This window comes from Phaseolus vulgaris, chromosome 1 (genome assembly GCF_000499845.2).
Source record: "Phaseolus vulgaris cultivar G19833 chromosome 1, P. vulgaris v2.0, whole genome shotgun sequence".
NCBI classification, from domain to species: domain Eukaryota; kingdom Viridiplantae; phylum Streptophyta; class Magnoliopsida; order Fabales; family Fabaceae; genus Phaseolus; species Phaseolus vulgaris.
The window spans coordinates 37847209-37917408 of record NC_023759.2 but is presented as its reverse complement, the minus strand read 5'-3'; the positions used below and the strand labels follow the sequence as shown (position 1 = coordinate 37917408).

The 70200-nt window shown below is 35.0% G+C and overlaps 8 protein-coding genes and 1 long non-coding RNA gene across 29 annotated transcripts; 7 read left to right on the top strand and 2 right to left on the bottom strand.

The window, feature by feature from the left end:
• The first annotated feature begins 1335 nt into the window (after positions 1–1335).
• Positions 1336–12560, top strand: LOC137814096 (transcription factor bHLH48-like). 2 transcript variants are annotated; one of them, XM_068616666.1, is made up of 8 exons: positions 1647–2514; positions 2628–2756; positions 3048–3113; positions 9219–9287; positions 9710–9781; positions 10453–10660; positions 10954–11021; positions 12114–12560. In XM_068616666.1, exons 1-8 carry the CDS (start codon positions 1993–1995, stop codon positions 12135–12137), a joined length of 1158 nt encoding a protein of 385 aa, XP_068472767.1. In that variant the 5' UTR covers positions 1647–1992; the 3' UTR covers positions 12138–12560. The 2 variants fall into 2 exon arrangements, with proteins under 2 accessions (XP_068472768.1, XP_068472767.1); XM_068616667.1 differs by lacking the exon at positions 10954–11021 and having other exon boundaries at positions 1336–2514.
• Positions 12561–13805: 1245 nt separating this feature from the next.
• Positions 13806–19811, top strand: LOC137814093 (tRNA-splicing endonuclease subunit Sen2-1-like). Of its 10 annotated transcripts, none has more exons than XR_011081600.1 (5): positions 13806–13864; positions 14587–14686; positions 14816–14910; positions 15900–16686; positions 16937–19811. XR_011081600.1 is itself a non-coding variant. In XM_068616662.1 (4 exons), the coding sequence occupies exon 4, from the start codon at positions 15905–15907 to the stop codon at positions 16631–16633; it is 729 nt and encodes a 242-aa protein (XP_068472763.1). In that variant the 5' UTR covers positions 13806–13864; positions 14587–14686; positions 14816–14910; positions 15900–15904; the 3' UTR covers positions 16634–16909. The 10 variants fall into 10 exon arrangements, 4 of the variants coding, with proteins under 4 accessions (XP_068472763.1, XP_068472765.1, XP_068472764.1 ...); XR_011081601.1 differs by lacking the exon at positions 13806–13864 and having other exon boundaries at positions 14570–14686; positions 16937–18739; positions 18809–19811; XR_011081604.1 differs by lacking the exon at positions 14816–14910.
• Positions 19812–22920: 3109 nt separating this feature from the next.
• LOC137814090 (ribosome biogenesis protein BRX1 homolog 1-like) lies at positions 22921–55456 on the bottom strand. 8 transcript variants are annotated; one of them, XM_068616651.1, is made up of 13 exons: positions 55216–55456; positions 54903–55120; positions 54568–54709; positions 29969–30195; positions 29634–29775; positions 27560–27777; positions 27225–27366; positions 25638–25716; positions 25305–25429; positions 24743–24844; positions 23627–23695; positions 23421–23519; positions 22921–23327 (listed from the first exon to the last, which is right to left on the bottom strand). In XM_068616651.1, exons 2-13 carry the CDS (start codon positions 55112–55114, stop codon positions 23196–23198), a joined length of 1689 nt encoding a protein of 562 aa, XP_068472752.1. In that variant the 5' UTR covers positions 55115–55120; positions 55216–55456; the 3' UTR covers positions 22921–23195. The 8 variants fall into 8 exon arrangements, 7 of the variants coding, with proteins under 7 accessions (XP_068472752.1, XP_068472751.1, XP_068472755.1 ...); XR_011081598.1 differs by having other exon boundaries at positions 23421–23545; positions 54903–55456; XM_068616650.1 differs by having other exon boundaries at positions 54903–55456.
• LOC137814095 (uncharacterized) lies at positions 33106–36796 on the bottom strand. 2 transcript variants are annotated; one of them, XR_011081605.1, is made up of 3 exons: positions 36407–36796; positions 33477–36328; positions 33106–33405 (listed from the first exon to the last, which is right to left on the bottom strand). It is a non-coding gene; the product is annotated as an uncharacterized lncRNA (long non-coding RNA). The 2 variants fall into 2 exon arrangements; XR_011081606.1 differs by having other exon boundaries at positions 34566–36328.
• LOC137814088 (uncharacterized) lies at positions 37097–39254 on the top strand. 2 transcript variants are annotated; one of them, XM_068616649.1, is made up of 2 exons: positions 37097–37265; positions 38153–39254. In XM_068616649.1, the coding sequence occupies exons 1-2, from the start codon at positions 37112–37114 to the stop codon at positions 39052–39054; spliced, it is 1056 nt and encodes a 351-aa protein (XP_068472750.1). In that variant the 5' UTR covers positions 37097–37111; the 3' UTR covers positions 39055–39254. The 2 variants fall into 2 exon arrangements, with proteins under 2 accessions (XP_068472750.1, XP_068472749.1); XM_068616648.1 differs by having other exon boundaries at positions 37123–38083.
• LOC137814092 (ribosome biogenesis protein BRX1 homolog 1-like) lies at positions 40283–44306 on the top strand. The gene is made up of 9 exons (XM_068616660.1): positions 40283–40439; positions 40526–40753; positions 41084–41225; positions 41492–41570; positions 41760–41884; positions 42349–42450; positions 43554–43622; positions 43703–43801; positions 43895–44306. The coding sequence occupies exons 2-9, from the start codon at positions 40542–40544 to the stop codon at positions 44024–44026; spliced, it is 960 nt and encodes a 319-aa protein (XP_068472761.1). The 5' UTR covers positions 40283–40439; positions 40526–40541; the 3' UTR covers positions 44027–44306.
• Positions 45746–47152, top strand: LOC137814087 (uncharacterized). The gene is made up of 2 exons (XM_068616647.1): positions 45746–46079; positions 46149–47152. Exon 2 carries the CDS (start codon positions 46163–46165, stop codon positions 47039–47041), a length of 879 nt encoding a protein of 292 aa, XP_068472748.1. The 5' UTR covers positions 45746–46079; positions 46149–46162; the 3' UTR covers positions 47042–47152.
• Positions 55457–55618: 162 nt separating the features above from the next.
• LOC137814094 (tRNA-splicing endonuclease subunit Sen2-1-like) lies at positions 55619–57715 on the top strand. The gene is made up of 2 exons (XM_068616665.1): positions 55619–57183; positions 57434–57715. Exon 1 carries the CDS (start codon positions 56402–56404, stop codon positions 57128–57130), a length of 729 nt encoding a protein of 242 aa, XP_068472766.1. The 5' UTR covers positions 55619–56401; the 3' UTR covers positions 57131–57183; positions 57434–57715.
• Positions 57716–58675: 960 nt separating this feature from the next.
• LOC137814091 (uncharacterized) lies at positions 58676–67565 on the top strand. Of its 2 annotated transcripts, none has more exons than XM_068616659.1 (3): positions 58676–59382; positions 60352–60683; positions 63076–67565. In XM_068616659.1, exons 1-3 carry the CDS (start codon positions 58820–58822, stop codon positions 63144–63146), a joined length of 966 nt encoding a protein of 321 aa, XP_068472760.1. In that variant the 5' UTR covers positions 58676–58819; the 3' UTR covers positions 63147–67565. The 2 variants fall into 2 exon arrangements, with proteins under 2 accessions (XP_068472760.1, XP_068472759.1); XM_068616658.1 differs by lacking the exon at positions 63076–67565 and adding an exon at positions 61194–61773 and having other exon boundaries at positions 58682–59382.
• Positions 67566–70200: the final 2635 nt, after the last annotated feature.

Here is a 70200-nt window from a genome sequence, read left to right as displayed (position 1 = left end):
CCTATCAGTAAACGTGTTAAGAATTGTTTTCTCTATTTAGTTTTGTTTCTTAGACTACTCATAAATGTTGTGGTTTTAAATATACCAAGAATAGTCACACACTTAACAATATAATAATTAGTTGAGTAGTAGAAGAAGTCATATTCATACTCTTAATCGTAAACATTCAAAACGTAGCTAATAATAAGCTTATTTTTTGTATGATTATCATTTATCATAATTAGATACCTATATTTTCTTTCTAATATACATACATTTAGGTTGGTTCTTGACATTCTTTGAAACTATATACATACATTTACCGAAAGGGGCTCTCTTTTTCAAGCTTCTAATGTGGTTCCTTTCGTTCCTAATTAAGGTGCTCTCATAATAATAATACGTGATCAAAGAATCAACAGTGTTTAGTTTTTCCAACTTTGGCATGCAAATATTGGAAAGCTGAAATGTTTTAAGAAAAAAAATATAAGGAATCTCTTCTTTGCATGCACACAAGAAAATTAAGAAAGATGAGCATCGAAGAATTAAACCTACTTATATATATACTTTGGAGAAAACTTAAAAGTTGGGATTTACTAAAGTCTGACGGAAATGTGACTCTGCCTTGATTTGTGTTGCGTTTACTATTAGGACAAATGTTCTTTAGATGCTTCGTAATCGATGAAATACTTGTCTTAATTACGATAGAAAAATCAGGTTTAGGATTACTCATATTTTTCGTGAAGGGAATGCGTGTGTTGATATTTAGAATTTATTCATAGAAAAATCATTTCATTAATATAATAGACTTCTATCTAGTCTGTTCTTAAATTTTTTTATTAATAGATATAGTCTACATATGTATCGTTAGTTTTTATTAACATGAGTTTTGATCTATGCTTCCCATATTTTTGTATTTTTTTTTAATAATATTTTTTTCATATGATGACAAATGATTGTTGTTACTTAAAATGTCAAATAGTTATGCTTAACATGAAAGTTTTTAATTAAAAAATAAATTAAACCTACTTATCACGTTATAATTAAACAAACTAAAAACATTATATTGGTGATGTGCGTTGCTTATCAAATAATTAAAAATAAAGATTGAATGTCTATGAAACACGCCCTATTCCATTTCATTAAAATAAAAACAATTTTATGATTAAATCCCTGAATTAAAAAAAGAAAACGAAAGTTAAGATCACAGGAGTTTTAGCGCTGACTCTGCGGTCATGTGAAGCACGTTACGGAGGAAGTAATGAATAATTGAATGAAGAGATTAGGCAAGATGAGAAATTCCGGAAAGAGATAATGAGTTGGAATCGCTTTATAATGGCACTCACATTTCAAATCGATAACTTATTATGAGATAACAAAGGGTTATAAGAAGGTTAGTGCAAGAAATAGATTATGATACGGAGTGCGTCAACGAACGGGGTTCTTGTCATCCGCAGGCACATCGAATCTCCGTAATCGTAAAAAGGAGGAAACAAACTATGCGTAAAAAAAAGAATGAAACTGAATGGACGGTGGAGATAGAAGGAAGGCTCTTGAACTGAAATCAGTATTTCTGAAATAAATAAATAATATTCGCAGAGCATGGGGCCCTCAAAAGGGTGGTGGTCCCCAACGTTCCCTTTAACCTTACCTCAACGAAACTGTATGGCTAGAACCGTACGCGTACTCAACAGTAGTAGAGTAACCGTAGCGTAGCAACGTTGCTTTCGCAGACTTCAAATGGCTGAGAAGCAATCTCAGAGACAGAATCACAGAACCAGAGAGAAAGAGATAGAGAGAGAAATTCATTGACCGCCATTGAAGAAGGACTGCTTCTTCTACTACTATCTCACTCGCAACAAAATTCCTCACGCACATTCTTCATTCCTCATTCCTCATTTTCTCCAATTTCCACTATCCGCTTCATTACTGTTACGGTTCAGAGCTCGCATAATTAACACAATTCGAGGTGAATCCGGTTCAATTGGATCTTCTACTCTGCGTTTCGTTCGCTCAATGGAGCAAGCTCCGGTAGGATTACGCGGATCCGTGCACGACGGCGCCACACTCGAGTCAATTCAATTCAACGAAGAAATTCAGGGAATCATGGCGCCAGCACCGGCGCCGGAAAACGCCAACTCGTTCACCGCGCTGCTCGAGCTTCCGCCGACGCAGGCGGTGGAACTCCTTCACTCGCCGGACTCTGATGGAACTCGGAATCCGCTTAATTGCCACGTCAGCGCTAATCACAAACCCTATTTGCTCAACTCTTTCGGTGGCAATTTGACCTTTCCTTCCAACGCCGCCTTAATTGAACGCGCCGCCAAGCTCTCCGTCTTCGCCGGCCAAAACTCGTCGTCGCCGGGGGAGGCGCGTCTGCTTCCGGCTGGGTCTGGTTCGAATTTGGATAGGGTGAAGAACGAACCGCAAGAGACCGATTCGAACCCGTGCTCCACGCAAGGATGCGTTTCGGATCCCGCTGTTGAGAACAAGAACGAGAGAACCGCGAAGAGAAAGGAACGAGAGAAGAAAGTAACGGTAACGTTGATGTTAACCTCCCTAACTACAAGAAATTGGATAATCAGGGTTTCTGTTTACGGTATACTTGAATGCTCAAAACTTGAAATGGTATATGATTTTGCGGAATTCAGGTTAAAGGATCGTCGAAGAAGATTAAGAGCGTCGCCGATGAGACCTCCGGCGATGGTGAGAAGCTTCCCTACGTTCACGTTCGAGTTCGTCGAGGTCAAGCCACAGATAGCCATAGCTTGGCGGAAAGGGTAAAAGACTTGATTAATTACTAATTAATTTGTTTAATTTTGATCACTTTTTATCAAGTTTTAATATTTTTTAACTAGAAAAATAATATCTCTCTTAAAATTAAAATCAAGTACTTTACAATTCATTATAATAATATAATAATGAATATTAAAATTTTAAGTTATAACATAAAATAAGTATAATTAAAATATTACTATTTTAAATTGTCAAATCAGATGTATTTTATTTGGTAGATGTAAAAATATCATCCTCGTTCGGATGTAACGTAACTGAGTTTCTTTCTGCTGTAGGCTAGGAGAGAGAAGATCAATGCTCGCATGAAACTTTTACAAGAGCTGGTCCCAGGCTGCGACAAGGTTGGTCTCTCTTCCTTTCTTGTTTTAATCTTAAAACCTTAAACCCTTTAGTTCTTTGGATTAATTAATTAGTTGTGCTTTTCCGTCTAATTTTTCTACCAAAAGTGCAATTATATAGGTAGATTACGAGCTTTAACACGGTTTTTGTCATTGTCATCTTTTCAACCCCTTCAAAAAGTGATTGATTTTATATCAAGAGAAGTGCTTGCTGGCACCGAGTGTCAAGAGTGACATTTATGTAATTTCATCCTTTCTTTTGCTTTTGCCTTTTATGGGTTTCTTTCTGGGCAGTGCTAACAATTTTTTCTCAAAGCTTAGTTTAGTAATTACATACTGTGAACTTTTTGGCTCTTACAGTGGAGATATATGACATTATAAGTATCATATCTCGACACTGATATGATAAGATAGTATTATCTTATCACTATATTTTCTATCTCGGAAAGAGGGATTAGATTCAATATAATAATTTTTCTCTATTCTTCTTTCTAATATTTATACCTAAATTTAAATATTAATCATAATTAATACATAAAACTTTTTATCATTCAATTTTTTTTAAAGAAAATATTAATTCATATAATTTATTTATAACTATTTAAAATGTAACTATATAGATAAAATAAAAGTTTGTATAACTTTGTTGATATCAATTTATATCATATTGTATATCATGGTTTTTATTTAACATATTACCATATATGTATTTATATTTATATTTATAATTATTGTGACATTTAAATTTAAATAATATTATTTATTAGAATATTAAAATTAAATATAAATTGCTTAAATATTTTTTTAAATATCATATAATTCTTTATAATATAAGAAATAGTTATATAAATTTGTATAATTTATTTCAAAATACATTTTTATTATTTGTTAAAAAATTAAATTAAAAATCAATTTTAAGATAATTATATATAATCTTAATAGAGAATTAATGTTTAAACATAATTGTATTATATTTTATAATTATTTAACTTGTTATCTTGTCTACACCAAACAATAATATATTAGTATAACTCATTCTATTTTTATTATATTATAGATTTATTGTATCATTTTATATTCTTTTATTTCTATTATATTAGGTAGCTCAAACGAGTTGTTAATATCCTTATGATATGAGCTGAATACGCCAGGTAAGTAAAGGAAACTTTTTAAATTGGTTACTTCCAGAAATAACAGATTAGAATTTTTTTTTTATAACTTTGGGCTTTATTTTAAGAATTGGAAGGAACCTCCTTGTAAGACAGCTTGCGTATTCTAGCCCATGTTTTGATCTTGACAGAAAAAAAATAAAAAAAAGTAGAAGTTGATAAGATAAGCTCTATGATACACTATGGAGTACCATCCAACCAAGTAAAGCTTAGCCTTGCGTACCTTACTTGAACCCAGACAAAAAGAATGGATAATTCACAGATAAAGAAGTCTTAGACGTTGTTAAGTAAAAGTCTCTCCCCGTTTTAACCTAATTTTATGCTGATAAATTGAATAATTTACTAAAAAAGTAAATTTTAATTAGTATTAAAATGCTCTTACAGAAATTATTTATTTATTTTTAGTTACTCTTCCAATTATTTAAATAAGTAAAATAATTCACTATTTTTTTTAATTTCTAACAATTCAAGTAATACACTTTTTTAATTTGTTTTTTAAGTTAGGTTTCTTTTTGTTCATTTGTCTTTCTTTTTCTTGTACAATTTTTTTTTTCTTTTATATATTTTCTCCGTTTCACTGAACAGCCTAAGTGGACAACTCTTAATGCACAACTTCATGTGTAATCATGTATAAGCCACGTGAAGTTGGGCCGTCTTTACAAGACCACGCTTGATTGGATAATGGGACACGTGTTGTCACTCAGTTAAAGGCATAGCTTTTTTTTCATATAATTAATGCACTACCTTTTAACTTTTGATGAGATAAAAAATATGATATGCATGGCAAAAAAACAAAAAACATAGGGCTTTAACCATTTAGCAAGCAGTACATAAGAAAAGATTTGACTCAGGATGATGGCTTCTTACAAAACGGCACTTGTGTTTTTCACAAAGTGCTGTCACGTGTAGAAGGCCCCAACACTGGCAATTATTTGTGTGCGTTTATATATACTTAAAAATAATAATTTAAAAAATTATTTCTTATCTTTATTTGGAATTTATGAAAAAATAGTCTAATAAAATACGTTAGGAAGTAAACTAAACCTATAGGAGCCTTCAGGGAGTGGTGAGTGAGTATCCAACAATTGGACATGGAGCTCAGTCCATCTCAAAGTGAGCCATAAAGGAAAAAGGAAACAAAAAAAAATGAATACATTGATTTACTTCAGCATGGGGCACTACGGGTTGAATGAAGGAAAAAGAAAGAATAAAGGAAGGAATAAAAAAGGTAGAATTATTGTCAGGGGAGATAATTAGTCGAGTTTAAATAGGGGAAATAGAGCATGGTTTTCATACCCAGGTCCAAGGAAACAAAACTGTAGCTAATTTCTTCGTAGAGCCTTTTCCATGTAGATCTCTTAAAAATGTTTTAAAATTGAAGATGTAGGTTTTAGGAGTTATAAAAATATTTTATTAGTATATGCTGACAGTCTTAAAATTAAGAACTTCCATATAGAAGACATATAATCTTAAAAATAAGAAAACATTTTTTTTAATATAAAAAACCATATCTTTATAACACTAATTTCACGGGGAAAATAACTTTCCTAACATTTAAGTGTAACATTGTGAGCTCTTATTAAACATCAACATTAGAGAAAGGTATAAAAGTGAGCTTTATAAAACTTTTATATTAAAGTAAAACTTGTAAAAATTAAATCTTTAAAATAGTATAGGAGGAACCACTTAGAATAAAATAAGAGCTCACAATAAAATCTTTGGAGATAGCCGAGGAAAGTTTGACATATAAACTATCCCTTCTGTAAAAATCTACTATGTTGTGAGTGTTTTTTTTTTTTTTTAAAATACTTACAATCTAGAAACAATCCTTAAACGCCAAGAAAGAGGGGTAAAAGAGAGTGATGTATAAGGGTGATGATGTACATGTTAGGTACGTGGCAAGTTGGAAGCACATGATAAAGAGCGCGGGATTGGGTGAATTTTTACTTTTCTCTTAATTTTTTTTATTGTATGTTAGTTGACATTTAACCATATTATCAAGTAGTTTTATGAAAAATAAAAAATAAGTTGTGCCTTCTAAACTCTTAACAATTAGGACAGGCATTCTTGGGATGCACTGTGGGTTGGACTAGCTAGGCTAAATAATCCAACCCAACTTCTCTAACTTGATCTAATTGAACAAGGTTAAATTTTGTCAGTTCAGCAAGTTACATTGGATTGAATTATGTTAAATCTAATCTAATTACCTAAGTTATCAGGTTAATAATGGTTGAATTTTATCCTTTTTTTTAAGTGAACTACACCTAACTCAACACAAACTTTTAATCTTTTTACTTTTTAAATTTATTTCAATTTTTTAAAATTTAATTTCAAAAAACTTATGATCCACCCAATCTCAATTGATCGAATCAATTAATTCCCCCCACCACCCCCAAATCGGACCCATTGCAACGTATGTCTAGCCTGCTTTTTGGCTTGTAGATTGCAATGAGTTTTATCCACAAATAATAGTTTGTCAAATAATAGATTTTTTTTTATCGGCAATTTTTGGTTAGATTCAATTATGGTTTTCCAATCCAATAGAAACACACCACTAGTCGTTTAATCAATAACACTCTTGCACGTGTTAAATTTCTATTTTTGAGTGAAGTTGTGTTTGAAGTGAGATATTTCGGGTTGGAAATTATATCCGTTGCTTGCATTGGCAAAATAAGATCCTACTAGACTCTCGAAAATAGTTTCAGAACTACGTCTGTAACTACTGAAACATTCTGAAGTTATGCCAAATAATTCACTATAGGCTGAGAATATTCCGGTGTACTTTGGAGGTTGTGTTTCCTTCGAGTCAATGCCAAGATGTGCATGATGCTCTACCACAACGTATGAAATATTGAAACTAGGCAATCACTAATTGCTGCTGAGGATCAATAAGGGCTGACTAAATATCTTCATAATGACTTATTATTTATTGCACCCAACGGAATCACAGATGTTGAACAACGTTAGCCCAATTAAGAATACATTTTACCAAACTATAACTGTGATCTTAAGAATCCTGCCTGCCATCGAAGCTGCACCTAGCATAAATGGGCAGGCAGAAGAGCTTGGCGACACTTTTATTAAATAGTCGAGTTAAGTTTGACCTAAGTCTTTTAGAAAAAGAACTTAACAAACGCAGAAAAGAAAATCTGTTCTCCTAAACAATTGACATGTACAATATTACATATAATACAACGGTAGTTTTTTAATGGTAAGGTCGCTGTTGTTTATAGAATAGGACGATATATGCATACACAAACAAGTAATGGGTTATACACGACAATTGTGGTAGTCCCCTATGCTCCTTTCTTGAGCCATCTGTCTTATTTACGAGACAGAATGGTGGCCCTGTGGGGGCGGAAGAAACAGGAAAGAGGGGGGCAGGGGTAGTTCTACTTGAACTTCTAACTAGTATGCATAGCCCTCCTGGGTCCCTTTGACAAGTAAAGTATTTAATATGTAGTCCATTTTTTGACGGTGATGGTATGGTTATCTTTACGAGTTTGGAATCCATCGTTTGTAGAATGAAGAAAATGGGCGAGAAAAGAATGCGTACTTTTGGAGTCCAGCTGCCAACCAGCAGACCATTCACCTAACTGCATGGGGTCCTTTGTACAATCAAATTAATGTCACTACACTTAAGCACATTTTTTATATCAACATCACACACTTCATAATATACAATTATTGAAATCATATTTAAATATTTATGTGTAAATTGCTGTCTACGTGATATTGACGGGTGAAAAGTGTGCAACAAAAAAAAAAAAAAATATTTATTAAACTAAAATATGTAATATATTTCAAAATTCAAACAAACTATTTTATTTTTTCATGGCATTAGAAGAATTACTGCAAATAAAGAAAAGGAGGTATTAGAAGTTCTAATGAAAATAATATTTTTTCTCCGTTTTTATGTTGTACAAATAAACGTGGTAATATTTCATTCATGATGAAATATTCTAAGGGTTATTCCCGTCTATTCCTAAAAAGCCCAGCCTGGTGGTATAAAATCCCATGCGTAGTTTTGAAATGGAATCAGAACCGTCGTACGAGGCTACAGCAGACAGCATACGCGGATTCCACGACCTGAGGGGAGATAGTTGGGCCCGTTGATCATGGTTATTGAAGCTTTAATCGACAATTTTCTTTCTTTATTTTTTTGTTTGCTTGGTGAATAAGCTTCATTTAGTTTTAGTTTTAAATATTTTGGATCGCTGGCCTGGTTCTCTTCGCTAATCGATTAAAAATGGCACTTGCATTTTAGCACCATTTTTGTTGTATTTTCCAAATCTAAAATTTGGGGGTTGGTTTTAAATTTGAAATTTTAACAAAATGAGGCAAAAAAGTTATCATGTATCTAGATAGTATTTTGAAGTACTATATGAGTCATTCTAGTCTGTAATATTTCGGAATGTGGGGGAAGAATAATATGGTACAAATTATAACCGAAAATGCATTCTCTCATTCTGGCCCAATTACTATGTACCATTTTTCATCACACTTGCATACATTCTTACGGCTTGTTTGATCCATAAATGAGCCCTTGTTTTTTGTTTATATGGAAGCCTTAATCCCAAAATCTGATATACAGGTCACACAATGCCAATTATCTTTAACAGAGAACTTTTCCAAGCTTCCTTTTGTCTTTTCAGATCATGAGTAATGTGATAAAGCAATATGAATCGAGAAGGATTGTCTTAAGTTTGGGAATTAATTTTCACGGAGGGACTTTTGTTTTATGCACTGCTGTTGTTCTATACAGGATGTGATTTTTTTGTACTTTCGGGTGGTGAGAAATAAGGCATTTCTTTTGCTTACTTTGATCTACTTAATTGCAGAGTCACTATAATTTTGTAGTGCATTTGGATTGTCTTTATATTCTCAAAATAGCCAATGTGGGTGAAATATATCTGAGATTAATTGATTTTCTGTGCAGATATCAGGAACGGCAATGGTTCTAGATGAAATCATCAATCATGTGCAATCTCTACAGCGTCAAGTGGAGGTCAGACTCTCAAATTGAAGATATGTTGCGAAATATTTTTACAATGAACAGGCTTAGGCTGTGCTTGTTAATTATTATCTGTTTGGTTCCCAATCAATTACGGACTGTGTTTAGAAATTTTTTAAACAAAGTAAAGCATTGATTTCCTGTAACTGCATGCAAGAATTAAGCATTAACAGTGATGGTCCTATTGTTTTGGACTATATGACTTGTAATCTACTTAAAAATTTCTTAATGGGTCGTCTACCTACTATTCTTCCGTCATATTGTGGACTTGAGGCATGACACTACTAGACTTTTTCATCTGTTTGTTCATTGAACATGCTCAAAAGTTACTATATTCTTGTACTTCGAATAATATTTGTGTACTTTAACTTTCATGAATATGATTTTGTTCTCACTAATTTATGCTCTGGCTGCAGATTTTATCAATGAAACTGGCAGCAGTTAACCCAAGAATTGATTTCAGCCTTGACAGCTTATTGGCTACTGATGTGAGTTATAAATTCATCCAAATTACACAATTTTATCTTCTGTCGAAAAAAAATCTTTTTAATTTTGACGGGGGAGTAATCTGAAGACCTAAATTATTTATTTCAAGTAAAATGCTATATTTGATGGATAATGCATGACCTCTCCTTCTGAAACACTTAATTTTGCCTTCATGGTAACCATTGACGCCATAAACTTAATGCATCGTGTAGGTGAAATGTGCTTGACAAAAATTCCAAATGTTGTTATCATCCTATTTAATTGTCTTTGCTTAATTAATAGTTGTCTGAAAACTGACGTGATACTCGTGGGACTCTGAAAGAGATGCTTGTAGACAGTTAGTCATTTATGCCAATCTGTTGGATGTCATGGCAGAGCATCTAAATAGTATGAACATTGCACATAGCAGCAATGAGCATGTCAGGCAAATGATTACACTTGATTGCCTCGATCCATCGTAGTCATCAATTACAAATCCTTTGGCATATTTTTTTTTAAAGCCTTTGCATCTTAATCCTCAAATCAGGGTCAGGGGTTGCTAGCTTGGTTCATAGAAATGAAAATGACTGTTTGAATGTCTTCAGCTAAAGATGGAGTTGGGCATGTGTGATTTGGTGAAGGTACAATGCTGAGAACTGCTGATAAAAAATAAAATATCCTTTGTGACTTACAGGGGGCATCTCTAATGGATAGTAACATACCTAGTATGATGACACCTCTCATGTGGCCAGAAATCCCAGTCAATGGCAACCGGCAGCATTACCAACAACAGTGGCAATTCGATGCATTCCACCAACCGCTATGGGAGCGGGAAGAAGTCAACCACAATTTTATGACTCCGGAAAACTCACTTTTGAGTTATGACTCGTCAGCGAACTCAGGTAGATCAGAATTTTAGCCTCTATTGTTTAGTCTCAAAAACCATGCTTAAAAAAATATTATGATACTGTGTCATGGTTCATGCTGCCATTGTCCAACGGACTTCATAAGTAGGTATAGATTGGAATTGTTTTCTGTCTCATGAAAGAAGCAACTGGAATAACCAATTATTTATTTATGAGCAATGAGGATATTTTGAAAGATCCCCAACGATTTTCATCACCAATACAAGATTCTCTTACTCTGGTTTTATTTTTCGTTATTGAACGTGCATATAATAATTTAATGGATGCAGGGTTGGGAAAATGCTTTGGTATGCTGCTTTGGTTATACCGGAAAATTATTTTTACGACGGACATACCGGTTCAGTTTCTTTTTCTTTTTATATTATGCATATGATATGCTTATTGGCCAAGTTTGAAAAGGTTTTATGGTTGATTGTGTTTTCTTCTTTAAAAGGCATGATAATAATATGTTGTGATAGATAACTTGAAGCTATTATGTGCAATTGACGTTTGAAAAGATTTATCCCTGCACGTATTTTTTGTGAGTGTGAATACATTACCTGCAAGGTAACTTTGGTCATGCTATTTTATGGTTTTATTTGAAAAGCAATTTCTATTATTGTTTTTATGGAAAATAAATTGTTTTGCACCAAAATGATCAAATTTATGAAGTTAATTTCCAAATTATATGGTTGAGATAATGATGCTATGAAATTAGTATGTTTCTATTAATTGAAATTGTTAATTATAATGTATGTACGGTTTACCTTATAATTCATGATATTAAGCAGTTGTTGGCATGCTTGTTGAGTATGTATATCCAAAGATAAAGTGCACGTGAAGGTGGTGTGATGTGATCTATTGCTCATTAAAGTATATTTGTTTTCCATTTTTGTTGATATGAAAATGTATTTATTTATTACCCAAAAGTGAAGTTGGGTGCATAATTAAAGTCTATATAATTTGAATTCATTAGGTTTACTCAAAGCATTGACACGTAAGTTTGTTTTGGGTAATTGTATGACAAAGTTCGATGGGCTGAACTATGCTGATTGGTATGAAATGATCAACTTTCAACAGAGTGTAATGGACTTAGACTAAGTATTGGTAATGAATGAGAAGACCCTCCAATTATTTCATATATTAGTACAGATTAGTATAGATGCTGAGAAGTCTCTTTCTGAGACTTGGAAACAGGCTGTTATTGAATTTGATGAATATGATTCCAAATTTAAGTCATTCTCGCCCAAAACAATAATGCTAAGAAGTTCGTGAAATCAGTTAAGAATTCTTAATTCAAATTCTTAATTCTTGTATGGTATACACGGTTTATGGAGTTAATTCAAATTAGCAATACAAAAAGTAAATAGTTCTTTTTGAAGTTTATTTTATTTTATTTTACGATCATAAAAATTTATATGTATTTAAGCTCAAATTGAAACTGTTACAGCATCTCTGCACTCAAATCAATTGAAGATGGAGCTCTGAAAGCGTACAGAAGTCGTACCAGTGGCTATTAGCTTATTAGTGTATATATCAAATATAGTATTCGCAATTAGCAGTGATTTGACCGGTCTCAACATTTAGCAGGGTTTCCGTGTCTTCTATTTGTCAGAGGGGGTTGGAAACTGGATTTTCTTTACCCAGAAATGAAGATGAATTGGAATGCTATTCTTCTATTATATTATTATTACTATGTATACTAACTATAGGGGTTATTCAATCCATGAGGTGATTGATTCATGATTGTAAAATCATAGAACGGACTGTTATTGAAGTATCAGTGGAGTGAGTTGCTTTATTCATTAAATGCTACTTAGATGATTGGCTCTTTATGAGGATTTTCCTGAACAAGCTACTTTAATTCTGAATTACATGCAATATTTTCTTTCTTTTACTTTTCCCATGCTAATCAGAAAGTTATAAGTCCCTTGTTTACTGTTGATTCCAGCAGCGGTGCAGCCAATTTATCTTGTTGTCTTACATTCGGACTCCCTCAATTCTGTTGTGAGACATTGTTTTAGAACAGACATTAAAATATGTAATTGCAAAATAGGAGGGTTTATGAAGTATTGAAGGTTGAATTTCATGTAGAAGCAAAAATGCCTCAAACACTTGTTACAACCAACTCAATAGTCTGACATAACTCCAGGGTTGTGAATACAAAAAATTACTAAAAATTCATAACTATCAAAAGTGAATTACGTTACCAATTCAATGATTTTAGCAAGTTCTTTTGCTTAAAAAACAGACCGTCATAGAAAGAAATAATTTCAGAAAGAGTTACTTCTTCTGAAATAATTTTATCCTTTTCAATGTTACAGTAATCAAATGTTAAGAAAAGGTTAAGCTTAGATAATTAAAACTAAATCCAATAGAAAAATTATCTTTCATGTTAATTTTCACTTTTCTTCTTTTTTTCACAAATTTTTTTACTCACTTCTCTTATCTTTTTACTTTTTAAATATTCAAACAATTTCACTTTTTACTTTAATTTTTATTTTCATTTTTAACTCACTTTCTTTCAAAAAATTTAAACAAGAATTTATTTTCTAGAATAAACCAAAAACAAAAACAAATTAGTCACAAAAAATGCATCTGATTTGAATTGCTGTAAATTCAGTTTAAACCCTGTTTTCCCTTTTTATAAGATCAGGATTTTAGAAAAAGTTTTAAATTGTGAAATAAAAAATAATAATTTTAAACTGAATTTCTTTAATACAATAAAAAATTAATAATTTATTATAAAATAGAATAATTTAATTGGAAATTGTTTTTTATTATTAGTAATTAAATTATTAATATATTATTATTAATGAGTTAATATAATAACTAATTTTAATTTTATTAATAATGAAAATATTATTATATAAAATATTTACACAAAATATTGTGGATGACAGTTCGTAATTTATATGACTCCAATTACAATAATTAAGAAAACCAAAAAAATTGACCCGTTTTTTCAATATTTCAATTTTGATAGATTATTTCAATTTTCAAGTATTGTTTGTCGTTTTATTGTTATTTTCTCTTTCAATATTATTTTTAATTGTTGTTGATATGTTAGTGAATGATATTTGTGTTTGATGTTATGCATGTTCTTTTTATATCCATTTAAATTATTAATTTCATCAACTTATGTTCCTGCTAGGGAGATGGGACCTAGAGAACTGTTGAAGTCTTCTTCTCCTTCCTTCGGTCGGGCAGATGATTGGGTGGTGAACTGGGATTCTTCCCGTCCTCCTGCTTATCCTTCGGCACTCGGCACTCGGCTGAACACCGGATGGTGGGGGTACCTGCGAAGGCACTCCGACGCTCAAGTCAGTAAAGCGGGTGATCAGCTCTCAGAGTGATAAATGACATACCTTACTCCCTGGGATGTGCGCTATTTATAGTATTCTAGTGGGCCTTCCTTGTTGGGCCTGTTTATCGAGGTGGGTACCGCTTAGGGTTGCATTACCTAATTCTTAATGATGGATTAGCTTCACTGATCTCGGTTTGAGCGTTAATTGAAATGGGGTTCGGCCGTCGGCCAAGTCTACAAAGGTCTCGACATCTCTGTCGTTCGGCCAAGTCTCCAAAGGTCTCGACATCTCTGTCGTTCGGCCAAGTCTACAAACCGCTCTGTCGTTCGGTTAAGTCTCCAAGGGTCTCGGCCTCTTGGCCAAGTCTTCAAAGCTCTCGGCCTCTCGGTCGTCCCGTCCCATACCGGTACAACTTAAATTTAATATCTTACCATAAATAATTTTACACAAACATTTTTATCAGTATTTTACTTGTTAACAAAAAATTTATAATTCAATAAATCTAATACAATAAAATGTATTCACGATTACTAAATTTAATACCGAATATAAAAATAAATTTACCAAATTAAATATATCTAAATTATTAACAAAAAAAAATTAGTATATTAATAGTTTCAATACCTAAGAAGCGCAAGGAGAAGACCTACACCAATCCTAAGAAGATCAAGCACAAAGCTCGCCATCTTGCAGTTCTATAAGGTTGACGACTCTGGTAAGTTACTTATATGACAATTTTTTTATAAAAATAATTTTTTTTTTTCGTTTTCATGCATTTTTATAAACTTCTACAAAAAAATACCACATCCAATCCCCAAATCCCTAAACATTGTCGCGTGCCAAGGCTCCAATCCTTAACGTGCTCCCTCCGAGACTCCAATCATGCTCCCGAAATTGTAGCATTCTCGATGTCGCTGGTGTGATTGGAAACCCTACCTGGTAAGGAAATTCCCAATTTCTCCGTGTTTCAATTGGTGAAGTGTTAAAAAACTGTTATATATGAACCTTACAAAATATTGAAGCAAAATATTTCTGTTATGAGTTTTTTGCATAATCATTTTGTTCCAAGTTATATATTTGGCGGCCATTAAGAAATTCCACTTGTTTAGGAGTTAAGTGTTTGCTTATTTTATTTTTGCGTACTTATCCTAAACTGTAAAATTAAGCTTCGCTCAACGTTGGGGTTCAACTTTGTACAGATATATTAATTTATTATTATGTCAATGTCGAATTGCATGATTTCTTATATACAGTTAACTTCCACTTACTAGTAATAAGACTACTTGAGCTCCTATAAGCATTGATTTGTAGCAAGATGGCAGTTTGAGTAACATTTACTTAAGTGTAAATTTTCATTTCCTTTTGATTTTCATCTCAATTTAAATGTTGAAATGGATTAATGCACATTATAATTGGTTTATAAGATGTCTATTTCACCTCATTATGTACTGATTAAGCATAGAATTGAGATGGCAGTTCGTTTTTTCTAAGCTGAGTCTGAGACCATTTCTATTTTATGAGAATTTGATTTGGTAAGAAAATATTTAAGGTGGATCCCTCTCACCCTGTCACCCCTCTAAATTTGACATTTAAATTTGTTTTTACTAAATCCTTTTCAACTAAACTTATATAGTTTAAGCTCTGTAATTCTTATTAGGACTTTGAGTCATGTGGGTTACATTTACTTCATGGTTCTGTTAGTAAGTGTACACAGTTTCTCGTGTTTATAAATTTTGAGTTGTCCAAGCAAATGGGGTGGACTGGTAGAGCTATTTTGAGCATTCTTGTGATTTTTTGAGGGAACTTGAATATTTTTCACCCTTTTCTTGCGAGCAATATCCTATCATCTGCAATTACCTTTTTTTGTTGAACTTTGTTAAAGCAGCATTGACCTGGATTTTGACACATTTGTTTACTCATTTTGTAAGTCCAAATGGCACCAAGATGGAAAGGAAAAGATGCACAAGCTAAAAAGGACGCAGAAGCTGAGGCGCTCAAGGAACCCATGTCAAAGATTGTATCTCAACTTAAGTCTTCTCTAGTTCAATCAGATACTTGTGGACTTCTCTCTGATAATAGTGTACAGTTAGCAGTGGGAGTAGAACAACTTGATCTGCTTGATAAAGCATGCTTTGGTCGACCTGTGAGAACAATTGAAAAGGACAAACACTGGTTTCAATTAAGCTTCGAGGAGGCATTCTACCTATGCTACTCCTTGAAATGCCTTAAGATTAATGGCAGTGGTACTGGTCCCCAAAACGATGAAGAGCTGTGGCATTACATGAAGTCCAAGAAAGAAACATTCCCTTGTTTCTACAAGGCTTATTCCCACCTTCGAATGAAAAACTGGGTAGTGAGGTCAGGATCTCAGTATGGTGTAGACTTTGTTATCTATCGACATCATCCATCTCGGGTCCATTCTGAGTATGGTGTGCTTGTTTTATCAGATGGGGAAGATAAAGATCTGAATGGAAGACTGAGAGTATGGTCTGATATTCATTGCACAACTCGACTTGTTGGAAGTGTTGCAAAAATCTTACTGGTTCTACATGTCAATAAAATTGGTAACAACAACGAATCTCCATTATGTCTTGCAAACTATACCGTTGAAGAGTGCACAATAACCAGATGGAGTCCAGAGCAGAACCGTGAAAAGATGTAGATCATGCTAGCACTGATAACAGAAACGAGTAATACTGGACACATGTTGTCAACGTAGGTCTTGCTAACTTTTTACGTCATATTTAGAGCTAAACACAGAAGCTACACTCAGTAGCTTATGCTGAAGTGGATTTCAATGTTGGCAAATGTTTTTTTCTCAGCATGTAAAAAATATTGTCAAATGTTTTAAAGTAAGAATATTTTTTATTGTCTTTGTTCAAAGATAATATTGCTATTCAAGTATAACAGTATATAAAGATTATCATTAGTTTTTTAATGACATTGCTGTCTCATTTTTCTGAAGGTTCTCTACTCTACATTCGGGTCAGCAGAACCTACAGAACTAGTATTCCTCCGATCCTCGTCTTTTGGCTTGAATCTAATGTTGACTTAGACTCTGGTGAAACCACTTCCTTTTATACTTCGATTTAATTTTACTTTTGATCCTTTTGTTATGTGTGGTTTCGTTTCTTTTGATTTTAATGGCTCAATGGAAGTATAATATATTACGATTTGTATAAATTAGAAGAAAATATGTAAACTATTAAACTATAATGAAACCTTAGTTGTCCTGTCCTTCGAGTTTTCTTCTTCCTCGCGTGCCTCGGTCGGCCGGTGGGGGTACCTGCGATTGTGCTCCGACGCTCAAGTCAATAATCTCCCTCAGTGAAAATCCTTGATAATCTGAAAAACATACCTCTCTCTCTTTCTTTCTCTTCTTTTATACGTTCCCCTTGGGCTTGGGCCCTCTGGGTCGCTAGTGGTTTGCGACGTGTTTTGTGGTTTTTTGGGTCGTGTGAGATGGTTTCCTGGGATCTAGGGGATGTTCCCGAAAATCCAGGGAGTGCTCACGTGTGTTTGTTGTTCAGTGGGGATTGTAACCGTTTGTCCTGTGCGCAGCCACGTTGATTAATTAGATAATTTTTAATTTTTAATGTCCGGTGCCGACCGGTACATTTGCCCCCCAGGCGCGATAGCTGGCATCATTAATGTGTGGCAGAGATGTGACGCATGGCAGAGTTGCCGTTTGGGGATGCTGTCACATCTAGATCGATTGAATGGTTGGGATTTTGTGCCGTTTCGTATGCCGAGCGTATATGATCGTTGGATTAGATTTGATCTAATGGTGCTAGACGAACGCAGGGATTTTGCTTCTCATCTCTTTGCCTATAAATAGTATTTCATTTGTAGAGTTGAGGGTTTTTCGTTTCTCTTGCTCTGAGTTCTGGGTCGCTTGCTCTGTTTTGCTAGGTGCCGATTTTGCTGCCAGTGTCTTCTTCTTCGTTTCAAGGTTAGTCATGCCTTCTTCTGAGGAGTCTTCGAGTGTCGCGGGTTCGTCTTTGACTCGCGGCGCGAGTCAGGCATCGGGCGGCCCAAGTTATGATTGGGTTGATCCTGCCGTTCTTCGAATCCCCAGTAAAATAAAGTCTTCGGATAAATTGGATCAGTTTCTAGCAACCCATAAAAATTTTCTACCCTCAGATTGCCTGGCCGATGCATTATATGTCGATATATGCACTATGACCGACCGTGTTTGTCATGGCCGGGAGAATGCTCCGCACGACTTTTTCTTTGTGTATAGTACCTTGTTTTCCCATTTGCACGTAAGTTTACCTTTTGATGACTTTACCATGAGTATCCTTCGGATTCTCAATGTCGCACCGACACAATTGCACCCTAACTCGTGGGCAATTTTACAAGCCTTTCGAGTTATTTGTCAGATATTTGGGCTCATGCCGACCGCCGAATCATTTTTATATTATTATAACACGTACCCGAGTATCCCAGTAGGTTGGTTGTCGTTATCCAGTCGTCCGGGGAACGTACGCTTTGCTGCTTTCACTACCTCTTATAAGAATTTTAAGGATTACTTTTTTAGTGTTTGTCGAGCCGGACGGCCGGGATCTATTCTATAATGCCGATGGAAGCACAAAATTTCCATTCCATTGGACGGAGAATCCCACCTCCCTTGACCATCGGCTTTGGGAATCTTTGTCTCCCATCGACCAAGAAATTTTGATGGTCGTGAATCAACTACCGTGTAGGCTCCCTACGCGGGAACTGATAGCCCTTTACGGGTCGTCCAAGCAGTAAGCGGACCTAAATGGTGAGCACCTTCTTCCTGCGGTCGTTCGGCTGATATCATTTGTTTCTTACCTTCGTGTTTATGTTGCAGAAATTGTTGTGAGCATGGATCCGAGTTTGAAGAAATATATGAATAGTCTGAAGAGGCAGGCTAATAAGAGTAAGATAGCCACCATCGCCGGGATTGTCCCGCGGACGACTGAGCGGGAGGTCGTTCCGGTGGAGGTTGTCCCTGTTCCTGCTCAAGGAAAGAAGAGGGGACGGTCTGCTAAGGTGCCTCGTACGGACGCTCCGTCCTCGTCGGGCAGTCCCATTAGCTTATTGGTGTCATCCGTCAGGGTGGCACCTAGAATGCAATTTGTCTTGCGTCCGGAGGACGAGGAAATTTTTGCTACCATTCCCACTTTAGATATGGTCGAGGAGACGGTTGAGCTGCAGTGTCGTGCGGCCGTGGCGACCAGGGCTCTTGGGGATGAGCTAAGGAGAGTGAAGACAGTCTCGATTCCAAAACTGAAATCTCAGCTCAACGAATCGGCTGTCTCGTTGAAGGATGCCCTGAAGGCAGTGGACGAAGCCCGGGCTGACGCTCAGACGGTCAGGAAGGAGCATGAGGCTTTAAAGATTACTTTCGAAGAAGTAGCAGTTGGACGGGCAGATGCCATCAAGGAGCGGGAAAAACTGGCCGCGGAGAAAGAATTGTTGAGTGCTCAAGTTGAACAGCTTCAAGGGTTCATGTTGAGCATCAACGAGGAGTCGTTCAGGCAGGGAGTACGGCAGGTCGCCTTTTTCCATGGGTTCCGGACGACGTTGAGCGATACGACTCGAACATGGATGTGGTGGACGGCCGTCTGATGCCTCTGGGGGACGAGGAGGCCGAAGAGAATGATCAAACCATCTGTCCTACAACTGAGATGCCACGTGCAGATGATACCGTACCGCCGGAGGAGTCGATGCAACCGGATGACACCCATGATATTGTTTAATATTTTCATTACCTGGGCCCGGGGTGTGGGCTAAAGACAATTTTACTGCTTTGTGACGTGTTTTGAACTATTTTACTTTTTGCTATCGAATTTATTTTCATGTTGCTATTACCACGCAGTTTAATACCGGACGACGGTGCTTTGATGTCGCGCGTAACTTGGACATTTATATATAATTTAATTGAATTTCTGACTAAGGTAATTTAATTGAATTTCTGACCAAGGCTGGTGAATAACGTTTTAAAGTTATAATTCGGCTAACTTTAGTTATATCTTCCGACCGAGTGAACGGTTAATTAATTTAATTGAATTTCTGACCAAGATTGGTGAATAACGTTTAAGTTATAATTCTGATAACTTGTTATATCTTCCGACCGAATGGACGGTTAATTAATTTAATTGAATTTCTGACCAAGATTGGTGAATAACGTTTAAGTTATAATTCGGATAACTGTAGTTATATCTTCCGACCGAATTAGCGGTTAATTAATTTAATTGAATTTCTGACCAAGATTGGTGAATAACGTTTAAGTTATAATTCGGATAACTTTAGTTATATCTTCCGACCGAAGGAACGGTTAATTATTTTAATTGAATTTCTGACCAAGGTTTGGTGAATAACGTTTAAGTTATAATTCAGATAAATTTAGTTATATATTCCGACCGAATGAACGGTTAATTAATTGAATTTCTGACCAAGATTGGTGAATAACGTTTGTTATAATTCGGATAACTTTAGTTATATATTCCGACCGAATGAGCGGTTAATTAATTTAATTGAATTTCTGACCAAGGTTGGTGAATAACGTTTAAGTTATAATTCGGATAACTTTAGTTATATATTCCGACCGAATGAACGGTTAATTAAATGAATTTCTGACCAAGATTGGTGAATAACGTTTAAGTTATAATTCGGATAACTTTAGTTATATCTTCCGAAAAGAAGAAATGGTGATTGGATTTTTGGTTTCAGAGTTAAAACTGGAATATGTTCTGTTCCTTTTGGAGTTACATGAGGCCAACATTTATTTTGTGGCCCTGACTTTAAGTGCTAACCAAAGACTACTCTTCTAGAAAACTGATTCCCATCAAAAAATTAGAGATCAAATCACATAATTATAACTCATGATTGAGGTGTATCTTATCTAGCTAAAGGAACTAATGGTTAAAATTGAGAATCACAAATCATGTGGCCATAATAGACTCTAAATCCATATTAAATAAATTGAATCTTGTATCGATAGGGTCCGTAAGACAATTGAAAGTCCAACATTCAATTAGGGTTGACTGAAACAACTGAATTCATTATGTCTAAACAGATAATTAACAAGACTAATCAGTTAATAAACATTAGGTAATACATTCTTAATTATGGTCAAAAGTTTTAATTCAATCCAATAATAAAGAACTCATCATAATCGTATAATTATGCACAGATTTTAAGAATAAGGTATGTGATCTTCAGTATTAATAGCACCGAGTATTAAATACTGGAGATCTCACCTGAACATCAAAATGTTTTTACAGGTACTATCCAAGTTTAGAATTCACAAAGTTAAAAAAGATATCGAGAAGAAGACAATAGTTATTTTGATTTCAATCTGTTTGAGAACAAATCCTAACCCTTACAGTTACAACTCAAGAGTTTCAACATAGTGATGATTACTATGATATGAGTTAAACGAGTGTGTTGACCAAATTTTCTATTGAGGGAGAAAAATACTAAAAATCTACTACTGTACTTGGAAGTATCTGTGCCAATGTTCTACACCGACATGGGACATTATTTTATGTTTGAGATGTGTCATTTATTTCATAATGGGGAAACAGAGAATTGTGTTGTCGTATCTTACCATCGTTAGATAGGATAATAAAAGTCGTCGGTGGTTTATTCTTATTAATAATTATACATTTTCAAAAGAAGAAAATTGCTTTTCTTTATATTTTTGTTCATGCGTAATATTGTTCAAACGAAGTATAATGCGATCAATTAAAACGTTTCAAGCGTCTTATAATTCTTAGTGCATTTTATATCGATCTGAAACTACATCTTATTATGACTTTGCACAGTTGCAGAGTTTCAAATCGATACTTTTCGGTTTAATTTTTCAAAAACTTTGTGTGGCTTACAAAATAACTTTGTGTGGCTTACGTCAACTTTGTGTGGCTGCCAAAATAAGCAATGGTTTTGCCCAGTGCATCATTCCCATTGTTGTACTAGAGGAAAAAGAAAAGACAAGACAAAATTGGTATACTATAATATGGCCTTCATTTCAGTTTTTTTTCTACTTCAAAGTACTGTACTAAAACAATACCTCCAGAAAAAAAAATATGACCAAAAGAAGAGTTTTTATGCCAACATTCTAGAATAAATTCTAACCTCAACCAAAAAATTCATTCCAAAATTTGTGGGTCAACCATGTTCAAAAATTTGTTGAACGGAAATTTGATCATTTTGTATTTGTGGGGGGGGGGGGGGGGTGCAGGGAGATATTCTTACAGTGTAGAAAGAAAGGTACACTTGGGAGCCCATGGCTCTATTTGGGCCTTGAGCCCCTTCTCTTTTGTTAAGAAACCCAGAAACAAAAGCACCAGAAATTAGGGTGTTTCTCCCTGCACCCCATCATTTTCCAAAAAGACCATTTTACCCCTTTTAAAAATGACTTCCAGGTTACTATTTCATCCACTTTCCAAAACATATTTTATGAATTTCAGATTTATCATTCTAAAAATTTAAAAATGTTTTTTCCAGAATAGACTTTTACCTTCCAGATTTCTTATTCGAAAAACACACTTTACTTTCAAAGCCCCTATATCCCAGAAACACCCTTTCTTACAAAACTACTATTCCAGAATCACCCAAAATCATCAAGTATTTCAAAGAATGTAGGGGTGCAAAAAGAAAAATATAGAGATGCAGGAAGAAATACCTGAAATTAACTACCAAGAAAAGAGCCACCCTAAACGAAATATATTGAAAACACTAACATGGTAAAAATGTGAATATATGTTTGAAGCATAGTAGGCCAAAATCTGATTTACCCAATAGGAATCTTCTATCAGTATTAGACAATTATTTTATATTTTAAATTAGGCCAGCATAGGTTATAATGAGACCGTTGATAGTGATTTATTACTGGTGAGATATAAAAAAAAATGGTAGTTCTCTTCTCTACAGGGGAATGAGAGCTCATAATAAACATATCATTCAAACCCAATCTCAAAACTGGAACCTTCTCTGCCAAAATTTAATTTCCATCCACCAAATCAATGTCTGATAAGAGAACAACCAGCCCCCACAAAAATTACAGAAAAAAACATTGAAGAATAAAAAAAGTCTCCCTTTCATGTTACAGCTATATCTTCAATTGAACATATAAAGAATTTCACATCAAAAGCTGTTGCTACCAACCAAATGTTCCATCACATGATGAATGGATATAAGGTGAAATATGATTTTTTTTTCTTACTCTTTAGCTGCGGTTGTATTCAAAATCAATCTTTCCACATATCTGCAAACTCATCAGGCTCCAGAGGATTAGACATCTCATGCATTTTCCTCCTTGTCTTTGCTTTGACCTTCTTCGCAAACTTTCCAGCCTTCTTCTTTTTCTCCAAAGCTCGAACCTATCAGAACCAGCAACCAATGATAGATAAGCTTATTAGTAGTAGAAAGCTTGAGAAATTCTAAGCATACACGAAAAATATATTGGTTGGTACCTGATTTGGAGATACATAGAATGGGTTCTCATATAATGTTGGGCCTCCAAAACTGCCACCAAATATTTTAATTGGGTTCAAGCAGAATCGTGGACCGACCTATTCAAGCAGAATCGTGGACCGACCTACACAAGTAGTTTGCACACAGGTTAAATGAATGTTATAAATGGAAAGATCAAAAATACACCAAGAACCAGTTTTCAGACCTCAATCAATGTCATTTTATCAAGGCCTCCCCTTGGTAATTTATCTGCTTCATTATGATGAGTAGAAATCTGCAAGGGAATAAAGATGTAGCATTCCTTAGTAGGCCACAGGCAGAAAATAATACAATACTTTGTCATGAAAAAATCAATATTATATAGTTGGAGAAAATAAGACCATATAATGGTCGAATTAAATGAGTCTTGTGAACAACTAATAGTAACAATTGTCCTCTAAAAGACTATGCCATGAGTACAACACAAATGACTCAATCTAATGGGTTATTGTCCTACAAAAAATGAGTAGAATTTCTATTGCAGGCTCGCACAGGAATCAAACCAAAATCAACACTTGATTCAGTCATCACTGATTTGGTGAGACTGACCATCTGTGATGCACTGATACTTCAATTTGTATCAAATATCCGTATCCAATATTCTGGGATACTTTACCAACGATGAAGTATCTAATCTATTAAACACTAATACTTATTTTGACAATGTCTAATAAATGTGATTTCAATTTTGCATTCACACATGTAATTTTTGTACATTTTTCAAAATTTAAATGTATAGCCGTATCAGGTATGCATCATAACTGATATCGTGCCCATGCATCATAGCAGACCATAATTAAATGAATGAAGTTGATCAATAAATGAAACATTACATGCACCATAGTTTAATCTTTGAGCTTATAAAACAATACCATACTGGAACGTCCAAAATGTTTTACACTGGTAGTAGATAAAAATTTAAACTCATTATAACAATCCAATATCCTCCATCTTAAAAATTATTGTGGTTAAGCATTCTTTACATCATATTGAAGTCTATTTATTAAGGAACCCAAAAACTAATCCTTCAAATTGAAATGTATAGATAGAAACTTAAGTTTATTCCTCGGTAATGTTTATAAGAAACTAAAGGTTAAAAATGCTCCACCCAAACTTCAGTTCAATCATTAACCTGTGGCTAAAAAAACAATCAACATATTTATAATCACAATGTATACACATAATTTCTTTAGAAGTAGCTAGAAAGGAGACCCCAAACAACAATGTTCAAATTAAGGAACCCATAAATTCTTTAAAGGACAATGCTAATACAAACACAAACCTGGTAATTACGGAACCATATATGGTCATCAGCTATTGAGAAAACAAAAACATGATCATGGAAGGGCTTAGCTTTTCTATGGTCCTTTGGTATTTCGAATATCTGAACAAAAAAGAAAGAAATAGTATATCAAATTATCAATTACAGTAGACATACAACAGTATCAGAAATAGAGAGAACTGTACACAGAAATATATGCACTAAACAGAACTCACAGCTTACTCAATCTAAACTATGTAAAAATAGATGGACCTACAATAACATTAATTGAATTTTCTCCAATCAGAAACAACAAATTGAGAAAATACTCTTAGGAAGATACATGACAACCACAATGCAAGATCCCAATTATATCAGGAAAGAGCACATGAAGCAGTTCATAATTAGACTGGAAATTCATAGAGGCAACATCATGAATCAACAAACTAAGATGAAACCATCAAGCTAACCTTTACCTTGTATATGAAATGGCATATATGAGAGTAATCAACTAAGTTTTCCTCGGATGAAACTAGGTGGAAAAAGATGAAAAAACTTGCAAGGAAAGAAACCGACCACATACCTGTAACAACATCTCCTTTAACAGTTTCCAGTGTGCATCTTTTTCAAAATTTGCAGAAAACGTCAAAAGAGGACGGGAACCTTTTAGGTGATTTCCTGTTAGCTTCAACTCCTCCATTGTATGCACTGAAAAGCAGTGGTGGAAAAAGGAAAGTTAGTAAAAGTATATACAAGAAATGGGAGGGAGAGAGAGAGAGAGAAACACAAAATCATAATTCACTGGGAAGAATGACCAGTGATGCCTAGAGTATACAGACATCAGAACTCTACATGATCAGCGCAAGCAAATTAGAATTAAATAAACATTACGACAATGATCAGATCAGAATATTACCCGCACTAACTAAAATTTTTACAGATGGGCCATTGGGGCATTTGGCCATCCAGAGATAAAGATCTTTTTGCTTCCTGCACTGAAATTGATACATAGAAAATGAGAGGAGAAGACACTAATCAGAATATTACAAGTTGACCAGACACAAACTCATGACTACCACCATATCATAGTTAAATAGCATCAACATTTGTAACCAACAAACGAATCCCTCTACCTACAAGCAGTGTTATCAATATCGGATAACGGATCATATCGGAGACCCCAAATTTCCTTTATAGAGTTATAACGGAACCCATATCGGGTTATGGCGGAAGCATGACGGTCAAAAGAAATATAATATATATATATATATATATATATATATATAAATAACTTCAAAAAATGCAAAAATAATGAAAGAGACAATCATAACTAAAGATTAAATTATGTCTAAGAATGAGAATGTGTAGTGGCTGTGGTTTAGGTTTAGGGTAAGGCAATTGCTTCCTGCACCATATCACTGCACCCGATTCCAGCGAAAAAGACGAAACTATCCTTAAAAAAAATTTCCGAAATATGTGTTCCGGATTTTTTTTTCTGGAACGAAATTTTATATTACAGATTTTTTATCCGGAATGAGTTTTTTATTTTTGTTTCTGGATTTTTATTTCCGAAACACAATAATCTCTTTTCCGGATTTTTTTTTCCAGAATGTATTATTTATCAATTCCGAATTTTTTTGTCCGGAATAGAATTTTAAATTCTGTTTCCGGATTTTTATTTCCGAAACTCAATAACCACTTCCGGATATATTTTTCCGGAATATATTATTTTCAAATCCGGATTTTTATTTCCAGAATAAAGGGCATTTTTGGAATTTTCAAAATTGTGTTGGGTGCAGGGAGCATTTGCCTTAGGGTAATATGTCTCTTAATTGGGCCAAAATAGGCCCAAAAGCCACACATCAGTTTTTAAAATTTTAAGATTGAAAAACCCACTAATAAGGTGTTTAAATTAGGGTTGCAGCCCCACCACACACCACACGTCAGTTTTAAATATTTAGTATTTTTAATTTAAATTTTAAATTTTTTATTATTTTAAATCTGAAATGGGCCAAAGGCCCAAATCTTTTAATTTTAGAAATTAGGGTTAGGGTTTTGCACCCTTCTTCTTCATCAGCCGCCGCCTTCTTCATCAACTCCGAGCCTTCTTCTTCATCAGCCGCCGCAGCAGCCCTTCTTCTTCATCAGCCGCCGCAGCAGCCCTTCTTCTTCATCTACTCCTTCAAGCTCCGCTGCCTACCGATATTTTGGATATCTCCGATATCCGTTACCGCTCCGCCATGCCAATAGCGGCCGCCATGGTCCGCCATGCGAAATCCGATTCGCCACCGCCTTGTTGTGGCGGTGGTCTGGAATTCCGCTACCGAAATCCGCCATGGCGACGCCATGGCCGATATGTGATAACACTGCCTACAAGCATGCTTTAGATTTTCCAAATAGCGCAAACATAATGCAAATACTAGTCTAGAGAACAGCACAACGCATCAATCCTAAATCGAAGTAACACGACACTGAAAAACCTTGTGGCATATAAATAAAATACCTCAAAAAATAAACACGAGGAGCAACTTTTGAGCTCAACAAGCTCGTTCAGGGTGGTGCCTTTAGTTTCCTTTGATTCAACCTTGTTATCCTTCTTGCAATGCGGCAAAAGTGACACCAAGTTCAACATCAAATGCCGGTACCTACAAATTAATGGAAAATAAATACTCCGCCCAAAAAAAATACCATTATAATATACAAAAACTGACTCACTGCACAAGGTTTCTCTGTTCTTAAACTTTGCACATCAAGACACAAAAATAGAGTAATACAAACTATAAACGAAAAAACACAAAATCTATAACTACAAGTCATGGGGTTTGTATTAGATTGTACCTGTAACTGATGCGCCTAGAGCAAGTGACCAAAACCTTCTCTTTGTTCCTGAATATTGGTGAACCAACGTTGCTGTCGTCGACTTCATCAGTGACTAGACTCTTATCCTTCCAACCCAAAAGGGTCCTCGTTGGTCTCTCTGGAGCAGTATCTTCCTTTTTGGGCTGTGCAACAAGTTCACTACTCTCACCGTGCTTTCTCTTCTTCCCCATTTTTTGCTTCAAAATTTGACACACCCAATAACCATAATCACAAAAATATAAAAAATTGACAACGACCCTTTAGAAAGGAGTGCGCCAAAGAATAAACGCACCTGCGGAGGAAAGTGATGGTAGAAAAACTGGTTTGGGCTTTCGCCGGCGGTGGCGACGAATGATTGAATGAATGAGCTGTGGCAATGGCGGCAAAGGGTTTTTCTAGGTTTATGCTTAAGTTGGGCCTTCATAAACCGGTTTCGCCCTTTTCGGAGGCAAATTCTTCCTGCACCATATCAATTTTAACCTCCACCATATCAACTTTTTAAATTTCCAAAACTACCCTCCTGCACCATATCAATTTTAACCTCCACCATATTAATTTTTTAAATTTCCAAAACTACCCTCCTGCACCATATCAATTTTAACCTCCAACATATCAATTTTCTAAATTTTCAAAACTACCCTCCTGCACCATATCAATTTTTTAAATTTCCAAAACTACCCTTATTTCAAATTAAAAAATCCAAAACAATAATTATAATTGAGAAATAAAAAAATACATGCTGGAAAAAAAAATCTGATCACAAAACTAAAATACATTTTGGATAAAAAATTTCCGAAAATTGAAATCCAAAATATTTCAGATAAAAGTTTCAAAAATAATTTTTCCATTTTTGTGTAAGATTATTTAAGTCATTTAAGAGGGGTATTTTTGTCATTTTCTAGAGCTGATTGGGTGCATGTTGAAATTGATATGATGGAGGGAGAAATTGCCCTTTTCGGATATGCTTATGAAAAGCTCATTCATTCAATCATTCGTCACCACCGCCGGCGAAAGCCCAAACCAGTTTTTCTACCATCTCTTTCCTCAAAATATATTTCAGAAAAATAAATCTGGAAATGATTATTGAGTTCCGGAAATAAAAATCTGGAAACAAAAATTAAAATTCTATTTTGAATAAAAAAATCCGGAATTGAAAAATAACACAGAAAAAAAAATCCAGAAAAGTAATTATTGTGTTTCGGAAATGAAAATCCGGAAACAAAAATGAAAAACTCATTCCAGATAAAAAAATCCTTAATATAAAATTTTGTTCCGGAAAAAAAAATCAGAACACATATTTCGGAAAATTTTTTTAAGGACAGTTTCGTCTTTTCGCTGAGATGGGTGCAGTGATATGGTGCAGGAAGCAATTGCCTTAGGGTAATATGTCTCTTAATTGGGCCAAAATAGGCCCAAAAGCCACACATCAGTTTTGAAAATTTTAAGATTGAAAAACCCACTAATAAGGTGTTTAAATTAGGGTTGCAGCCCCACCACACACCACACGTCAGTTTTAAATATTTAGTATTTTTAATTTAAATTTTAAGTTTTTTATTATTTTAAATCTGAAATGGGCCATAGGCCCAAATCTTTTTATTTTAGAAATTAGGGTTAGGGTTTTGCACCCTTCTTCTTCATCAGCCGCCTTCTTCATCAACTCCGAGCCGCCTTCTTCATCAGCCGCCGCAGCAGCCCTTCTTCTTCATCAGCCGCCGCAACAGCCCTTCTTCTTCATCTACTCCTTCAAGCTCCGCTGCCTACCGATATTTTGGATATCTCCGATATCCGTTACCGCTCCGCCATGCCAATAGCGGCCGCCATGGGCCACCATGCGAAATCCGATTCGCCACCGCCTTGTTGTGGCGGTGGTCTGGAATTCCGCTACCGAAATCCGCCATGGCTGATATGTGATAACACTGCCTACAAGCATGCTTTAGATTTTCCAAATAGCGCAAACATAATGCAAATACTAGTCTAGAGAACAGCACAACGCATCAATCCTAAATCGAAGTAACACGGCACTGAAAAACCTTGTGGCATATAAATAAAATACCTCAAAAAATAAACACGAGGAGCAACTTTTGAGCTCAACAAGCTCGTTCAGGGTGGCGCCTTTAGTTTCCTTTGATTCAACCTTGTTATCCTTCTTGCAATGCGGCAAAAGTGACACCAAGTTCAACATCAAATGCCGGTACCTACAAATTAATGGAAAATAAATACTCCGCCCAAAAAAAATACCATTATAATATACAAAAACTGACTCACTGCACAAGGTTTCTCTGTTCTTAAACTTTGCACATCAAGACACAAAAATAGAGTAATACAAACTATAAACGAAAAAACACAAAATCTATAACTACAAGTCATGGGGTTTGTATTAGATTGTACCTGTAACTGATGCGCCTAGAGCAAGTGACCAAAACCTTCTCTTTGTTCCTGAATATTGGTGAACCAATGTTGCTGTCGTCGACTTCATCAGTGACTAGACTCTTATCCTTCCAACCCAAAAGGGTCCTCGTTGGTCTCTCTGGAGCAGTATCTTCCTTTTTGGGCTGTGCAACAAGTTCACTACTCTCACTGTGCTTTCTCTTCTTCCCCATTTTTTGCTTCAAAATCTGACACACCCAATAACCATAATCACAAAAATATAAAAAAATTGAGAACGACCCTTTAGAAAGTAGTGCGCCAGAGAATAAACGCACCTTAAGTTGGGCCTTTATAAACCGGTTTCGGCCCTTTTCGGATATGCTTATGAAAAGAGAATTTCTTCATGCACCTCCGTATATTTTTGTGTCACCCACATTGAAAATACTTTTTTATCTTTTTTACCACTCCCATAGATTTATACCATCCGGAATCAATTTAAAAAATTATATATATTTTGGACTATATAATCCAAAACCTAATCTCGAATTTAGAAATAGCTTGTGAATTATGTAAGGCAAATTTTTTCTGCACCATATCAATTTTAACCTCCACCATATCAATTTTTTAAATTTCCAAAACTACTCTTATTCCAAATTAAAAAATCCAAAATAATAATTATAATTGAGAAATAACAAAATACATGCTGGAAAAAAAAATTATGAACACAAAACTAAAAATACGGATAAAAAATTTCAGAATTCAAAAATATGTTCCGAAAATTGAAATCCAAAATATTTCAGATAAAAGTTTCAAAAATAATTTTTCCCATTTTTTTGTAAAGTTATTTTCGTCATTTATGAGGAGTATTTTTGTCATTTTCTAAAGCTGATTCGGTGCATGCTGAAATTGATAAGGTGGAGGGAGAAATTGCCACTATGTAATCCAAAATATATTTCAAATTACATATTCCAGAAACTACTTTCAAATCCATAAAAAAAATTTCAAAACATATAATCCAAAAGTAATCACTCATCTAAAAACAACTTTCAGAATCCAAAAACTAATATTATATTAAAAAAATCTGGATTATGAAAAAAGGCTTTCCAATTATATAATAAGCTAATTTCATATTAGAAAAAATACTTTCAAATTAGGTAATCTAGAATATTATAGAATGACATTTTTGGAATACAAAAATTTATGGAAGTGAGAGAAGAAACGTAAGGAGGTGTAGGAAGAAGCAATCTTACTACCCGCTTGCAGAAATGTTAAGTTCTAGGCCGTCCCGTTTCAATTTCTTGGGCTTCATTAGGTATGTTGACTCATGTTGGATCCTATTATTTACATTTCCCTTTTTGTGAAATGCACCCCCTTTTGTTGCTTTTCATTTAAAATGACATATTTTTACCGTATTTTTCCCTTTCAAAACTATTATCTTCTTTGCATTCTCTTTCATATCACACATTAACTTTTATGCTTTCAGTACCAAGCTCGCAACAATGCAATGCTTCTTCTTGAATAAATATAAATTGAGATTAAGTTTGTTTTTCTCCGATTAAATTAAACTATTTTCCACTCTTTTAATGTTATCCTTTTTTTTTGGCAAAACTTTGGCTGAAAATGTCACCTTAAAAAATAATTTCATAAAAATTTTTTTATTCTTACATTCTGTAAAGTATTTTACAAAACACTAATGATTTTCATGTTATCAAAAGCACCATCTAACTTTTAAGAAAACCAAAACTTATTTGGAAAAGTACATTTCGAAATCTATAAATTAGAAGATTGCAGTGAGTAATCCAAATATTTATTTACCTTATTTCTAAAACATTTTTATCCATTTGTTATTTCAAAATGTACTTTACAGACGATATTTTATTTACATAACATTATTAAAAATACTCTCCAAAATTGGAATTAAGAAAGAGAAAATAAGTGCCAATAGATCATTTTAAATAAAATAATTGAAAGTTTAGTACAATTAGCAAAAAAAAATGTAAATTATTGAAGCCTCCAAGTTTTATAATTTCCATCAATTTATGACATTAATTAAGATGAAAATACAAACAAGCATAGGGTGCATTGGATTATAGGAATTGAACACATGTAAAGGAAGTTTACACTAACTCAATTAAAATAAAATCACTAAATAAAAACTACAATATCAAAATAATTAGTTATTGTTTAACTAAAATAGAAAACATTTTATAAACTAATTTTTTTTATGTAAAGTAATTTTTATTATTAATAAAAATTTATAAAATAGTTGATAAACCGTATCTAACTATTAACTACCAATTTTTTTAACTATTTACTACATATTTTAAATTAGTCTCTATTAGTCTTTTATAGAGTAATTTATAAACTAAAATATTAATAACTAAAACTTTGATAACTAATCTAGATACCAATTTATAAATTTTTATTAATGATATAAAATATTTTAGATAGCAAAAAATTTGTAGTCTTTAAAATAGTATCTAATTTAGATCTTACTCGATCAACCAAACCAAATTATATACTTAATTATAATTATTAGGGTTTTCTTAAGATTATATTCAATTAAATTTTCAATAGTTTATAAAAAGGAGTTCTATGATACAAATCCATTAAAATATAAATCACAAATGAAAGTGTTATAATATAATTTTGGAAAACATGAAACAAAATCAGTTTGAAAAGGTGAGATCTTCACTCACTTTATTTTTTTTGTAAAGTAAAAAGAAAACAACAACACCCTTTGTGGGCTTGTTTTTCTTTGTTCATGTCTTTCCTCCATAATTTGGTGGAAACGCTTACTAGATTTCATCAATAATTGGAACACTTTTGTCATTGTTTGTGTTACTTTTGCTGTTGGACAAATTAGCAAGCTGGAATTGGTTCTCTTAGAGTTTGTGGATCTTAAAGCAAAGGCAACATATTTGGCCATGATTCACTGTTTTTAATTTGGGGCCACCCACATGTTTGCTTTCCAAGGTTGAAGTAACTCTTTCATATAAAGAACCCTTTTCCCTTTAATGCTGCACGCTATGATTATATGTAAAGACTATTTTTAGTAACACAGATGATATGTTAATGATTTTTAACATGAAATGCATGCCCATGATGGAAGGTAATAAACAATCTAGTTATACCATTATCGGCAAATACAATAATGATATTCAAAGATAGGAGTTTATTATGATTCTGCAGCAATAGAAGAATTCCTTCTTAAAATATTATATCTGTTCTTGTAGGGACGGAACTTCCCTTAGAGACTAAGTGTCTTGAAGTCTTCTACCTATTTGACACTAATTAGCAATAAGAGAACAAGGAGTATAGTTGCCATTACATTTTGTTCTTACATGGTCAGGTTAGTCCTAGAGTGATTCCTTCTGTCTTCGTCTCCCCGTCTTCACAGTCTTCCGGCACGGTGGTCTCTAATTTGTTCTTCCTTTCTTTGAGATGAGTGGAGAAACCTGCAAAGACACTCCGACGATTAGTTAGTCCGAGTATAATATACAGGTGAGTTGAGAAAGGGAAAAATTACCTCTGACGCTAAGTCTTCTCTAGTATTTATACCTTTTAGATGGACTTCAGCTATTATGGGTCTGCTTCTGAGTCTAAAAGAGGACTCAATCATATTTTACCACCAAACTGACTTAATTACTTACTGTTAACCATGGATTTATGGTTTGTGTTTGGATTAAGACAATCATTAACCTTCTCAACCATTCGGTCATGTCGGTCTTTTCGACTATCTAGTAGTACACATTTGATCTAAGGGACTTGTCTATTTATATTTATAGTCGCATGTTTGGACCTGAAAGTATACGGTCGTATACGGATGTGATCCAATGAAACTCAATTGTCTCTGGATGGTAGTTTTTGCATAACTGTCTCTTCAAAGCAAGGAAATATTTTACTGAAAAGAAAAAGAAAGAGCGGAAAGGGAATAGGTGTTCTTTTCGTCTTTAGAATCAATTTGGTGAGTGCGTGTACCTGTCTGAGTTTTGCAGTTTGTGAGACATGCAGATCAAACAAAAGGGTATCGTTCCTTGTACATATGTAACAACAACCTCCACAAGTTCACTATTCTACTTCTGTCTCATACCATTTCATAAAATAAAAAAAGTGTAGCCAATTTTTGAGGACCACTATTTCAGTAAACTGATTGAACTAAGAAACTTACTAAGACAAATTACTAAGAAACTTATTATAACACAGGCTTCTTCTCTCTTTAATCTGATACTTTTATACCTTAAGAGGGTAGAAAAACAAATAGTGGCAGAAATAAAATGTGAAGATATATTTATAAATAGATGTGGAAGATCTACAAGGAACAATAAATTGTATCACCACTGCTTTCAATGAATGATGTCATTTTTTTTATTGGTGAGGATTACTCTTACCTTAAGGTGAATGATTTCCAAAACTTTTGATGTAAAAAAGCATTACCTTTTACTGAACCTCGTATTCCGCAACAGAAACTAACTTAACAGAGAGTACAAGGTTAAAATCAGAGGTATTTTACTTTTTCAGAGAAAGAGAAAAGAAAAAGTTTTATTGCAATTTTGGTGCTGATTTGTCTCAACTCACCAGAAGAGGAGTATACTTTACATTCAAATAGAAACCATACCACTTACTATAGCCACCTAAGCAACTTCTGACATGGTAGAGAAACAATATTGGAATATGAAATGTGGGAAGGAATGAATATTGTCTGCTATCACTAGTTATGTGCAGCAAATAGAATAGCAGATACTGAATATTTATAGCGTTGGCATGGTATTTCTTCAACCTGTTCTGTTCATTAACCGAACCCGTAGCCACACTTTCACTGTAAAAAACTTCATTGTTTCTTTCTTCAATCTCTTCTCTCGTTCCCAGTTATCTGTAGACTAAAATAATCAAGAGGGCATTTTGTATGCGATAAATTCATCAATCATTTTGTGCAGATTTTTTCCAAATGTACTTTGCCATGTATGGTCAGGGAGAGTCATGATAAAAAGATCTTTTCTTAAGAATATGCTGTGTTGCTACAAAAGCATATTCGGCTTCTCAAAATTAAAGGACATACATGTTAAAGAATAAAATTCACTTCCATGTATAAAAAATCTAAACTTGTTACAACCTTAATCATTAAGTTTCTAATCAATGATTTTAAATGCATTTTTTCCTCCAAAATAGAATTCTCTCACTTCAGCCAAATATGCCAAAAGATCTCTTTCTCTTGATGATATAGGAGCATTCTATGCAGAGGAATGATGAACAGTGGAAATCACAAAGAGAAAGAGAGGAGAAAAGAATATATAATTAACAAGTTTTGGCTTTTGACCTTCTTCCAAGGCAAACAAATGAAAAAGGAATTATGTGCATTATATTAAACTCGACAACTTTCTATCCTCTTTTTCACTGTAGCCAGATCAGGATCGTGAGTATATAAACCAAAACTCAAGCCACAGTAAGTTCAATGCACCTGAATGATGTTTGATGAAGATAATTAGTTTTGGTCCCTAAATATCTGTTCAGAGTACTTAGTTTGATTGAAGTGATTGCAACTAAATGAAATGACAGATACACCATGATAGAACTAGAGAAAATGAAAATTTATCAAAGATATGTTGACTATAATTTAATAATTTAATACAAGGACTGTATTTACAAATACAAGTTCCATTCAAAATACAGTAAACAAAATAATAAAGCATCCGATTAGTGCAACTGAGAGTAATTAGATTACATAAAAAATACAGTATCAACAAAATAACTTAGTACATAAGTGGTTGCCATTGCCATTTCTATTGATCACGATCTTCTAGCTTCTTCTCTGTCTTGTGGCCATTTTTGTTCAGCACAGCATATTCAGAAAGAGGGAACAATGCCATATCCAACTTCTGTAATTAGTGTTGTGGAGAACATCTGATCCACTTCAGCTTCTACATCTGTTCTCTTGGCGAATCGACCCTTTATACGGGGTCTAGTTTCTGCATAGGCCTTCCTTGAGGCATACCTTATTGTCTTCTCAAATTTTCTTGTCTTCTTTTTCTCCCTGTACCTTAGGACTCTGGCCTCCCTGTCCATTGGAGAAAAGTGGGAAGGCATCATCTGAATGGGAGGTCCAGAAAATAGGTCAATCGTCCCTTTGGGGGGTCTTGTATGGGAAATTGAGACATCCCTCATGGGTGATTCAGGTACAACACCAATATCCAATGTTGAAACTGAAATCTGAGTTCAATGAAAAAAAGAAGCAAACTAAGGATCATACTTTAATAATTCAACTGGTTTTAAGAAAAAGAAGGATTGTCTTTTCTCAGTCGGTATCTTTTTCACATAACGTCTTTGTACTCTTCTTTAACTCCTTTACTTTTCGACTTCTTGAGCTCCAAACTCGGATAATATCTGTAAAAACATTCTGACGTTCAAGTCAGATTTCCAATATTTGATACTCGGTGCTATTAGTCCTGAAAGATGACATACCTTATGTACCTGTATGGATATTGGGGACTGAGTAATGTTGGTCCACGTCGATACAAGGTGTCTGCTTCAGTCTTAGTTGTCCTGTCATTCGAGTTTCCTTCTTCCTCGCGTGCCTCGGTCGGCCGGTGGGGGTACCTGCGATTGTGCTCCGACGCTCAAGTGAGTAATCTCTCTCAGTGAGAATCCTTGATAATCTGAAAAACATACCTTTCTCTCTTTCTTTCTCTTCTTTTGTATGTCCCCTTGGGCTTGGGCCCTCCGGGTCGTTAGTGGTTCGCGACCTGTTTTGTGGTCCTTGGGTCGTGGGTCGTGTTAGATGGTTTCCTGGGATCTAGGGGTGTTCCCGAAAATCCAGGGAGTGCTCACGTGTGTTTGTTGCTCAGTGGGAATTGTAAGCGTTTGTCCCACGTGTAACCACGTTCTTTGCTTAATTAGATAATTTACTTCGAACAACGAGGTCGTCCGGTGCCGACCGGTACACTTGCCCCCCAGGGTCGAAGTCATGGAAGGACGAAGAGTCGTATGAGACGCAGAGGGTTTTTGAGACAATGCTTGATAGCTGGCATCATTAATGTGTGGCAGAGATGTGACGCATGGCAGAGTTGCCGTTTGGGGATGCTGTCACATCTAGAACGATTGAATGGTAGGGATTACGTGCCGTTTCATATGCCGAGCGTGTTTGATCGTTAGATTAGATTTGATCTAATGGTGCTAGACGAACGTAGGGATTTTGCTTCTCCTATAAATAGTGCTTCATTTGTGGAGTTGAGGGTTTTCCGTTTCTCTTGCTCTGAGTTTCACGTCGCTTGCTTCGTTTGCCAGGTGCTGAGTTTGTTGCCGGTGTCTTCTTCGATTCAAGGTTAGTCATGCCTTCTTCAGAGGGGTCTTCTAGTGTTGTGGGTTCGTCTTTGACTCGCGGTGCGAGTCAGGCATCGGATGGCCCAACGTATGACTGGGTCGATCCTGCCGTCCTTAGGATTCCTAGTAAAATAAAGTCCTCTGATAAATTAGATGAATTTCTTGCTGTCCATAAAAACTTTTTAACACCAGATTGTCCGGCAGAGGCGTTCTATGTCGATATATGCGGTATCACCGACCGTGTGTGTCACGGCCGGGAAAATTCTCCGCATGACTTTTTCTTCGTGTATAGCACTTTATTTTCTCATTTGTACGTATCTTTCCCCTTTGATGATTTTACCATGAATATCCTTCGGATACTTAATGTTGCACCAACCCAACTACATCCGAACTCGTGGGCCATTTTACAAGCCTTCCGGGTTATCTGTCAAATTTTTGGCCTTACGCCGACTCCTGAGTCCTTCTTGTACTACTATAATACTCATCCCAGCCATCCTGTGGGTTGGTTATCCCTATCCAGTCGTCCGGGTAATGTGCGTTTTGCTGCGTTTACCTCCTCTTACAAAAATTTCAAAGACTATTATTTTAAAGTTTTTGTGGAGCCGAACGGCCGAGATCTTTTCTATAATGCTGATGGGACTACCAAATTTCCCTTTCATTGGACCGAGAAACCTGCCACGCTTGAAAATCGATTTTGGGAATCTTTATCCCCTATTGATCAGGAGATTTTGATGATTATAAACCAATTGCCGTGTAGACTTCCCACTCGGGAACTGATAGGTCTTTATGGATCGTCCAAGCAATGGGCAGATCTGAACGGTGAGCATCTTTGCCCTTCGCTAGTTCGATTTGATATTTGACACTTATTTAACTGTGTGTGTTTTGCAGATATTCTCGTAACAATGGATCCAAGTTTGAGTAAGTTCATGAACAGCTTGAAAAGACAAGCGAAGAAGAGCAAGGTTGCTGCTATTGCTGGTGTGAAACCGAAATCCCCAATTGCTGTCATCGGGGAGGAGCCGACCGAGACTGCTATTGTTGCTCCAGTTGCGAATAAGAAGAGGGGCCGTCCGACCAAGGTGCCGAGAATCGAGGCGGGCTCTTCTTCTGGAGGCAAACCCATCAGCATGTTGGGAGTTGGGATACGAGTTGCCCCCACCATGCAATTTGATCTGCGACCAGAGGACGAGGGGATCTTGGCTGCCGTCCCGACTTTGGACCTTATTACAGAAATGGTAGAACTTCAGTGTCGGGCAGCGGTTGTAAGCCATGCTATTGGTGAGGAGTTGAAGAGGGCTGAGTCGGTCGTGATTCCAAAGTTAAAGCGGAAGCTTGACGACTCGGCCACTTCTTTGAAGAGAGCCTTGAAGTCTGTTGAAGAATGCCAAAGGGAGAGGGAGAAAGATATCCGGCTTGCGAAGGAAGAGCAAGAAGCATTGAAAACCGCTTTGGCTGAAATGACGACCGAACGAAATCTTTTAAAGAGAGAAAAAGATGGTCTGATGGTTGAAAAGGAGTCTTTGACCGCCGAAATCGAACAATGCCAAAGTTTTATGCTGCGTGTAAGTGAAGAGAGTTTTAATCAGGGCGTTCGTCAGGTAGCTTTCTTCCATGGTGTGCCGACTGATGATGACCGCTACGACCCGGGTATGGATGTGGTGGATGGCCGCCTAGTACCTCTTGGGGGCGAAGAGGGTGAGGAGGCAGAAGGGGCGGAGGACGAACGTCAGAATCGTGAAGAAATTGTGTCGGAGGCTCCGCAGCAGGATGAAGCCATCGAGATAGTATAATTTGTGAAAATATCTGGACCCGGGTTGTGGGCGTTTGAACAATTTAACTGCTTTTAGTTCTTGCTTTTTTCCGCGCACTTCTATTGTTTTTGAACGTATCATGTCAGTATTAGAAGTTATGCGCTCGGACGACACTTAAGTTACTAATTGTATGTTCTGACCAAGTTTGGTAGATAACGTTTAAGTTACAATTCATGTAACCCAAGTCACATGCTCTGACTGGACGAATGGTTGATTATTAATTTTTAATTTCTGACCAAGGTTGGCGGACGAGCGGCTAACCACTTAGGTTATGAGTCGCATGTTTTGATCAAGGTTGGTGAATAACGTTTAAGTTATAATTCGGATAACTTTAGTTACAAATTCTGACCGAAGGATTGGTTAATTAATAAATTAATTAAATTTCTGACCAAGGTTGGTGAATAACGTTCAAGTTATAATTCGGATAATATATTCTGACCGAACGAACTGTTTATTAATAAATTAATTAAATTTCTGACCAAGGTTGGTGATAACGTTTAAGTTATAATTCGGATAACTTGTTATATATTCTGACCGAACTCACGCTTTATTAATAAATTAATTAAATTTCTGACCAAGGTTGGTGAATAACGTTTAAGTTATAATTCGGATAACTTGTTATATATTCTGACCGAACGATCTGTTTATTAATAAATTAATTAAATTTCTGACCAAGGTTGGTGAATAACGCTTCGTTATAATTCGGATAACTTTAGTTATATATTATGTCCGAACGTACGGTTTATTAATAATTGAATTCCTGACCAATGTTGGTGAATAACGTTTAAGTTATAATTCGGATAACTTTAGTTATATATTCTGGCCGAACGAACGGTTAATGAATTAATTGATTTCTGACCATTGTTGGTAATTTAAAGTGCCTCGTTAAAACCTTCTCGGTAGAAAACCCTCCTTAGGGATAATATTTTGAATTACAGATTGACGGATCCGGAATGGTTTTTCAATTATGAATGTTTTGCATTTTTTATTTTGGATTAACACTACTATTCATGTACTACCGAAAGCATTAATCCGTGAGATTACCTAAAATTTACCGGATTTCATAATCTGGAATACAAAAAAATGTACAATTTATATAGGGACACTTTTGTCTTTGCCCAACCTTATGGGGGTGTAGGAAGAAGAATGTAGGGGTGCAGAAAGAAACTGCCAAGAAATAGTCTTTTCATAAGCATATCCCAAAAGGGCCGAAACCGGTTTATAAAGGGCCCAACTTAAGCATAAACCATTTGCTAAGTAGAAAAACCCTTTGCCGCCATTGCCGCAGCTCATTCATTCAATCATTCGTCGCCACCGCCGGTGAAAGCCCAAACCAGTTTCTCTATCATCTCTTTCCTCCGCAGGTGCGTTTATTCTCTGGCGCACTCCTTTCTAAAGGGTGGTTGTCAATTTTTTATGTTTTTGTGATTATGGTTATTGGGTGTGTCAGATTTTGAAGCAAAAAAATGGGGAAGAAGAGAAAGCACAGTGAGAGTAGTGAACTTGTTGCACAGCCCAAAAAGGAAGATGCTGCTCCAGAGAGACCAACGAGGACCCTTTTGGGTTGGAAGGATAAGAGTCTAGTCAATGATGAAGTCGACGACAGCAACGTTGGTTCACCAATATTCAGGAACAAAGAGAAGGTTTTGGTCACTTGCTCTAGGCGCATCAGTTACAGGTACAATCTAATACAAACCCCATGACTTGTAGTTATAGATTTTGTGTTTTTCGTTTATAGTTTGTATTACTCTATTTTTTCGTCACTTGCCCGCTTGCTCGATTAACATCGCAAGTGCCGGCCGACCTCCCACCAAACTTGCTCGAAGACATTGCTAGCATTGGCCGAACGCCCGCTTGCTCGATTAAACATCGCAAGTGCCGGCCGCTCGTCTGCCCGCTTGCTCGCGGGCAAAGTTTAAGAACAGAGAAACCTTGTGCAGTGAGTCAGTTTTTGTATATTATAATGGTATTTTTTTGGGCGGAGTATTTATTTTCCATTAATTTGTAGGTACCGGCATTTGATGTTGAACTTGGTGTCACTTTTGCCGCATTGCAAGAAGGATAACAAGGTTGAATCAAAGGAAACTAAAGGCGCCACCCTGAACGAGCTTGTTGAGCTCAAAAGTTGCTCCTCGTGTTTATTTTTTGAGGTATTTTATTTATATGCCACAAGGTTTTTCAGTGCCGTGTTACTTCGATTTAGGATTGATGTGTTGTGCTGTTCTCTAGACTAGTATTTGCATTATGTTTGCTATTTGGAAAATCTAAAGCATGCTTGTAGGTAGAGGGATTCGTTTCTTGGTTACAAATGTTGATGCTATTTAACTATGATATGGTAGTCATGAGTTTGTGTCTGGTCAACTTGTTATATTCTGATTAGTGTCTTCTCCTCTCATTTTCTATGCATCAATTTCAGTGCAGGAAGCAAAAAGATCTTTATCTCTGGATGGCCAAATGCCCCAGTGGCCCATCTGTAAAATTTCTAGTTAGTGCGGGTAATATTCTGATCTGATCATTGTCGTAATGTTTATATAATACTAATTTGCTTGCTCTGATCATGTAGAGTTCTGATGTCTGTATACTCTAGGCATCACTGGTCATTCTTCCCAGTGAATTATGATTTTGTGTTTCTCTCTCTCTCCCACCCAATTTTTTTATATACTTTTTCCACCACTGCTTTTCAGTGCATACTATGGAGGAGTTGAAGCTAACGGGAAATCACCTAAAAGGTTCCCGTCCTCTTTTGACGTTTTCTGCAAATTTTGAAAAAGATGCACATTGGAAACTGTTAAAGGAGATGTTGTTACAGGTATGTGGTCTGTTTCTTTCCTTGCAAGTTTTTTCATCTTTGTCCACCTAGTTTCATCCGAGTAAAACTTAAGTTGATTACTCTCATATGTGCCATTTCATATACAAGGTAAAGGTTAGCTTGATGGTTTCATCTTAGTTTGTTGATTCATGATGTTGCCTCCATGAATTTCCAGTCTAATTATGATCTGCTTCATGTGCTCTTTCCTGATGTTATTGGGATCTTACATTGTGGTTGTCATGTTTCTTCCTAGGAGTATTTTCTCAATTTGTTGTTTCTGATTGGAGAAAATTCAATTAATGTTATTATATCTCCATCTATTATTACATAGTTTAGATTGAGTAAGCTGTGAGTTCTGTTTAATGCATATATTTCTGTGTACAGTTCTCTCTATTTCTAATACTGTTGTATGTCTGCTGTAATTGATAATTTCTGATATACTATTTCTTTCTTTTTTTGTTCAGATATTCGAAATACCAAAGGACCATAGAAAAGCTAAGCCCTTCCATGATCATGTTTTTGTTTTCTCAATAGCTGATGACCATATATGGTTCCGTAATTACCAGGTTTGTGTTTGTATTAGCATTGTCCTTTAAAGAATTTATGGGTTCCTTAATTTGAAGATTGTTGTTTGGGGTCTCCTTTCTACCTACCTCTAAAGAAATTATGTGTATACATTGTGATTATAAATATGTTGATTGCTTTTTTAGCCACAGGTTAATGATTGAAGTGAAGTTTGGGTCGAGCATTTTTAACCTTTAGTTTCTTATAAACATTACCGAGGAATGAACTTAAGTTTCTATCTATACATTTCAATTTGAAGGATTAGTTTTTGGGTTCCTTAATAAATAGACTTCAATATGATGTAAAGAATGCTTAACCACAACAATTTTTAAGATTGAGGATATTGGACTATTATAATGAGTTTAAATTTTTATCTACTACCAGTGTAAAACATTTTGGATGTTCCAGTATGGTATTGTTTCATAAGCTCAAAGGTTAAACTATGGTGCATGTAATGTTTCGTTTACTGATCAACTTCATTCATTTAATTATGGTCTGCTATGATGCATGGGCACGATATTGGATATGATGCATACCTGATATGGCAATACACTTGTTTTTGAATATTTAAGGTACTATGCGTGACATATAAGTATTGAAAAATGTATAAAAACATAATAAATATATAATTACAATTGTGTGAATCCAAATTGAAATCACATTTATTAGACATTGTCAAAATAAGTATTAGTGTTTAATAGATTAGATACTTCATCGTTGGTAAAGTATCCCATAGTATTGGATACGGATATGTGATACAAATTGAAGTATGTATCAGTGCATCACAGATGGTCAGTCTCACCAAATCAGTGATGACTGAATCAAGTGTTGATTTTGGTTTGATTCCTGTGCGAGCCTCCAATAGAAGTTCTACTCATTTTTTGTAGGACAAAAACCCATTAGATTGAGTCATTTGTGTTATACTCATGGCATCAGTCTTTTAGAGGACAATTGTTACTATTAGTTGTTCACAAGATTCATTTAATTCGACCATTTATGGTCTCATTTTCTCCAACTATATAATATTGATTTTTTCATGACAAAGTATTGTTTTATTTTCTGCCTGTGGCCTACTAAGGAATGCTACATCTTTATTCCCTTGCAGATTTCTACTCATCATAATGAAGCAGATAAATTACCAAAGGGAGGCCTTGATAAAATGACATTGATTGAGGTCTGAAAACTGGTTCTTGATGTATTTTTTATCTTTCAATTTCTAACATTCATTTACATGTGTGCAAACTACTTGTGTAGGTCGGTCCACGATTCTGCTTGAACCCAATTAAAATATTTGGTGGCAGTTTTGGAGGCCCAACATTATATGAGAATCCATTCTATGTATCTCCAAATCAGGTACCAACCAATATAATTTTCGTGTATGCTTAGAATTTCTCAAGCTTTCTACTACTAAGAAGCATATGTATCATTGGTTGCTGGTTCTGATAGGTTCGAGCTTTGGAGAAAAAGAAGAAGGCTGGAAAGTTTGCGAAGAAGGTCAAAGCAAAGACAAGGAGGAAAATGCATGAGATGTCTAATCCTCTGGAGCCTGATGAGTTTGCAGATATGTGGAAAGATTGATTTTGAATACAACTGCAGCTAAAGAGTAAGTAAGAAAGAAAAAATCATATTTCACCTTATATCCATTCATCATGTGATGGAATATTTGGTTGGTAGCAACAGCTTTTGATGTGAAATTCTTTATATGTTCAATTGAAGATATAGCTGTAACATGAAAGGGAGACTTTTTTTATTCTTCAATGTTTTTTTCTGTAATTTTTGTGGGGGCTGGTTGTTCTCTTATCAGACATTGATTTGGTGGATGGAAATTAAATTTTGGCAGAGAAGGTTCCAGTTTTGAGATTGGGTTTGAATGATATGTTTATTATGAGCTCATTTCCCCTGTAGAGAAGAGAACTACCCTTTTTTTATATCTCACCAGTAATAAATCACTATTAATGGTCTCATTATAACCTATACTGGCCTAATTTAAAATATAAAATAATTGTCTAATACTGATAGAAGATTCCTATTGGGTAAATCAGATTTTGGCCTACTATGCTTAAAAAATATATTGACATTTTTACCATGTTGGTGTTTTCAATATATTTCGTTTAGGGTGGCTCTTTTCTTGGTAGTTAATTTCAGGGGTATTTCTTCCTGGATCCCTACATTTTTCTTTTTGCACCCCTACAATCTTTGAAATGGGTGATTCTGGAATGAGTTTTGTAAGCAAAGGATGTTTCTAGAATATAGGGGTTTTGTAAGGAAAGTGTGTTTTTGGAATAAGAAATCTGGAAGGTAAAAAACTATTCTGGAAAAAACATTTTTTTAATTTTTAAAAGGGGTAAAATGGTCTTTTTGAAAAATGATGGGGGTGCAGGAAGAAACACCCTAATATCAGGTGCTGTTGTTTCTGGGTTTCTTAACAAAAGAGAAGGGGCTCAAGGCCCAAATAGAGCCATGGGCTCCCAAGTGTAGCTTTCTTTCTACACTGTAGGAATATCTCCCTGCACCCCCAACAAATGTTGGCATAAACTCTTCTTTTGGTCATATTTTTTTTTCTGGAGTTATTGTGTTAGTACAGTACTTTGAAGTAGAAAAAAAACTGAAATAAAGGCCATATTATAGTATACCAATTTTGTCTGGTCTTTTCTTTTTCCTCTTGTACAACAGTGGGAATGATGCACTGAGCAAAACCATTGGTTATTTTGGCAGCAACAAGTTATTATTTTCAACACTTAATTTGAAATAAAATTTCTCGACAATTTTGTAAGCCACACAAAGTTGACGTATCCAAATTTCAATCTGTTTGGAAAGTTTCTGAAAAATTAAACCGAAAAGTATCGATTTGAAACTCTTCAACTATGCAAAGTCATAATAAGATGTAGTTTCAGTTCGATATAAAATGCACTAAGAATTATAAGACGCTTGAAACGTTTTAATTGATCACATTATACATCGTTTGAACAATATTACGCATGAACAAAAATATAAAGAAAAACAATTTTCTTCTTTTGAAAATGTATAATTATTAATAATAATAAACCACCGACGACTTTTATTATCCTATCTAACGATGGTAAGATACGACGAGACAATTCTGTGTTTCTCCATTATGAAATAGGCATGGAAGCATGACACATCTTCCAACATAAAATAATGTCCCATGTCGGTGTAGAACATTGGCACAGATACTTCCAAGTACAGTAGTAGATTTTTAATATTTTTCTCCCTCAATAGAAAATTTGGTCAACACACTCGTTTAACTCATATCATAGTAATCATCACTATGTTGAAACTCTTGAGTTGAAACTCTTGAGTTGTCGTTATCCAGTCGTCCGGGGAACGTACGCTTTGCTGCTTTCACTACCTCTTATAAGAATTTTAAGGATTACTTTTTTAGTGTTTGTCGAGCCGGACGGCCGGGATCTATTCTATAATGCCGATGGAAGCACAAAATTTCCATTCCATTGGACGGAGAATCCCACCTCCCTTGACCATCGGCTTTGGGAATCTTTGTCTCCCATCGACCAAGAAATTTTGATGGTCGTGAATCAACTACCGTGTAGGCTCCCTACGCGGGAACTGATAGCCCTTTACGGGTCGTCCAAGCAGTAAGCGGACCTAAATGGTGAGCACCTTCTTCCTGCGGTCGTTCGGCTGATATCATTTGTTTCTTACCTTCGTGTTTATGTTGCAGAAATTGTTGTGAGCATGGATCCGAGTTTGAAGAAATATATGAATAGTCTGAAGAGGCAGGCTAATAAGAGTAAGATAGCCACCATCGCCGGGATTGTCCCGCGGACGACTGAGCGGGAGGTCGTTCCGGTGGAGGTTGTCCCTGTTCCTGCTCAAGGAAAGAAGAGGGGACGGTCTGCTAAGGTGCCTCGTACGGACGCTCCGTCCTCGTCGGGCAGTCCCATTAGCTTATTGGTGTCATCCGTCAGGGTGGCACCTAGAATGCAATTTGTCTTGCGTCCGGAGGACGAGGAAATTTTTGCTACCATTCCCACTTTAGATATGGTCGAGGAGACGGTTGAGCTGCAGTGTCGTGCGGCCGTGGCGACCAGGGCTCTTGGGGATGAGCTAAGGAGAGTGAAGACAGTCTCGATTCCAAAACTGAAATCTCAGCTCAACGAATCGGCTGTCTCGTTGAAGGATGCCCTGAAGGCAGTGGACGAAGCCCGGGCTGACGCTCAGACGGTCAGGAAGGAGCATGAGGCTTTAAAGATTACTTTCGAAGAAGTAGCAGTTGGACGGGCAGATGCCATCAAGGAGCGGGAAAAACTGGCCGCGGAGAAAGAATTGTTGAGTGCTCAAGTTGAACAGCTTCAAGGGTTCATGTTGAGCATCAACGAGGAGTCGTTCAGGCAGGGAGTACGGCAGGTCGCCTTTTTCCATGGGGTTCCGGACGACGTTGAGCGATACGACTCGAACATGGATGTGGTGGACGGCCGTCTGATGCCTCTGGGGGACGAGGAGGCCGAAGAGAATGATCAAACCATCTGTCCTACAACTGAGATGCCACGTGCAGATGATACCGTACCGCCGGAGGAGTCGATGCAACCGGATGACACCCATGATATTGTTTAATATTTTCATTACCTGGGCCCGGGGTGTGGGCTAAAGACAATTTTACTGCTTTGTGACGTGTTTTGAACTATTTTACTTTTTGCTATCGAATTTATTTTCATGTTGCTATTACCACGCAGTTTAATACCGGACGACGGTGCTTTGATGTCGCGCGTAACTTGGACATTTATATATAATTTAATTGAATTTCTGACTAAGGTAATTTAATTGAATTTCTGACCAAGGCTGGTGAATAACGTTTTAAAGTTATAATTCGGCTAACTTTAGTTATATCTTCCGACCGAGTGAACGGTTAATTAATTTAATTGAATTTCTGACCAAGATTGGTGAATAACGTTTAAGTTATAATTCTGATAACTTGTTATATCTTCCGACCGAATGGACGGTTAATTAATTTAATTGAATTTCTGACCAAGATTGGTGAATAACGTTTAAGTTATAATTCGGATAACTGTAGTTATATCTTCCGACCGAATTAGCGGTTAATTAATTTAATTGAATTTCTGACCAAGATTGGTGAATAACGTTTAAGTTATAATTCGGATAACTTTAGTTATATCTTCCGACCGAAGGAACGGTTAATTATTTTAATTGAATTTCTGACCAAGGTTTGGTGAATAACGTTTAAGTTATAATTCAGATAAATTTAGTTATATATTCCGACCGAATGAACGGTTAATTAATTGAATTTCTGACCAAGATTGGTGAATAACGTTTGTTATAATTCGGATAACTTTAGTTATATATTCCGACCGAATGAGCGGTTAATTAATTTAATTGAATTTCTGACCAAGGTTGGTGAATAACGTTTAAGTTATAATTCGGATAACTTTAGTTATATATTCCGACCGAATGAACGGTTAATTAAATGAATTTCTGACCAAGATTGGTGAATAACGTTTAAGTTATAATTCGGATAACTTTAGTTATATCTTCCGAAAAGAAGAAATGGTGATTGGATTTTTGGTTTCAGAGTTAAAACTGGAATATGTTCTGTTCCTTTTGGAGTTACATGAGGCCAACATTTATTTTGTGGCCCTGACTTTAAGTGCTAACCAAAGACTACTCTTCTAGAAAACTGATTCCCATCAAAAAATTAGAGATCAAATCACATAATTATAACTCATGATTGAGGTGTATCTTATCTAGCTAAAGGAACTAATGGTTAAAATTGAGAATCACAAATCATGTGGCCATAATAGACTCTAAATCCATATTAAATAAATTGAATCTTGTATCGATAGGGTCCGTAAGACAATTGAAAGTCCAACATTCAATTAGGGTTGACTGAAACAACTGAATTCATTATGTCTAAACAGATAATTAACAAGACTAATCAGTTAATAAACATTAGGTAATACATTCTTAATTATGGTCAAAAGTTTTAATTCAATCCAATAATAAAGAACTCATCATAATCGTATAATTATGCACAGATTTTAAGAATAAGGTATGTGATCTTCAGTATTAATAGCACCGAGTATTAAATACTGGAGATCTCACCTGAACATCAAAATGTTTTTACAGGTACTATCCAAGTTTAGAATTCACAAAGTTAAAAAAGATATCGAGAAGAAGACAATAGTTATTTTGATTTCAATCTGTTTGAGAACAAATCCTAACCCTTACAGTTACAACTCAAGAGTTTCAACATAGTGATGATTACTATGATATGAGTTAAACGAGTGTGTTGACCAAATTTTCTATTGAGGGAGAAAAATACTAAAAATCTACTACTGTACTTGGAAGTATCTGTGCCAATGTTCTACACCGACATGGGACATTATTTTATGTTTGAGATGTGTCATTTATTTCATAATGGGGAAACAGAGAATTGTGTTGTCGTATCTTACCATCGTTAGATAGGATAATAAAAGTCGTCGGTGGTTTATTCTTATTAATAATTATACATTTTCAAAAGAAGAAAATTGCTTTTCTTTATATTTTTGTTCATGCGTAATATTGTTCAAACGAAGTATAATGCGATCAATTAAAACGTTTCAAGCGTCTTATAATTCTTAGTGCATTTTATATCGATCTGAAACTACATCTTATTATGACTTTGCACAGTTGCAGAGTTTCAAATCGATACTTTTCGGTTTAATTTTTCAAAAACTTTGTGTGGCTTACAAAATAACTTTGTGTGGCTTACGTCAACTTTGTGTGGCTGCCAAAATAAGCAATGGTTTTGCCCAGTGCATCATTCCCATTGTTGTACTAGAGGAAAAAGAAAAGACAAGACAAAATTGGTATACTATAATATGGCCTTCATTTCAGTTTTTTTTCTACTTCAAAGTACTGTACTAAAACAATACCTCCAGAAAAAAAAATATGACCAAAAGAAGAGTTTTTATGCCAACATTCTAGAATAAATTCTAACCTCAACCAAAAAATTCATTCCAAAATTTGTGGGTCAACCATGTTCAAAAATTTGTTGAACGGAAATTTGATCATTTTGTATTTGTGGGGGGGGGGGGGGGGGGTGCAGGGAGATATTCTTACAGTGTAGAAAGAAAGGTACACTTGGGAGCCCATGGCTCTATTTGGGCCTTGAGCCCCTTCTCTTTTGTTAAGAAACCCAGAAACAAAAGCACCAGAAATTAGGGTGTTTCTCCCTGCACCCCATCATTTTCCAAAAAGACCATTTTACCCCTTTTAAAAATGACTTCCAGGTTACTATTTCATCCACTTTCCAAAACATATTTTATGAATTTCAGATTTATCATTCTAAAAATTTAAAAATGTTTTTTCCAGAATAGACTTTTACCTTCCAGATTTCTTATTCGAAAAACACACTTTACTTTCAAAGCCCCTATATCCCAGAAACACCCTTTCTTACAAAACTACTATTCCAGAATCACCCAAAATCATCAAGTATTTCAAAGAATGTAGGGGTGCAAAAAGAAAAATATAGAGATGCAGGAAGAAATACCTGAAATTAACTACCAAGAAAAGAGCCACCCTAAACGAAATATATTGAAAACACTAACATGGTAAAAATGTGAATATATGTTTGAAGCATAGTAGGCCAAAATCTGATTTACCCAATAGGAATCTTCTATCAGTATTAGACAATTATTTTATATTTTAAATTAGGCCAGCATAGGTTATAATGAGACCGTTGATAGTGATTTATTACTGGTGAGATATAAAAAAAAATGGTAGTTCTCTTCTCTACAGGGGAATGAGAGCTCATAATAAACATATCATTCAAACCCAATCTCAAAACTGGAACCTTCTCTGCCAAAATTTAATTTCCATCCACCAAATCAATGTCTGATAAGAGAACAACCAGCCCCCACAAAAATTACAGAAAAAAACATTGAAGAATAAAAAAAGTCTCCCTTTCATGTTACAGCTATATCTTCAATTGAACATATAAAGAATTTCACATCAAAAGCTGTTGCTACCAACCAAATGTTCCATCACATGATGAATGGATATAAGGTGAAATATGATTTTTTTTTCTTACTCTTTAGCTGCGGTTGTATTCAAAATCAATCTTTCCACATATCTGCAAACTCATCAGGCTCCAGAGGATTAGACATCTCATGCATTTTCCTCCTTGTCTTTGCTTTGACCTTCTTCGCAAACTTTCCAGCCTTCTTCTTTTTCTCCAAAGCTCGAACCTATCAGAACCAGCAACCAATGATAGATAAGCTTATTAGTAGTAGAAAGCTTGAGAAATTCTAAGCATACACGAAAAATATATTGGTTGGTACCTGATTTGGAGATACATAGAATGGGTTCTCATATAATGTTGGGCCTCCAAAACTGCCACCAAATATTTTAATTGGGTTCAAGCAGAATCGTGGACCGACCTATTCAAGCAGAATCGTGGACCGACCTACACAAGTAGTTTGCACACAGGTTAAATGAATGTTATAAATGGAAAGATCAAAAATACACCAAGAACCAGTTTTCAGACCTCAATCAATGTCATTTTATCAAGGCCTCCCCTTGGTAATTTATCTGCTTCATTATGATGAGTAGAAATCTGCAAGGGAATAAAGATGTAGCATTCCTTAGTAGGCCACAGGCAGAAAATAATACAATACTTTGTCATGAAAAAATCAATATTATATAGTTGGAGAAAATAAGACCATATAATGGTCGAATTAAATGAGTCTTGTGAACAACTAATAGTAACAATTGTCCTCTAAAAGACTATGCCATGAGTACAACACAAATGACTCAATCTAATGGGTTATTGTCCTACAAAAAATGAGTAGAATTTCTATTGCAGGCTCGCACAGGAATCAAACCAAAATCAACACTTGATTCAGTCATCACTGATTTGGTGAGACTGACCATCTGTGATGCACTGATACTTCAATTTGTATCAAATATCCGTATCCAATATTCTGGGATACTTTACCAACGATGAAGTATCTAATCTATTAAACACTAATACTTATTTTGACAATGTCTAATAAATGTGATTTCAATTTTGCATTCACACATGTAATTTTTGTACATTTTTCAAAATTTAAATGTATAGCCGTATCAGGTATGCATCATAACTGATATCGTGCCCATGCATCATAGCAGACCATAATTAAATGAATGAAGTTGATCAATAAATGAAACATTACATGCACCATAGTTTAATCTTTGAGCTTATAAAACAATACCATACTGGAACGTCCAAAATGTTTTACACTGGTAGTAGATAAAAATTTAAACTCATTATAACAATCCAATATCCTCCATCTTAAAAATTATTGTGGTTAAGCATTCTTTACATCATATTGAAGTCTATTTATTAAGGAACCCAAAAACTAATCCTTCAAATTGAAATGTATAGATAGAAACTTAAGTTTATTCCTCGGTAATGTTTATAAGAAACTAAAGGTTAAAAATGCTCCACCCAAACTTCAGTTCAATCATTAACCTGTGGCTAAAAAAACAATCAACATATTTATAATCACAATGTATACACATAATTTCTTTAGAAGTAGCTAGAAAGGAGACCCCAAACAACAATGTTCAAATTAAGGAACCCATAAATTCTTTAAAGGACAATGCTAATACAAACACAAACCTGGTAATTACGGAACCATATATGGTCATCAGCTATTGAGAAAACAAAAACATGATCATGGAAGGGCTTAGCTTTTCTATGGTCCTTTGGTATTTCGAATATCTGAACAAAAAAGAAAGAAATAGTATATCAAATTATCAATTACAGTAGACATACAACAGTATCAGAAATAGAGAGAACTGTACACAGAAATATATGCACTAAACAGAACTCACAGCTTACTCAATCTAAACTATGTAAAAATAGATGGACCTACAATAACATTAATTGAATTTTCTCCAATCAGAAACAACAAATTGAGAAAATACTCTTAGGAAGATACATGACAACCACAATGCAAGATCCCAATTATATCAGGAAAGAGCACATGAAGCAGTTCATAATTAGACTGGAAATTCATAGAGGCAACATCATGAATCAACAAACTAAGATGAAACCATCAAGCTAACCTTTACCTTGTATATGAAATGGCATATATGAGAGTAATCAACTAAGTTTTCCTCGGATGAAACTAGGTGGAAAAAGATGAAAAAACTTGCAAGGAAAGAAACCGACCACATACCTGTAACAACATCTCCTTTAACAGTTTCCAGTGTGCATCTTTTTCAAAATTTGCAGAAAACGTCAAAAGAGGACGGGAACCTTTTAGGTGATTTCCTGTTAGCTTCAACTCCTCCATTGTATGCACTGAAAAGCAGTGGTGGAAAAAGGAAAGTTAGTAAAAGTATATACAAGAAATGGGAGGGAGAGAGAGAGAGAGAAACACAAAATCATAATTCACTGGGAAGAATGACCAGTGATGCCTAGAGTATACAGACATCAGAACTCTACATGATCAGCGCAAGCAAATTAGAATTAAATAAACATTACGACAATGATCAGATCAGAATATTACCCGCACTAACTAAAATTTTTACAGATGGGCCATTGGGGCATTTGGCCATCCAGAGATAAAGATCTTTTTGCTTCCTGCACTGAAATTGATACATAGAAAATGAGAGGAGAAGACACTAATCAGAATATTACAAGTTGACCAGACACAAACTCATGACTACCACCATATCATAGTTAAATAGCATCAACATTTGTAACCAACAAACGAATCCCTCTACCTACAAGCAGTGTTATCAATATCGGATAACGGATCATATCGGAGACCCCAAATTTCCTTTATAGAGTTATAACGGAACCCATATCGGGTTATGGCGGAAGCATGACGGTCAAAAGAAATATAATATATATATATATATATATATATATATATAAATAACTTCAAAAAATGCAAAAATAATGAAAGAGACAATCATAACTAAAGATTAAATTATGTCTAAGAATGAGAATGTGTAGTGGCTGTGGTTTAGGTTTAGGGTAAGGCAATTGCTTCCTGCACCATATCACTGCACCCGATTCCAGCGAAAAAGACGAAACTATCCTTAAAAAAAATTTCCGAAATATGTGTTCCGGATTTTTTTTTCTGGAACGAAATTTTATATTACAGATTTTTTATCCGGAATGAGTTTTTTATTTTTGTTTCTGGATTTTTATTTCCGAAACACAATAATCTCTTTTCCGGATTTTTTTTTCCAGAATGTATTATTTATCAATTCCGAATTTTTTTGTCCGGAATAGAATTTTAAATTCTGTTTCCGGATTTTTATTTCCGAAACTCAATAACCACTTCCGGATATATTTTTCCGGAATATATTATTTTCAAATCCGGATTTTTATTTCCAGAATAAAGGGCATTTTTGGAATTTTCAAAATTGTGTTGGGTGCAGGGAGCATTTGCCTTAGGGTAATATGTCTCTTAATTGGGCCAAAATAGGCCCAAAAGCCACACATCAGTTTTTAAAATTTTAAGATTGAAAAACCCACTAATAAGGTGTTTAAATTAGGGTTGCAGCCCCACCACACACCACACGTCAGTTTTAAATATTTAGTATTTTTAATTTAAATTTTAAATTTTTTATTATTTTAAATCTGAAATGGGCCAAAGGCCCAAATCTTTTAATTTTAGAAATTAGGGTTAGGGTTTTGCACCCTTCTTCTTCATCAGCCGCCGCCTTCTTCATCAACTCCGAGCCTTCTTCTTCATCAGCCGCCGCAGCAGCCCTTCTTCTTCATCAGCCGCCGCAGCAGCCCTTCTTCTTCATCTACTCCTTCAAGCTCCGCTGCCTACCGATATTTTGGATATCTCCGATATCCGTTACCGCTCCGCCATGCCAATAGCGGCCGCCATGGTCCGCCATGCGAAATCCGATTCGCCACCGCCTTGTTGTGGCGGTGGTCTGGAATTCCGCTACCGAAATCCGCCATGGCGACGCCATGGCCGATATGTGATAACACTGCCTACAAGCATGCTTTAGATTTTCCAAATAGCGCAAACATAATGCAAATACTAGTCTAGAGAACAGCACAACGCATCAATCCTAAATCGAAGTAACACGACACTGAAAAACCTTGTGGCATATAAATAAAATACCTCAAAAAATAAACACGAGGAGCAACTTTTGAGCTCAACAAGCTCGTTCAGGGTGGTGCCTTTAGTTTCCTTTGATTCAACCTTGTTATCCTTCTTGCAATGCGGCAAAAGTGACACCAAGTTCAACATCAAATGCCGGTACCTACAAATTAATGGAAAATAAATACTCCGCCCAAAAAAAATACCATTATAATATACAAAAACTGACTCACTGCACAAGGTTTCTCTGTTCTTAAACTTTGCACATCAAGACACAAAAATAGAGTAATACAAACTATAAACGAAAAAACACAAAATCTATAACTACAAGTCATGGGGTTTGTATTAGATTGTACCTGTAACTGATGCGCCTAGAGCAAGTGACCAAAACCTTCTCTTTGTTCCTGAATATTGGTGAACCAACGTTGCTGTCGTCGACTTCATCAGTGACTAGACTCTTATCCTTCCAACCCAAAAGGGTCCTCGTTGGTCTCTCTGGAGCAGTATCTTCCTTTTTGGGCTGTGCAACAAGTTCACTACTCTCACCGTGCTTTCTCTTCTTCCCCATTTTTTGCTTCAAAATTTGACACACCCAATAACCATAATCACAAAAATATAAAAAATTGACAACGACCCTTTAGAAAGGAGTGCGCCAAAGAATAAACGCACCTGCGGAGGAAAGTGATGGTAGAAAAACTGGTTTGGGCTTTCGCCGGCGGTGGCGACGAATGATTGAATGAATGAGCTGTGGCAATGGCGGCAAAGGGTTGGGGACCAGTAATGTTTCTTTCTTGGACTTCATGTAATGCCACAGCTCTTCATCGTTTTGGGGACCAGTACCACTGCCATTAATCTTAAGGCATTTCAAGGAGTAGCATAGGTAGAATGCCTCCTCGAAGCTTAATTGAAACCAGTGTTTGTCCTTTTCAATTGTTCTCACAGGTCGACCAAAGCATGCTTAGTCATTTTTTTCTGTTATGAGTTTTTTGCATAGTCATTTTGTTCCAAGTTATATATTTGGCGGCCATTAAGAAATTCCACTTGTTTAGGAGTTAAGTGTTTGCTTATTTTATTTTTGCGTACTTATCCTAAACTGTAAAATTAAGCTTCGCTCAACGTTGGGGTTCAACTTTGTACAGATATATTAATTTATTATTATGTCAATGTCGAATTGCATGATTTCTTATATACAGTTAACTTCCACTTACTAGTAATAAGACTACTTGAGCTCCTATAAGCATTGATTTGTAGCAAGATGGCAGTTTGAGTAACATTTACTTAAGTGTAAATTTTCATTTCCTTTTGATTTTCATCTCAATTTAAATGTTGAAATGTATTAATGCACATTATAATTGGTTTATAAGATGTCTATTTCACCTCATTATGTACTGATTAAGCATAGAATTGAGATGGCAGTTCGTTTTTTCTAAGCTGAGTCTGAGACCATTTCTATTTTATGAGAATTTGATTTGGTAAGAAAATATTTAAGGTGGATCCCTCTTAATTTGACATTTAAATTTGTTTTTACTAAATCCTTTTCAACTAAACTTATATAGTTTAAGCTCTGTAATTCTTATTAGGACTTTGAGTCATGTGGGTTACATTTACTTCATGGTTCTGTTAGTAAGTGTACACAGTTTCTCGTGTTTATAAATTTTCAGTTGTCCAAGCAAATGGGGTGGACTGGTAGAGCTATTTTGAGCATTCTTGTGATTTTTTGGGGGAACTTGAATATTTTTCACCCTTTTCTTGCGAGCAATATCCTATCATCTGCAATTACCTTTTTTTGTTGAACTTTGTTAAAGTAGCATTGACCTGGATTTGACACATTTGTTTACTCATTTTGTAAGTCCAAATGGCACCAAGATGGAAAGGAAAAGATGCACAAGCTAAAAAGGACGCAGAAGCTGAGGCGCTCAAGGAACCCATGTCAAAGATTGTATCTCAACTTAAGTCTTCTTTAGTTCAATCAGATACTTGTGGACTTCTCTCTGATAATAGTGTACAGTTAGCAGTGGGAGTAGAACAACTTGATCTGCTTGATAAAGCATGCTTTGGTCGACCTGTGAGAACAATTGAAAAGGACAAACACTGGTTTCAATTAAGCTTCGAGGAGGCATTCTACCTATGCTACTCCTTGAAATGCCTTAAGATTAATGGCAGTGGTACTGGTCCCCAAAACGATGAAGAGCTGTGGCATTACATGAAGTCCAAGAAAGAAACATTCCCTTGTTTCTACAAGGCTTATTCCCACCTTCGAATGAAAAACTGGGTAGTGAGGTCAGGATCTCAGTATGGTGTAGACTTTGTTATCTATCGACATCATCCATCTCGGGTCCATTCTGAGTATGGTGTGCTTGTTTTATCAGATGGGGAAGATAAAGATCTGAATGGAAGACTGAGAGTATGGTCTGATATTCATTGCACAACTCGACTTGTTGGAAGTGTTGCAAAAATCTTACTGGTTCTACATGTCAATAAAATTGGTAACAACAACGAATCTCCATTATGTCTTGCAAACTATACCGTTGAAGAGTGCACAATAACCAGATGGAGTCCAGAGCAGAACTGTGAAAAGATGTAGATCATGCTAGCACTGATAACAGAAACGAGTAATACTGGACACATGTTGTCAACGTAGGTCTTGCTAACTTTTTACGTCATATTTAGAGCTAAACACAGAAGCTACTCTCAGTAGCTTATGCTGAAGTGGATTTCAATGTTGGCAAATGTTTTTTTCTCAGCATGTAAAAAATATTGTCAAATGTTTTAAAGTAAGAATATTTTTTATTGTCTTTGTTCAAAGATAATATTGCTATTCAAGTATAACAGTATATAAAGATTATCATTAGTTTTTTAATGACATTGCTGTCTCATTTTTCTGAAGGTTCTCTACTCTACATTCGGGTCAGCAGAACCTACAGAACTAGTATTCCTCCGATCCTCGTCTTTTGGCTTGAATCTAATGTTGACTTAGACTCTGGTGAAACCACTTCCTTTTATACTTCGATTTAATTTTACTTTTGATCCTTTTGTTATGTGTGGTTTCGTTTCTTTTGATTTTAATGGCTCAATGGAAGTATAATATATTACGATTTGTATAAATTAGAAGAAAATATGTAAACTATTAAACTATAATGAAACCTAGATTTTATTATTTTTATTTAAACATTATATAATTTTTCTTTTGTGAATATATAAATTATTATACTTCAAATGCATCTCTACTATTACATGAAATTTCAGACGAAAGATTTAAGTTTAAAAAAAATGGAAACTTATAAGGATTTTGTTTAGACAACTATCAACAAAGAATCAAAATTAAACAGATCTATAAAGTGTTATTAAGCCTGTGATAATTTTGTAGGCATAGTATAATATCTACATGCATAATTGATTTGATGTTTGGAATATCAAAGTTTCTTATTTGATATTTGCAGTCTCATTTACATTTTACATAACTGAGAACTGAAATTATTTAAAATAATTTTAGTTGACATGTAATTATGCACTTACGTTAATACCAAATCAAATATGTACTATAACTTTCATCCATTCTTTTAGTAAAATATCGAGTTTAACAAACCCAACTATTCTTTAATCTTAAAAATTCAAAATATTCTCAAAATAAATAATTTAAAAACCTACTATAATACAATTTCAATTATAGTAAATACAGAGCAATTTAAAGGCAATTGATGTCCATTTTTTTTAATCCTAAAAGTTGGTTTTCTAAAAGGTTATTTTCGAGATTGAAATTTCATCATTAAAAAATCCTTTGTGAATGTACACAAATTTTAACATTATGGAAAATACTTTTGTAAGTGTAAAAAATTCAATCTATTTGGGAGGTATTTACCACTTTTTTTCCATAATATATAAAATAAAGATAGTAAAATTAAAATATATAAATCATAATTGTCTTAATAAAAATTAATTTGATGCTAGGAGTCTCAGAACATTTTGTTTGACGTGTCTTATATTTATATTTAAGATGTGAAAAGTTTAAAATTATTTAAAGTAAATTTAGACGTGGCCAATTTACGTTAAACTTGAGTCCAAGTCAAATTAAATATATCATAACTTTCATTCTTTTACATAATGAAACCTAGTGAAAAATTGAATTTAACAAAACCAAGTTATTTTTTTTAATGTTAAAATTGAAAATATTTTAAAAAAGTACTTTAAATTGAAAAGCAAAAATAGTGGCTATTAATTCCGCTGGTATATAGGTAGAGAACACGTAGTGTCAGAGAAGAGTCAGAATCCTACAATGAACAACCAACTCATCTTCCTTCTATTCTTCCTTCTCACCCAATCTCTTCTCGCCACCTCATCACCTCCAAACCCGATCTTAATCACGCTCTCCGTCGCCGACTTCGGCGCCGCCGGTGACGCCAGCAGCTACGACACCGAACCTATCCAGTCGGCCATCAACTCCTGTCCGGAGGGCGGTCCCTGCCACGTCATCTTCCCGGCGCCGGGAAAATACCTGACGGCCACCGTATTCCTGAAATCCGGCGTGGTGCTGGTCGTGGAGCCTGGTGCCACCATCCTGGGCGGCTCCAGGCTGGAGGACTACCCGAAGGAGTCGTTGCGGTGGTACGTGGCGGTGGCGGAGAATGCGACGGACGTGGGAATCCGCGGCGGTGGAGTGGTGGATGGTCAGGCTTCTAAATTCGTAGTGAGGGAAGATCCGAGGAAGAACGTGATGGTTAGTTGGAACCAAACTGGGGCTTGCTTAGGAGACGAATGCAGACCTAGACTCATTGGATTCATTGGTTGCAACAATGTTGAAGTTTCTAACATCACTCTTAACCATCCTGCTTATTGGTGGTGAGTATTACCACTAACTCATGCATTTCTCTTTTTTTTCAATGCTCATTTTTTATCATTTTAAAGTATGCTTATTGGTTACAATTTTATATTTTATTTTGAATGTTTTATTAAAGCTGTAATAACAAGATGTTTTAATTAATTAAAATATAAAAATATAAAAATAAATATAGATAAAATTAAGGATTCAATTAAAGTTATTGTATTTATGCTTTCAATTTTTCTTTGTATGTTTGAAGCTTTTTGAGGACATAAGGATAAGGATGAAATTAGAGTATTATGAAAAAGAAAGAATTAAAGTAAGATTTTAATTTCTGTTCAAATTAGACCAATCAGAAATGGGTATAACTTAAAAAAATGTAAAAGTCAAAAAGTTTATTGTGATTATTAGATGAGAGTAAAATGATTTTGTTTTGTTTTGTTTTGTTTTAATTGGATGTGACGGAAGGTTAGGGGTTTTACTAGAAATAAATGAGAATTTATTTTGGGGATGGGAGAAGTGTTAGAATGTCATTAGTGATTATTTCATAAAAGGCATCGGCAGAGGATTTGATTCTGAAGTGGCAATTTGGTTGGAGTGGATTGATATCACTTGTGGATGATGACTTCTTATACTGGTGGGCTCACTGAGTTGTTTTCTGGAACTTCGTAGTTTATCTACACGCAAGAGCGATTCGAGTTTGAGTGATAAACGTGTGAAGTCTGGGTCCCATAACAAATCATTTTCTACAAGTTATTACTGTTTTTATTTGACCATAAACAATGCAATTAGAGTAGTCATATTATGCTAAACTTTTAAATGCTGAAGGAATGAAAAAGGTTGAAGGGGCTATATGTTATTTCTTGTTCCAATAATTGAGAACTGAAACCCTAATTTTGTTAGAGCGGAAGGTTGATCTAATGAGACAACTCCATGTTGAGAAAAGGCTTGATTCTCTATTAAAGATATTGCAATTTACTACCTTGCAGTTTACACTTGGTGCGGAGTAATAACATATCCATTAAAGATATTGCAATTAATGGGGACTTCAACATACCAAACAATGATGGGATTGACATTGAGGACTCAAACAACACAGTAATCACTCGATGCCACATCGATACTGGGGATGATGCAATCTGTCCAAAGTCATACACAGGTCCTGTTCACAACCTTACAGTCACTGACTGTTGGATTCGATCCAAATCTTCTGCAATTAAACTTGGCAGTGCTAGTTGGTTTGATTTCAAGCACTTTGTGTTTGATAATATCACTATTGTTGATTCTCATAGAGGGATTGGATTCCAGATCCGTGATGGAGGTAACATGTTTCTTCTCACTTATCTCCCGATGAATGATTACATCACAAACTATTGCTTTGTTATGTGAATTTTTTTTCTTAGCCCAGAATGTTGAATCTAAAACATGTATCTAACACGCTAACTTGGTTCATTATGAAACAATAATTTCTAACAGATGTAAATATTTCTCGTCAAACATATTCTTCATTTGTTATTGAACATTTGAGGAAAGATAATGATACATTCTTTTGATATACTCTTTCTCACACCTTTTTTGTTATTGACTGTAATTTATGCGTCCCGAGTCCCATTTATTGTTCCCCTACTCTTTTCAACAATAGCAAGTGTTGGAAACAATGTGTCACATCACAGTATATTTTCCCTTGAACAGTTTTATATATTGTGTTTTGGCCTGGTAAGCCTCACTTTTATTGAGCCTGATTAATCAGTACGCTTTTCATCCTTGCTTGCGTCAACAAAAGTCTAGCCTTAAAACATATTTTTGAAATGCTTTCAACTTCCTCGTACAGGAAATGTAAGTGACATTGTATTCTCAAACATTAATATCAGCACAAGATATTATGACCCGTTATGGTGGGGGAGAGCAGAGCCCATCTATGTCACGAGTTGCCCACGAAACTCAGCCTCAAAGGAGGCTTCAATCTCTGATGTATTTTTCATTAACATCACTGCAAATTCTGAAAATGGCATCTTTCTATCTGGTTCAAAGAGAGGATTGCTTAGAAATTTGAGATTCATCAACATGGACGTTACATATAGAAGGTTCACTAATTATGCTGGTGGGTTATTGGACTACAGGCCAGGATGCCAAGAGTTAGTTAAACACAGGACTGCGGGCATAATGATGGAGCACATTGAAGGGCTTGAGGTTAAAAATGTTGAAATTAGATGGTCAAACAATCAACTAGAGCAGTGGAATAATCCTTTAGAGTTCAAACCATCTACTGTGAATAACATATCTTTCCTGAATTTTAGTTCTGGTTTCTATACAGATAGCAAATCAAATTATTAACTACTTGGGTTCTGCAACATATAAAACTTCATCAAAATATTTTTTTCTATCTTCAAATATGATTCGCAATTATATTCCTTTTTTCTTCTTTTAATATTTTTTTTGTCTATAGTTTATTTATATTTGTTTAGTAGAAATGATACAATGCCTTTTTTCTCTCTTTTGATTTCAATAGAATTTTATATTTGCTGTTTTTTGTTTGTATTGGTTCAATATCTTATTCATTAGTTTGTAATTTGGTTTAACTTGAATGGTGTAATTGAATAGTAATGGTGAAAACTAGGGGAGGAGGTTCACAAGGTGATCGTCTACGTCCCACAATCTCTGTTAGAAGAAGATATGTTAATGAAGATGAAAAACATGAAGAACATGGATAATGACTTCTCAATATCATCATCATCCCACAAATCAACTCCATCATATAATTCTTGTTCAAATTCATCAATACTGTCCATGCTTCTACAAATAAAAGAAATGAAACAAAATCATTGCATTTCGAATCCTTGAATCCATAAGTCAAAAACATTATTCTGGATCCAACTATCCATAATTCAAAAAGATTATTCCGGATTCAGGAATCCATAACACAAAAAAACGATTATGGATTCAGAAATCCATAATGCAAGTGATGCATTACGGATTCAAGAATCCATAACACAAAAAAACAATTTCGGATCCACCAATCCGTAATGCAATTTAGGCTTCTGGATTCAGCATTCTGGAAAACAACAATTTATGACCTTTTATCTTCCAGAACACCCCCTTATTCGGAAAACACAATTTAATCAATTCCGGATTCATGAATCCAGAATATATTACCGGATCCCGATATCTGGTAGCCCCTTTTGAAATTATAGGTCAAGGTTAATGTTGGAATATTTAAAATTATGGGGTGCAGGAAGAAAAACGTGGGGGTGTAGGATGAAGAAGCCTCAATTTATAGTATGTGTTAATCTTATTGTTGGGCTTCTTAGGTCCTATTTTTACTTTGTGTAACCCTTTTTTTCTGGGCTTATTCTTTTAGCTCATGCCTCTTTGGGTTTCCTTTCATTTTTCTTTATATTACCTTTTTTTTTACCTTATTCACACAACAGTAATAATAATACAATATCGCTTTCTACTTTACCCTTCCATTTTATTTCTCGCACTTTTTCCCGTGTTCTTCACTTTCGTTTTTCCTTTTTCTCTTGCTCACCACCGATCGCGTGTATACTTTTGGTGTCGCTGCATTTTTCTTCATCGCGTTTTGGAAATCATAATCGTATTATGGTATCAAAGCTCTCCTTTTTGAAGATCTCTGTTGTGCACTCTGAAATTTCTTTCTCTTAATTGATTTCTTGTTTTCTTGCCCTAATTTCTTTCTTTATTTTTTTATTTAGGTATGGCGAAAGAAGATTCAGAACAACAAAAACAATCCGATCAAGAGAGCCATTTTATTTGTTGTGAATAGTTTTCTTTACCTACATCCCAATGAAAATCCTGTTGCCCCCTTGGTGTCACTGATGCTTGACCCTACAAACTATCATTCTTGGAGCAGATCAGTGGTGACGGCGTTGAGTGTGAAGAACAAAGTGGAGTTCATTCTGGGTTCACATCCTTGCCCAACCAAGAACCATCTAACGTATTCGGCTTGGCAAAGGTGTAACAACATGGTTGTTTTTTGGTTAGTGCATTCTGTCTCTACTCCTATTAGACAGAGTATAATATGGATGGATATGGTCATAGATGTTTGGATTGATTTAAAAACTAGATATTCTCAAGGAGATCTTTCTAGAATTTCTGACTTGCAATATGAAGTAGTCTCTTTAAGTCAAGGAGATTTATCGGTTACAAAATATTTTACTAAACTTAGAATCATTTGGGATGAACTAGACAATTTCAGACCTTATCCTGTGTGTGTCAGTCAAACAAAATGTACTTGCTTTGTTGCTTCGATTATTAGTCAAAGAAAATGTGAGGATCAGGCTATGCAATTCTTGCGTGGGTTAAATGAACAATATCATAACATCAAATCTCATGTCCTTTTAATGGAACCTATACCACCCATTTCCAAGATTTTTTCTTTGGTGGCTCAACATGAACGTTAATTGGCTAACAACTTCTCCGTGACCAATATTAATAGTGTTAATTCCAATCGAAATAATGTTCTTGGTGTTTGCACCTTTTGTGGAAAAAAATGGCCACACTAAGAATGTGTGTTTTCGTAAGGTTGATTTTCCTGGACAAGATAATAGAACTTATAAAAATAACATAAAAACATGTACTCACTGTGGTAGAAATGGTCATACGGTTGACACTTGTTACAAAAAACATTTATACCAGTAATTCTATAATGGTAAAATTGGTCAAGTTAATAATGTTGTTACTACTGGTGAAGTTGTTTCTGAGCATTCTCAAAAGAAACAGGAAAATAGAGATTTTCACCTCATTGGACAACAATATCAAGTGTTATTCGAATTGTTCAGGCAACATTCCTGCAACAATCCAGTAAATCCAGCTCATATGAACCAGGTGGGATCCTTCACTACTGATCTCACTCACAAAGCAACAAACTAATCTCCCATGGGTAACATTTATGCTTTCAATAGTGTAAAGAAAACTAGAAATTACTGGATTATAGATTCAGGGGTAATAGATCATGTTTGCACCTCTTTATCTGCTTTTAATATGTATAAAAGTATAACATATGTTCAAATTAGTTTACCAAATGGCCAAAATGTTTTTGCTAAAATTTCTGGCATTATTGTCTTTAATCTCAAATTCTACCTTATTGATGTTCTGTATATTCCCCAATTTGCTTTTAATTTGATTTCCACCTCTAGATTGTGTTTTAATCTTAACTACAATTTTTTTTTTCATCCATAAACTGTGTGATACAGGACACTCAAACCATATAGAGGATTGGTTTAGTTGATGCTAGAGCCGGGTTGTATGTTTTTGAACATTCTACTTTTAAAAATACTGCTACACCTCATATTGTTTCTGTTTTACATTGTACTGTTAAGGACATAAATTCGTAGCATCATAGAATGAGGCATGTTTCAAATGAAAGATTGATTGTTTTGAGCACTAAATACCCTTATATTTCTGCTAAGAAGTTTGATGTTTGTGATACTTGTCATCTTGCCGAACAAAAAAAGCTTCCTTTTACTTTAAGCAGTTCCTGATCTTCAAAATCTTTTGAGTTGAGGTCAATGTTATGTTATTTCCATGCAAGGTTTCCGTTATTTTTTAACTATTGTGAATGATTTCTCTTGCTTTACATGGACAATTTCTTTGTCCAACAAATCTGAAGTTTGTAATCATATAATTAGTTTTGTTGCTTATATTGAAAACCACTTTAAAACTACTATTTAAACTATTAGAACTGATAATGGTGCTGAATTTGCTATGAAAGATTTTTTTTTTCTGCTAAAGGTATAGTTCATCAAACCAACTGTGTTGAAACTCCTGAACAAAATGGCATTATTGAACGCAAACATCAACATCTTTTAAATGTGACTCGTGCCTTACTTTTTCAAGCTCATTTACCTCACTTGTTTTGGAACTTTGTTGTACAACATGCAACTTTCTTAATTAATTGTACTCCTACTCCCCTTTTAGAAAAAATTTCTCCTTATGAAAAATTAAATGGTAATCTCTGTGATCTTTCAAATTTATGTGTTTTTGGGTGTTTATGTTACTCTAACACTCTCACTTCACATAGAAAGAAATTAGATCCACGTTCTGTTCATGGTGTTTTTCTTGGTTTCCATCATCACACCAAAGGTTATATTTTTCTTAATCTTAAAAATCATAAAATTGAGGTTTCAAGGCATGTTATTTTTCATGAAACTAATTTTCCATATCAATTGACTACTAATGTTCAACAGAGTCTAAATAATTTGTCATTACCTTTTCCTCCCAATTATGATTCAAAATGTGATCTCTTTTTTTCCACTACACCTTATACTGCTGAAACTACTACCACCACCAATGTTGAAAATGTTGTTGATCCTCCCCCTTGGCGTTCAACAATGTCAAGGAGACCTCTAGCTTATTTAGAAGATTTTCAAACTGATTTACCAGTTGTATACAATGTAAGTTCTCACTATCCCCTTATCAATTATGTTTCATACCATGCTTTATTACCTAGTTTTAAGCATATGATTCTTTATGTTTCATCCCATATGGAGCCACGCAACTATAATGAAGCCTCCAAACAAACCTGTTGGCAGCAAGCAATGAAAGCTGAATTAGATGCTCTTGACGTCAATCAAACACGGCAAATTACTTCCCTTCCATCTGGTAAGAAGACTATTGGTTGTAGATGGATTTATAAAATTAAGTACAATTTAGATGGGACTGTAGATCGTTACAAGGCACGCTTGGTTGCCAAATGTTAGACTTAGTTGGAAGGTCTTGATTTCTTGGATACCTTTGCACCAATTGCAAAATTAACTACTCTCCGTCTCCTTCTTGCTCTTGTTGTTGCTCATAACTGGTCTCTTACACAATTGGATGTTAATAACGCATTGCTACATGGAGACTTGTATGAAGAGGTTTACATGCAACCTTCCCCTGGGCTTCTTCTTCCTAGCAATAGTGTTTGCAAACTTCAGCGGTCGCTCTATGGCCTTAAGCAAACTGGAAGACAATGGTATGAAAAGTTGTCAACTTTCTTAATTTCACAAAACTACATTTTATCCTCTACTGATCATTCTTTATTCTTAAAACGTCATGACACTAACATTACTATTATTCTTGTTTATGTGGATGATATTGTGCTTATTGGGAATGATCGTGCTGAGATTCTCAATATAACCAACATGCTGGACCAGATCTTCAAGATCAAGAATTTGGGCGATCTTACCTACTTCTTAAGCCTCGAGGTAGGCCGCAACAGTTTTGGAATTCATCTTAGTCAACAAAAATACACTATTGATCTTCTTCGTGAAACGAGTATGCAAGACTGTGCACCTATGCCTACACCTATGACGGATTCTTCCCGCCTCTCGTTAACTGAAGGTATTCCTCTCAATGAAGACGAAACCTCAACATACCATAGACTTATTGGGCGATTAATCTACCTTACAAACACTAGACCTGACATTACCTTTAGCGTTAACAATCTCAGTCAATTTGTTTCTGTACCCACTAAGTTTCATCAACAAGCTGCTTTCAGAATATTAAGGTATCTCAAAAGCAACCCTGGTTCTGGTATTTTTCTTTCTAGCAGTAGTCCTATTCATTTAAAAGCTTATAGTGACTCAGATTGGGCCACTTGTCCTGACTCTCGAAAATCTATAATTGGTTTCTCTAATTTTTTGGGCGAGTCTTTGATCTCCTGGAAATCCAAGAAGTAACAAACAATTTCTAAGAGATCATCTGAAGCAGAATATAGAGCTCTAGCAACTACTACTTGTGAGCTTCAGTGGTTAACTTACATTCTTCAAGACCTTGGTCTCATCTTCACTTCACCAGCCACTCTCTACTGCGATAATCAGTCATCCATTCAAATCGCATCCAACCAGGTTTTCCACGAGAGAACCAAACACATTAAGATCGATTGTCATATTGTAAGAGAAAAACTTAATACCGGTTTCCTCAAATTGCTTCCTATTTCTTATTCTAATTAAACCCTATCCCCTGCTGTTTTCAAAAATCTTAAGTCCGAGCTGGGAATAAAGATTATATATTCCCATCTTGAGGGAGAGTGTTAATCTTATTGTTGGGCTTCTTAGGCTCTATTTTGACTTTATGTAACCCTTTTTTCTCTGGGCCTTATTCTTTTAGCCCATGCCTCTTTTGTTTCTTTTCATTTTCCTTTATATTACCTTTTATGTACCTTATTCACACAACAATAATAATAATACAATATCGTTTTCTACTTTACACTTCCATTTTATTTCTCTGCACTCTTTCCCGTGTACTTCACGTTCGTTTTTCCTTTTTCTCTTGCTCACCACCGATCGCGTGTATACTCTTGGTGCCACTGCATTTTTCTTCATCGCATTTTGGAAATCATAATCGTATTAATATGAAAGAAAATATTAAAAGAAAGACAAAAAGATATCATAGCGACGACCTTCTAATTTTTTAAAATTTTTATGTTAATGATGAATGATCTTTATAAGCAAAATGAAGAAGCAAAATAACACACACAAAATTTTTAACGTGTTCAAGAGAGGAGTTAACAAGGGAAGGTGAAGAGTCTCATTGCCCAATGAAAGATTTCTTTGGGAACAAGAGTAGCTTCAACAAAAACACCAAGAAGTTGCAACAAAGGTTGAAAGCCTCGTTATCTTATGTGACGCCAAATGTTTGCTTATTTAAAAGGAGTCAATTCTCATGTTAAATATTAGTGTCAATATATTTATTTGAGCGAAATTGGAAGGTGTCCAAGTAAAAATTCATTGGAACATTAGCAAACCCTCCATTGGATAGTTCACTAGTTTCCTTAATGATTTTTTCTCAACTTTTCAGGTACTTTCAAAATTATTCTTGACCTAGTTTGGACAAACATGGAAAAATCACCCAAGATTGGAGATTTGTTTGATATAAATCAACGATGAGAGAAATCTTTGAAGATGCAGCTTAGATGGAGTCAGTTTACAAATTTTCCAACCAAACGAAAAGATATTTGTGATGTCTTTATAAAGGGTTTCCGTGTTAGCCAATTTGATGAATCAATAATATAGAAAAAGCCTAAAAATGTCACAATGTTAAGATCAAGAGTGACTTCCCAAATCAAGTTGACGAAGTCAAGGCAAGAAAACAAATAGAGGATAAAAAAAGAAAGTAACTATGGTACTATCAAAGGTCCCTCGTATGAGGAAACAAAAAAGTTGGATGTGAAGAATTGAAGGAACTCAGGCGAAAATCGAGAACATGCATTTTTAGTTGTATGAGTCTCGCCATCTCAAAGAAAAGAAGAACGATTTTGAGCTCACCTAATTGAATGTGCTTCATGAAGGAATTTTTTAAAGGATGTAAATACAACAAGTCATTTAATTTTTCAAATAGAACTTGAAGGTAGAAAAAGGTGATAATAACACATGGTGTCATTTTCATGGAACATATGGACATAATATAGATAATGTCTTTTGCTAATCAAGTATATTGAAAAGTTGGTAACATATCTTTAGGGTTCTTGGAAACCTATCAAAGATGGATGAGGGAGAAAAACCAAAAGCTAATAGAGACCACCGAGAAAGATTGATTATAGTAAAGACCATGAAGTACCAATTTTGGGTGTTTTCAATACAATTACAAGAGAATGAACAACAAAACTCGTTTAGGATGTGATATTCTATATTGGTTATGATGTATTCAATGCCAATATTGATTGTTTGGTAGATGGTGCTATGAAATGTGAACTACCAAGTTTTATGGATATATATTTATGATACAATTTAATCTGAATGTACCTGTTGAATAAAAACAAGACAATTTTCGTGGTAGAAATTACAATTATTTAACATAAGGTGATGCATTTCATCCTAAAAACGAATAGTCCACCTACCAAAGGTTATTGGAAAAAATCCTACAAAACATGATAAATTGGAATGTCAAAGTATATACTATTGATAGAAAAATCGACAACAAAAACTCGTCATACAATTGATCCCTCAAGGATCTATTTGAGACAATCAATAAATACTTATTGAATTTTAATTAAGATAAATGTGCACTTTTGGAGTAAAGACATATTGAGATTAATTCACATATCAACTGACTTCCTTTTTTAGATTCTTGTCAATGTTGGGGGATAAAATTTTCACTAATTTCTAGTATCTGAAAAAAAAAACAATGTTTTGTTTCGATAGAAGAATACGAACAAGCATTTGTGAAGCTAAAAGAGAAATTGTCACATTCCCCCACTCTTAGCCAAACTAGTAAATTCGAACTCCTTATTTCTTTATTTAACAGTAATAGATCGAGCAATTAACTTGCCTTTGTACATGAAATATCAAGTGAACAAATTCGGTATAGTTTGTTAGTTGCATTGTACAAAGAATTAAATTAAGGTACCAAAAGATCGAAAAAGCAATGTTAACAATCCTCACAACTACAAAGAGTTAAATTAAGGTATTATTTTTAGAGCTTTCATAATATAGTAAAATTGACTTACTTATAAAGAAAGTGCTTTAGAAGATTAATTTGTTTGAAAGAATCTTGAAACATACACTAGAAATGTCAAAGTATGAGCTTGGTTATGAAGCTTGGAGGTCAATCAAGACTAAAGTTATAAATGACTTCGTGGCAGAATTAACACCCTTTAAGAAAAACATAAACTAAAATTCAACATGTACTTTTAAGATGGAACTTCAAATTTTAAAGGAAATAAATAAGGTGTTAAGTTTTGCATTGTCACTTCTTTGATTTTGTGGATTATCTAATGACATCATCTGGTTGGTGCGTATGATAGAAATCAACTATCGTTTGAAGCGTCATTGTCTACTCATTGTTATTGTGATTGTTTTGTTAATTAAATTTTTTTTTCTTTTATGTATTTAGTTATG

Bases quoted from the DNA above. Each gene is read 5' to 3' on its own strand.
- LOC137814090 (XM_068616650.1), bottom strand. From the start codon at position 55,114: ATGGGGAAGAAGAGAAAGCACGGTGAGAGTAGTGAACTTGTTGCACAG. The intron at 24,845-25,304 runs GTATGTGGTCGG...TTTTTTGTTCAG, and splicing joins TAAAGGAGATGTTGTTACAG to ATATTCGAAATACCAAAGGA. The intron at 23,520-23,626 runs GTCTGAAAACTG...CTGCTTGAATAG, and splicing joins ATAAAATGACATTGATTGAG to GTCGGTCCACGATTCTGCTT.
- LOC137814087 (XM_068616647.1), top strand. From the start codon at position 46,163: ATGGATCCGAGTTTGAAGAAATATATGAATAGTCTGAAGAGGCAGGCT.
- LOC137814092 (XM_068616660.1), top strand. From the start codon at position 40,542: ATGGGGAAGAAGAGAAAGCACAGTGAGAGTAGTGAACTTGTTGCACAG. The intron at 40,754-41,083 runs GTACAATCTAAT...ATTAATTTGTAG, and splicing joins TCTAGGCGCATCAGTTACAG to GTACCGGCATTTGATGTTGA. The intron at 41,885-42,348 runs GTATGTGGTCTG...TTTTTTGTTCAG, and splicing joins TAAAGGAGATGTTGTTACAG to ATATTCGAAATACCAAAGGA.
- LOC137814093 (XM_068616664.1), top strand. From the start codon at position 15,905: ATGGCACCAAGATGGAAAGGAAAAGATGCACAAGCTAAAAAGGACGCA.
- LOC137814091 (XM_068616658.1), top strand. From the start codon at position 58,820: ATGAACAACCAACTCATCTTCCTTCTATTCTTCCTTCTCACCCAATCT. The intron at 59,383-60,351 runs GTGAGTATTACC...ACTACCTTGCAG, and splicing joins AACCATCCTGCTTATTGGTG to TTTACACTTGGTGCGGAGTA. The intron at 60,684-61,193 runs GTAACATGTTTC...TTCCTCGTACAG, and splicing joins ATTCCAGATCCGTGATGGAG to GAAATGTAAGTGACATTGTA.
- LOC137814088 (XM_068616648.1), top strand. From the start codon at position 37,273: ATGCCTTCTTCAGAGGGGTCTTCTAGTGTTGTGGGTTCGTCTTTGACT. The intron at 38,084-38,152 runs GTGAGCATCTTT...TGTGTTTTGCAG, and splicing joins GCAATGGGCAGATCTGAACG to ATATTCTCGTAACAATGGAT.
- LOC137814096 (XM_068616666.1), top strand. From the start codon at position 1,993: ATGGAGCAAGCTCCGGTAGGATTACGCGGATCCGTGCACGACGGCGCC. The intron at 9,782-10,452 runs GTGAGTTATAAA...TGTGACTTACAG, and splicing joins ACAGCTTATTGGCTACTGAT to GGGGCATCTCTAATGGATAG. The intron at 11,022-12,113 runs GTTCAGTTTCTT...AAACTGTTACAG, and splicing joins TTTTTACGACGGACATACCG to CATCTCTGCACTCAAATCAA.
- LOC137814094 (XM_068616665.1), top strand. From the start codon at position 56,402: ATGGCACCAAGATGGAAAGGAAAAGATGCACAAGCTAAAAAGGACGCA.